The 70,900-nt window shown below is 50.3% G+C and overlaps 1 protein-coding gene and 2 long non-coding RNA genes across 3 annotated transcripts in view; 2 read left to right on the top strand and 1 right to left on the bottom strand.

Annotated features, from left to right (window-relative positions):
• Positions 1 to 38,852: 38,852 nt before the first annotated feature.
• On the bottom strand, positions 38,853 to 59,052 carry Pard6b (par-6 family cell polarity regulator beta). The gene is made up of 3 exons (NM_021409.2): positions 58,697 to 59,052; positions 52,492 to 52,714; positions 38,853 to 41,672 (listed from the first exon to the last, which is right to left on the bottom strand). Exons 1-3 carry the CDS (start codon positions 58,760 to 58,762, stop codon positions 40,846 to 40,848), a joined length of 1,116 nt encoding a protein of 371 aa, NP_067384.2. The 5' UTR covers positions 58,763 to 59,052; the 3' UTR covers positions 38,853 to 40,845.
• A 277-nt stretch (positions 59,053 to 59,329) lies between these two features.
• Positions 59,330 to 61,644, top strand: Gm39990. The gene is made up of 2 exons (XR_867010.1): positions 59,330 to 59,556; positions 60,296 to 61,644. It is a non-coding gene; the product is annotated as a predicted gene, 39990 (long non-coding RNA).
• An 8,968-nt stretch (positions 61,645 to 70,612) lies between these two features.
• The window catches only part of Gm33108, an 8,796-nt gene continuing 8,508 nt past the window's right edge, over positions 70,613 to 70,900 (top strand). Inside the window, exon 1 of the long non-coding RNA XR_375295.2 lies at positions 70,613 to 70,900. This exon is cut by the window's right edge and continues 446 nt beyond it. This is a non-coding gene — a long non-coding RNA (predicted gene, 33108).

Here is a 70,900-nt window from a genome sequence, read left to right as displayed (position 1 = left end):
AGGGCGTCAGATCTTGTTACAGATGGTTGTGAGCCACCATGTGGTTGCTGGGATTTGAACTCCGGACCTTCGGAAGAGCAGTTGGGTGCTCCTACCCACTGAGCCATCTCACCAGCCCAAGGCAACTCTTATAAAGAACCACATTTAGTTGCAGCTGGCTTACAGATTCAGAGGTTCAGTCCAGTATCACCAAGGCAGGAGCATGGCAGCATCTAGGCAGGCATGGTGCAGGAGGAGCTGAGAGTTCTACATCTTCATCTGAAGGCTGCTAGCAGAATACTGGCTTCCAGGCAACTAGGATGAGGGTCTTAAAGCCCACACTCACAGTGACACACCCACTCCAACAAGACCACACTCACTACAGCAAGGCCACACCTACTCCAAAAAGGCTGCAACAAGACCATTTCTCCTAATAATGCCCCTCTCTGGGGCAAGCATATACAAACCATCACATCTGGCAACATGTGTCTTCTGTATGCATGTGCAGATGTGTGTGACTGTGTATGAAGCAGAGGACAACCTGGAGTGTCTCTCCTTAGTTACCATCTCTCTTGTTTGTGTTTTGTTTTGACTTTTTGAGACTGTGTCCCATTATGTAGCCCTGGCTGGCTTAGAACTTACAGAAATCCTCCTGCCTCTGTTTCCTGAGTGCTTGGATTTAAGGTGTGTCCCACCATACTGGGATTACGTTGGTTTTTTGTTGTCATTGTTGTTGTTGTTTATGTTTTTGGTTTTTTTTTAAACAGGAGGGGGGCGGGGGAGGCAAGGTCTCTCTATGTTGCCCTGGCCATCCTGGAACTTGCTTTGTAGACTAGGCTGGCTTGAACTCAGAAATCCTCCTGCTTCTGCCTCCCAAGTGCTGGGGTTAAAAGATGTGCACCACCATACCTAGCCTTCATGTTGTTCTCGAGGGAACTCACAGATGAGGCTAGGCGGGCTGGCCTCTGGGCCCGGGGACCCTTGTCTCTGCCTTTCTGGCACTGAGGTTATAACTACACCACCACATGCCGTTTTGTACTGCAGGATCTGGGGACCGAACCTGGTCCTTTACACCTAGAACTTTAGGAACTGAACCACCATCTCCTCAGCCTGGAGCCTGGACTTTAAGCTAGGGCTCTGAGGCAATCATGGAGTGTCCTGAGCTCCAGCCTTCTTTTGCTTCAGAGAACGGGGACAGTCTCACGCTGATCCTCCTTCCTTTGAATGAGGAATGGCATGGTTAGCCGGGTGTGACGGGTTATGATGTTATCTGCCGTCTCTCAACGATCCCTGCTCCCATGGCCCATGGCCTTGTGTAAGTGGTTCCCCAGAGGCCAGTAGGATCCAGTGACTTGGTATAAATGGAGAAGGCTGTCACCTGCATCTTGCTGGTACCCTGACTTGGCTTCTATGTGGCCAGTGTTGATGATATAAAGGGTCCTGCAGGCAATGAGGGCAGCCTCCGGCGAGATAACAACCACAGAACCAAGGGTGACACACATGCCTTGAACATGGAAGCAGAGCCCACCTCAACTTGGCCTTGGGATGACTCTGAGCCACAGGGCCAGTCCACCAACTTGGCCTAGAACACACCTATCTGCCCATCCCAAGCAAGCGGGGTTGTTTGGACCACTGTTATGTTCAGAGATCATCTTTGGCTTTGTAGTAAGTTCTTGTGCTGGTCACCATGGCTGCTGTTGAGCAAGAGCCATCTAAAAGATAGCATCTTACAGCACCCTTCCCCTCTTCCAGTGTTGTAAGATATTTAATAACGCTATTTTTTCTCCCCTCCCCCCTTTCCTTCTCCCTCTTGCTCAGCCCCACTCCCTCCGGCACATAGGTTTTTATTTGTTTCTTATTACAGATGGTTGTGAGCCACCATGTGGTTGCTGGGATTTGAACTCATGACCTCTGGAAGAGCAGTCAGTGCTCTTAACCTCTGAGCCATCTTACCAGCCCACTATTATTTCTTCCTTCCTTCCTTCCTTCCTTCCTTTCTTTCTTTCTTTCTTTCTTTCTTTCTTTCTTTCTTTCTTTCTTTCTTTCTTTCTTTCTTTTTTTGGTTTTTCGAGACAAGGTTTTTCTGTATAGCCCTGGCTGTCCTGGAACTCACTCTGTAGACCAGGCTAGCCTCGAACTTAGAAATTCACCTGTCTCTGCCTCCCAAGTGCTGGGATTAAAGGCGTGTGCCACCATGCCCGACAGGCATTTTTATTTGACCAGTCAGAGAAGATTGGCAATCAAAGTTTATACAACATCATTTGGGGTGCGTGTGAGTGTGCTTATCCAGACTGCAGCCAGATCTTGGGGACCAGTATTTAACACTTGAATACATAGGAGCACCAGACCAATCATCCTACATGTCAGTTAACACGTAGGGCTAAGCAGTCAGTCTCCTGTTGTCTGCTCTTTGACTGGCTCAGTCTTTGCATTAGCCACTGTCCCACCCACACCCTCCCACCCTCCCCCCTCCTCTACAACTCGCTTGAGAGCAGCATTCTTCAGTTCAGATGCGAGCGCTCAATAGCAAAATGTCCTCTAGACCTTTCTGCCCATCTTGTCAATGGCAGAGGAGCAACTCCTGCTTGTTCCCAAGTCTGTTTCCTTGGAATCGCTCTCCATCTCCCTAAGGACTGTCTGCGGCGATACGTGCTTCTCGGAGACAACAGATGGCTCCTGATTCTGGTGCAGCCTGAGGATCTGTGTCTTTTGACTGGAGAATCCTGACTATGGGCTCAGCCGTCACCGAGCGCTGTCTTCAGACTGCTGCCGTTTGGCTGATCAGGCTGTGTGTGCTTTTTTTCTTCAAGCTGTCTTGCTGAACCGTCGTTGCTCTGTGCCGTTCAGTCTTCCCTGTGGCCTTGTGAGTCTGCGTGTTTTCTCTTCAGTCTGCAGGATTCCTGCGTGTATCCAGCCTCCATAGAGCTGCCTCAGTGGTCACAAATTCCCTGAGAGCATGGTCTTCGTGGAGACGGGTGATGGTTTCTTCCTTCTGCTGTTTTCACAAAGGGTTGTTGCCATTGGGTTTTTTGGGTTTGGTTTTGTTTTCTTCTTCTTTCAATCCTTGTAGGTATCTTTGCTGGGTATAGTACTCTGGGTTGGCAGCTCTTTTTCTGAAATTGAAATACGGGCTAGAGAGTTGGCCCAGTGGATAAGAGCACTTGCTGTTCTTGCAAAGGACCCAGGTTTGATTCCCAGCACCCACAGGGAGACTTACTCACATACCAGATGTACACTGGTGCAGAGAAATTGAAATATGCCCTTCTAAGCTCTGCTGGCCTTTCAAGTTTCCCTTAAATGACCTCGTGTTGTTCTGATAGCCCTGCCTTTATGTGTGAGTTGGTGTTTCTCTCATCACTTTTGAAGGAAGCAAGCAAGATACAGTAATGCCCTATCACCCATCTGATCTGGGGTGCACGCTTTCTACTCCCTTGAGAATTCATTGGCAGTTCAGCTTCTTTCACATATACTGTGCGTACACACACACACACACACACACACACACACACGCTTCTCTAAACAGTGCACCCAGAAACCTCAGGACCCCTTCTACCCCCATCTCTATTAGGTTACCAGACTCCCATCTTTGAACAATGGACCAAGTCTCCCCACCTCTGGTAACAATAAAATTTGAACAGTTTCTATCTAAGTGTATTCCCCAGGTAACTAGCTACTAGGAACAAAAGGACCTATCCAGACTGCACTCGTTTTGAGAGCACCAAAGTAGAACTGTGCCTTCTATTCATCGTCTAAGTAGAGCCCCTCCCCCCACTCACCCTTGTATGCTATATAACGTGCATATTATATTGAGTGTGCATATGAATAAAGTCAGATGCACTGTTGGGAGGGGCATATGTATTAATCAAAATAGAAAGCCATTCAAACTAAACCCTTACTAATCTGCCCTTCCTTCCTGCCTTCTCTTCTTTATTTTTACAAGTCAGGGTCTCACTCTATACCTTTGGCTGTCCTGGAGCTTACTATGTAGAGCAGGCTGGCCTTGAACTAACAGAGCCACCTGCCTCTGCTTCCCAAGTACAGAAGTAGGCTCAGGGAAGAAGGGGTGTGCTACTATACTTGGCCCTGCCTTTAGATCCCCCACAAAAAAAGACGCTCCAGGCCATAGCTGGGGGTCTTTGGGAACCCTTACTCAGGAGGCCTGCTACCTATCACTTTTTTAACTTAACTGATCTTTAAATCTTTATGTGCATTGTGTTTTGCCTGCATGTGTGGGGGTGTTGGATCCCCTAGAACTGCAGATAGTTGTGAGCTGCCACATGGGTGAGTGACGAGAACTGAACCTGGGTCCTCTGGAAGAGTAGCCAGTGTTAATAACCTCTGAGACATCTCCCCAGAGCCCTACATTGACCCCACCCCCATGCCCCGCCCCACCCCCACTGTCAATCTTGACAGTGTTGTCCTCTGTAAAACCTGCAACATTGCTTAGCTTGCTTCTTCTGTAAATCTGTGCACTCTTATTATTTTTTTATTTCCTGTATCATATTTTACATGCATGGCATGTGTGCCTGTGTAGCACTTCGGTGTCTATTGCCTGTAGAGATGAGATAAGGGCATCGGATCCTGGAGGCTCAGATTTTTCAAAACCTACTTTTCATAAGGGTTTTCAAAGACTTCAACTCTCCCCCTTTCTAGCCCACCATCCAAAGGTAAGGGAGAAAAGATGGTAAGTAGGACCGAGGAGGTGTGGACCTGTTTAGAAGTAATTCTTTGGGGTTAATTCCAATCTCTTGTTCGTCAGGATACCAGCAGCCCAGTTCAGTTGTGCCAGGACACCAAACACAGATCAGCAGGGGTAGCACCATCCAGCAGAAACAGCCAGGCTTCCATGGAATCAACCTGAGTCAGCTGGAGCCACCAGAACTAGTCGGGACCCCAGGAGAAGTTCTCTGCTGTGTCTCTCTCAATGACGTGCAGATCGGTGATGATGTGAGACCAAAGAAACATTGCACAGCTAACAATGCAAGCACCCCACCACTGTCCATTGAGTTCTGTTTATACTCTCTCCAAACATCCCACGTCCTGCCTGCCACGGGTCTTACCTCAGCAAAACACCACACAAGTCTGCCTCAGCAAGACAACCTGTGTGTCTGCATCACAGGACACAACCAGAAACTTCCACTTCAGGACCCCCTGGAACAGGAGTTACAGATGGCTGTAAGCCACCGTGTGGGTGTTGGGAATTGAACCGGGGGTCCTATGGAAGAGCAGCCAGTGTGCTTAACAACTGAGCCACCTCTCTAGCTCCTTTAGTTTCAATCCTTTGGATTTGGGTGTTGCTCCAATTTGGGTGTGGCTCATAACTGTAACTCAAGAGGATCTTGTAAGTGTGAGTTCAAGAGGATCCGGTTCCTTCCTCTGGCCTCCATGGGCACTGCACACGGTGCACACACACACTCACAGATGCATGTCTGTACACATAAACAGAAGCAAGGATTTTAAAAAAACAAAGATGCCGGGCATGGTGGCGCACCCAGCACTTGGGAGGCAGAGGGAGGTGGATTTCTGAGTTTGAGGCCAGCCTGGTCTACAAAGTGAGTTCCAGGACAGCCAGGGCTACACAGAGAAACCCTGTCTCGAAAAACCAAAAACAAACAGACAAACAAACAAACAAACAAACAAAAACAAAGATAAAGCCAGGAGGTGGTGCAGGGCTTAAATCCCAGCACTTAGGAGGCAGGAACAGATCTCTGTGAGTTCCAGGCTAGCCAGGGCTACACAGAGAAACCCTGTCTCAAACAAACAAACTTACATGAAGTTATAATTAAGATGCAGAGGAGGGATAAAGATGTGAAAGAGGAGAAGGAGAGCCAATGGTGCAGGGTTCGAGGTGTGACTGAGGAGAGCGGTGGCGCATTTGCTACAGAAAACTGGCAGAGCTAGAGGAACTTTCTTTAAACCTGAGCAGCAGCATGCAAGCAAAGTGGAGCACAGCGAGCATGGGATGCAGGAGCGAAGCTGAATATAAAAAATGAGAATGACAAAGAGAGCTTAAGGATGCTGGGCAGTGGTGGCGCATGCCTTTAGTCCCAGCACTGGGGGAGGCAGAGGCAGGTGGATTTCTGAATTCGAGGCCAGCCTGGTCTACAGAGTGAGTTCCAGGTCAGCCAGGGCTGCACAGAGAAACCCTGTCTCGAAAAAAAACTAACTAACTAAATAAATAAATACAGAGAGCTTAAGGAACAAATGTCTGGCACGATGGTGATGGTGATGGTCTAACAGCAAGTCCCCCTGGCCCCGGCAGGCTCCCTGTGGTCACATGGTGCTGGCTTTTAATTTATTGCTGCTTTTACTCAAGTCAATGTGCATGTGTGTATGCTCGAGTGAGTGTGCATGTCTCTCTCTCTCTCTCTCTCTCTCTCTCTCTCTCTCTCTCTCTGCAGGCATGCAGAGGTCAAAGGTCACTGTTGGGTGTCTTCCTCTATTCCTGTAACCTCATCTTTTGAGACGGGGTGTCTCCTGCAGACCTGGCTGGCCCAGAACCCACAGAGATCTTCTTGCCTCTGCCTCCCAAGTCCAGGGATTAAAGTTACGCCTGTGCGCACTGCCACAATGCCTGGTCCTCTACCTTATATTTTGAGACAGGGTCTCTCACTGAACCTGAAACTCAGTCAGTGGTTCAGCCAGACCTAGGACCCTCCTCTCTCCACCTCCTGTCTGCTGGAATTCTGGACACACTGTTCTGGGCCCAGGTTTTATGTGGGTGCTGGGCACCTCATCTCAGGCTCTCACACGGGCAGGGCAAGCACTTTACCCGCTGAGACATCTTCCTGCCCCCACCTTCTATTTTTGGACAGGGTCTTGCTAGATTGCTCTGGCTGCCTTGAATTTGTAATCCTCCTGCCTCAGCCTCCTCAGTCTGCACCAGCACGGGTTACTCTTTCTTTCTCTTTCCATCTAAATACATGAGGCTCATTCTCGGGAGAAATCAGTTTTCACTATCACCGTACAACACCCACCCACCACAGCCTTCGTCTTTCTCTCTGTGGCTCTCCTGTGACACTCACCTCATTGATTTATGTCTAACCCATCTCCTCTGAGTGGCTCTCCATGTTTGCTGCCCCACCAATCCTGGTCAGAGCACCACCACCTCCTGCACCTGGCTCCAACCCCAGCCCCTACAGAGCCACTTGTATCTTGGTCCCACAAGGCAATGTGTTGAACTGGAGGGTGACACCTGGTGTCTGTCCACTTGGTGGCTTCTGGACCTGCTTCCATTTCACCAGGACCCTAGGCCAGTCCCAGAGTACTAAGGACTCAACATCCTCATCTGTGAAATGGGGACAGACATCAGTGATTTGCCTACTGAGTCTAGAGAGGATGAACCAGGAGTCTGTGGGCCTGAAGGTCAGCAGTGTTCTTTACCAAGCCACATGGCTTCTGAAGTTTTTACTTTATTCCAACTTTGAAATTCAAGTGTGACTCTAGTTAGGAGTGGCAGTGCGTGCCTTTAGTCCCAGCATGCAGGAAGCAGAGGCAGGCAGATCTCTGAGTTCTAGGCCAGCCTGGTCTACAAAGAGAATTCCAGGACAGCCAGGGCTATACAGAGAAAATCCCTGTTTAGAGAAAAAAGTGAGTCCACCAAGAAAAGGCTAGGTCTGGGATTGGGACAGGGACTGTCACAGGGACCTGGGACATCCTGGAGCAGCAGAACATGAGAAAGGTCTGTCAGGGAGCGCTGGGCTGGTAACACAGGTGAGGCCTTGGGTTATGTGCCCCCCAAAGATGCTAAATATGGGGTAACCTGAATGAGAAAATGTCTCAGCAAATTATAAACCGAGGCATAAAATATAAAGTGTGCCTTCCACACCCACTGTGCACCACCAAGATGAAGCCCCTCCGGGCTGGGGCGATGTTATAGCAGGGGTGAGGCTTGCCACCAAGCCTGAGGACATAAGTTCAATCCTTGGTAGGAGAAAACAGACCTTCATGGCATCCTCTGACATCTAAGGTGGAGCTGTGGCATGCGAGTGTGGGAGAGCATGTATGCACGCACACTGGTACTCACAAATAAAATACAATGAAATAAATAAAAAGGTAAGTTTAAGGGAAAAACCATGAGTCATTTGTGAGCCACAAATATTTGGAACAGCCTGGTATGGTGGGGCGCTTCTGCCATCTCATTACTTAAGCCAAGAGGTGGGAAGACTGAGTATTACGTAGGTCAGTCTGGGCTACGCACAGTACCTTCTAAGCCAACCAGGTAATGCAAGCTAGAATCCTTTTCTCAGAAAGCAGCCCCAATGGGAACCTTCCCAAGTGAGGAGCTCCCCACATGAAGATCGATGCTCCCCACCTGGGGAGAGAGATCAGCATATGTGATTCCCTGCTGCAGAGGCTGGAGAGCCCAACACCTTGCACAAGGTGGGATGACAGAATGACTACCGAGAGCTGTCCTCCGAGGGCCGCACTTGCTTGTAACTTCTGTCCCCCACCCCCACAAACTAAGGAATAGAAAAAAAATGTTTAAACTTTGAGAAGAGAAAGGGAGAGAGCCAGGCAGAAAGACGAAAGGAAGAAAGGAAGAAAAGAAAGATTGATCCACATTCTTGTGATTTTTTTTTTTTTTTTGAAACAGCATCTCATATAGCCCAGGTTACCCTTAAACTCCTTGTAGCCAAGGCTGGTCTTGAACTCCTGGTCTTTTGTTTTGTTTTGTTTTTTGTTTTTGTTTTTTCGAGTCAGGGTTTCTCTATGTTGCCTTGGCTGTCCTGGAACTCACTTTGTAGACCAGGCTGGCCTCGAACTCAGAAATCTGCCTGCCTCTACCTCCCAAGTGCTGGGATTACAGGCGTGAGCCACCACTGCCCGGCTGATTTTTTTTTTTAAGATTTATTTACTTGATTTATATGAGTACAGAATAGCTCTCTTCAGACACACCAGAACATGCTATTAGATCCCATTACAGATGGCTGTGAGCCACCATGTGGTTGCTGGGAATTGAACTCAGGACCTCTGGAAGAGCAGTCAGTGCTCTGAACCCCTGAGCCATCTCTCCAGCCCTCCTGATACTTTTGAACCTCCTAAGTGATGTCTGTCCACTTAGGCACGTCCTCGTCTGGCTTTTTGTTTTATGAGGCAGAGTCTTGCTAGATAATTCCTGGCTGGCCTTTAACTAGACAATCGTCCTGACCTCCGCACCCTGAATACTGGGATTATACCCCTGACCACTGAGGCGTCCATCTTGGTGGTTAAACAAAACAAAGGCAGATGAACAGATTTAGTGGGAGATGGAAAATTCCAGGTGGTTCGGCTCTGAGCCTGCTCCGGAGCCAGGTTGACAAAGGAGCCATCAGGTCTGAGCTGTGTGTGGCCCTCACAGATCAGAAGCACTGTGGGGTCAACATCTCAAAATCAGATGGCTCGTTTAGTTTCTGGTGAAAACCTAAAAGAACTCCCCCACAGCACACAGCTAGAGCTGAGGACATCTGCCCTCTGGCTTACCGCACTTCCTCCTGCTCCCTCTGGCCTGCTCAACATGGAGTCTGCAGAGTCCACATTACCTAGAACACTCTCTTAGTAGAGGGGTTTTACCAAAAGAAAGCTACCTGTTTTTTGCTTGCACCCCACCCACTCTCCTTGTCTTGTGGCAGGCACCTGAGTGCGCGGAAGAAACTGTGACAGCTCCTGAGCCTAACACCCAGCAGACCACTCCCCAGCCTCTCCTCCTACCTCCCTGGAGCCCAGAAGTCTGGGTGGAGGGTGCTGAGGTCATCAAAGAGAGCTGGCTGTCAGGCCTGACTGGGGCCCCAGCAAGGAGAGCCAAATGTAGCCGCTGGCTGGAGGCCAGCAAGGACATTTTCCCCCATTTATGTCCTGAAGGAGGTGGCTACTTGGGCACAAGATGAGCCCAAAGTAGGCACAAGGCTACCAGGGCACTGAGTGCCCAGAGGAGCTGGCTAAGTCCCAGAGAGCTGGAGGCCTGCAAAACCAGGCATTTCATAGCGTGGCAGTGTAGCCACCTGTGGCCACTGTGCCCGTTTTTAAGACATTTTTCATATAGCCCAGTCTGGCCTGGAATCTAAGGGAGGGTGAGTTCAAACTTCTGACCCGATGACGTGACTGTGCCACCTCACTGGGGTCATATAGTTTGGGATTGGACTCAGGGCTCTCTGCATGCTAGACAAGCTCTGGACCAACTGAGCCACACCCCACGCCTAGACAGTGGGCGCCTGTCATGGAAGGCACCCATGTCCACGCTGGGACTTCCCTGGTCCTGAGTCCATACCATCTTCCAATTCTGCCTTCGCTGGGGTCTGGCCCCATGCAGCCACCATATGGGGACCCCAGTTCTGCCTTCTTCCTATTCTCTCACCCCAGAGGTTGATCTGAATTCATCTCTTTTAAGTGCCAGTTTTAGCACCGCCTGCCTGGCCCTTGCCCAGCCTTCCTGTCTTCGGGCCAGGATGCTCTGCTCTGCGAGGTCTCCCTCCCCCAGCCCCTTTTCCTCTCATCAAACTTCAGCTCCAAGATGGCACTTCACCCACCTTAGCCTTCCTTGTAGACCAACGCCACATCAGGCCACACCTGTCTGGTCTTCCCTCAGGCAGATCCATCCAAGGCCCGGGGTCTGTCATCATTTGGCGCACAGATAGCACTGGGCCTAACTTGGTCCTTGATCCCATGGGAACAAGGGTGGCAAGAAGCCTTTTACCCCTCTAACACCTCGGGCCTCCTCAGCCCATGGGTAACTCAAGCTATCAGAACCTTCTAAGGGACGAGGCTCTCACCTCAATGGACTTCTACAGTGAAACATTGGCTCTACTAGTAGCCCCCTCTCAGGTCCCCGGACTCTCCTGTATCACTTCTGTGTCCAGGGAAGACACTGAACTGTCTATTCAAGGAAGCCATGCTGCTTGTCACTAAGTAGGTGCTCAGTTAACTTCTGAGCCAACATTGCGATTACTAGTTGGGCTCTCTCAGACCCCTCCAGTCACTGTCCACAAGGGCCAAACCTTCACTCTTTCCCCCTTCCTGGGTCTTCCTTAGCCTGTCCCTCTGGGGACAGCCACGGATTGGAAACATCACAACAGGGTTTCCTTCTTTCCCTTTCATAAACTTAGGACCTTCTAGAAAATTCTATGATCACCCTTAGGGATCCTACACCTGGCTGGCCAGCCATGGGGGAAACCTTATCTTATAGCTTCTTCCTGGGGCAGAGCAAGCCCAGGGGATTGGGATGGGAACTAGACGGAAAGAGGCCGAATGCTTCTGCCTGGGTGAGAGGCCTCTCTGGGGCATCACAGGCCTGAAGCCATTTCTGGGCGGCCTCCATGTTTGCAGGGCAAGCTTCAAGGAGCTGAGGAGAGTTAAATATAGTCTCAGGCTCCCCGCTGCTCCACTACCAGCATCCGCGCCCGAGAGTGCCACCTTGTGGCTGGCTCCAGGCTCCTTGGTGGGATAGAAACCATCTCAGCGGAAGGAGTAGATCAAGATGGCTGCCCAGGAAGCAGTGGAGGGGCGGGGACAGGCGGGAGGAGGGAGGAGGGAGGAGGGGGAGGGAGAGGAGGGAGGAGGGAGGAGGAAGACAGGCATGTGGCTCTCCTTTCCCTTCTGGCCACTGGCCCATTCCTACGAGTTGCTAAGTCACCTCCAACATGGCTTCCCCAGAAAACTCCAGCAGAGGCCTGAAGAGGGGCCATGAACCCAGACCTCTACACTATGTCAGTGGGGCTGCAAAACTCTTCCAAAGCCTGGAGCCGCCTCCACCTCCCTCGCCCGCAAAGACAGCGTCCTGCCTTCAGCAATGGTTTCCAGGGAGATAAACCCCTTCTCTCTCTCTCTCTTTTTTTTTTTCTTGAAGCAAAGAATTAGGAAGGAGATGCCCAGATCCCTGCAGACCCCTGCCCTTTCCCAAAGCTCCTTAACCTTGCTTAAGACAGCAGTAGCTGGCAGCAAGTTTGACCCCCAGCTACCGCGGACAGGTTAGGCCACCTTAGGCCGTCCTCCTCACACATCTTTCAGAAGAAATAAATCCTATGGAGGAATGATAATGACGCCCTAACCCTCCGCAGTGCAGTGCTGCTGAGCTGGCAGTGCAGGGAGAGGCTGCAACTTGCCCAAGGTCACACACCTAAAACAGAGGGCAAGAGTCCAGGGTGGCCGGAGTCCGCGGCCTTCAAGCCTGGGCCTGTAAACAAAACTGGGAGACGTGGCCCAGGCGACTGGAGAGGAAGCAGGTTGCAGATGTCCTTGGAGCTCGAGGAGGGGACTCCCTGCAGAAGTACCTGCTGCGCAAGTGTGGGGACCTCGGTTCAGATCAGCAGAACCCACAAAAGAAGCTGGCACTACGCTGTACACAAGTAACCCTGGTGCTGGGGTCTGGATAAGAGGATCTCCTAGGGCTCACTGACTAGTTTGTCTAGTCAAAATGGGTGATCTCCGTTTTCAATGACAGAGCTTGCGTTAAAAAACAAATAAACAGGGCTGGCGAGATGGCTCAACAGCTAAGAGCACTGACTGCTCTTCCGAAGGTCCTGAGTTCAAATCCCAGCAACCACATGGTGGCTCACAACCACCCATGATGAGATCTCATGCCTTCTTCTGGTATATCAGAAGTCAGCTAATAATAATAAATGAATCTTTGGGCCAGAGCAAGGACTGAGCGAGTGGGACTGACCAGAGCGAGCAGAGGTTCTAAAAATTCAACCCTGACAACCACATGAAGGCTCACAATCACCTCTACAGCTACCATGTACTCACATACATAAAATAAATAAATAAATAATAAAAATCTTAAACAAACAAAAAATCAAAATGAAGCCAGGCAGTGGTGGCGATCCCACGCCTTTAACTACAGCACTTGGGAGGCAGAAGTAGGCAGATTTCTGAGTTCGCGGCCAGCCTGGTCTACAGAGTGAGTTCCAGGACAGCCAAGGCTGAACAGAGAAACCCTGTCTCAAAAAAACCCAAAAAATAAAAAATAAAAAAAAATAAAAATGATTGAGGACAAGACCCAGACTGATCTCTGGCCTCCACACATGCCTGCATGGCTGGGAATACTTAAATGCACATCACACAGAAATTGAATTAATTTGTAACAGATTTATTGCTGTGTGTAGTGGCACCTGCCTTTAATCCCAGCACCCAGGAGGCAGGGGCAGGTGCTGCTCTGTAAATTTGAGGCCAGCCTGGTCTACAGAGTTCCAGGACACTCAGAGTTACACAGTGAAACTCTCTCTGCCTTGGGAAATAAAATAAAGATCTATTTACTGTTACATGCATGAGCGTCTTGCCTACGTTTCTGTAAGCGTGCTATATGTGTGCAGGTACGTTAGTGGCAGCAGGAGACTGGAAGACAGCGGGAATCCCCTGCAACTGGAATTAACAGGTGGCCATGAGCCACCATGTGGGTGCTGGGAACTAAGCCTGCGTCCTCTGCAAGAGCAGCAAGTACTCTTAACCACACAGCCATCTCTCCAGCCTCGAACGAATTACTTTCTTAAAAGGGATGGCGAAGGCCGGGCGTGGTGGCGCACGCCTGTAATCCCAGCACTCGGGAGGCAGAGGCAGGCGGATTTCTGAGTTCGAGGCCAGCCTGGTCTACAGAGTGAGTTCCAGGACAGCCAGGGCTACACAGAGAAACCCTGTCTCAAATAAACAAAAATAAAGGGATGGCAAAGTGGCTCAGAGAATATAGCAGCCAAGCCTGATAGCCTGAGTTCAATTCCCAGACTCCCACCCCAACACATGAACAAAAGTAATTTTTCTTTTTTTTTTTCTTTTTCTTTCTTTTTTTGGTTTTTCGAGACAGGGTTTCTCTGTATAGCCCCGGCTGTCCTGGAACTCACTTTGTAGACCAGGCTGGCCTCAAACTCAGAAATCCACCTGCCTCTGCCTGCTGAGTGCTGGGATTAAAGGCATGCGCCACCACTGCCCAACCCGCTTATTTAAAAAGCCTCTTTGAAACCAAGCACAGAGATAGAGAAGGAGTCCTGACCTGACTCTGAGGAGCAGCAACCAGGAGCCATGCTCATTCTAACATTGTTTGGTGTGGGTTGGACGCCAAGCCTAATTTACCAGCAATCCCCACAGGAGCTCTGCCCTGTGGAAGGCTGCACGCTGCCAGGGGCTGGGTGCTAGCTCTGTCTGGAGTTGCTGGAAGCCCCCACCGCTGGGCAGTGACAGAAAGGAGTGAAGGAGCCCCCAAGGGGGAGGGGCGTGGCTTTGCGGTACAACAGTCCTGGTCTGGCTTAGCAGACAAGTGGCCCTGTATTCTATCCACAGTTCCACAAATAAACCAAAACAAAAATAAAGGAGCAAAGCCAGAAACTCTAATCTTGTGGGAAACACCCCGATGTTTCCCAAATACTGACAATGTTTGCTTGTTTGTCTTTTGAGGCTTGTGTGGCTCTGGGTGTCTGGGAGTTTCCTATGTAGACCAGGCTAGCTTCACACTTCTTGAGATTTACCTGCCTCTCTCTGCTGGCTTGGTTCTGGCACTAAAGGCACGTGACACCACACCCAGCCAACACATATTTTTTAACTAGTCCCAGGACAAACCGAACAGGACCCTACTTAAGGGGATCTGTGGGTACCCAGTACTGACTGGTGTCCTGACTCCACCCACTTATGCAAATATGAGTCTGGGACCCTTTCCCCTCAGGCACTGGCTCCTTTATTCACCTTCAGAAACAGCACCCACAGCCTAATTACCAGACAAAGAGGACCAAGCTCGCCCACTGAGTGAGCCTCTTTCTCCAGCTGACCCTGTCTCTGTTCGCTGACCCAGCACCTGAGGACTCCCAGGCACAAGCTTGTCCCCGGAGCTTGTACATCAAGTACTACTGCCCCCAGCATGAGCCACCCCCACAACACAGACCAGTGCGCTAACATCTCCTCTTCGGTGTGTGATGTGCTATAAATAGGGCCCAGTTGTGGTTCTAAATCCTGAACCCATAGTACAGCGTGGACTATTTCTGGGTCGTAGATTCCACAGGAAAGAGTCCTCAGTAAGGAGAGGCAGGGGCGTGTTAGAAAGCTCCAATCCCCAAAATATTATGCTAAGGGGTCACAGGAGATAGTGGCGCTGTGGGGGAAAAGCCTGGCGGCCAAACAAGAAGAGGAAAGCAAGAGGTCAGGTGGAGGGGTGCTGGTGACCCCCCGGGAGTGGTGGGCTGTCAACTCTGGCCCCGCCCCAGTCCAGGCCACCAAGGCCCAGCTGATCCAGAGAGGCCTGTCCTCTGAGAAACAGTTTTGCTTGTTTTGTTTTTAAACAAAGGTAGTTAGCTTCAAGGACGCCTGAGACACCCCTTTCGCCTTTGAGCCGATTCACCAATCACACCAGATTATAAAGTGAAGGTCTCTGTCACCACCGGGGTCCGGAAGTAAGGCTGGGAGCCATCCAGCCTCAGTGAGCTCACTCATCAAGTCTGGGCTCTGTGAACAGGGACACAGAAGGCCTGCTCTCTGCTACCCTGCTGGTCTCAAAGCTCGGGAGAGACATGCCAGGTAGACTCAGGGTCTCAGAGCTTGCTCCTAAGCTCTGAGACCCTGAGGTCCAGCGGGGAGGGAAGTGGAATCGTGGGAGTGACAGAGGGAAAGAAGAATGGAGACGTTACACATTCGGTCCGTCCTGGGTTCTTAGCCACCTTTTCTTCTGCCAGCAGGGTAGCCTCAAGGGACCGGACCTGCTTGGTGGCTGCATTTCTGTGGCTGTGCTTGTGACAGGAGCCACCATTCTCTTGAATCAGGGTTGTCACTCTGACTCAGTCCTGCGGCAGATCTCTGGCACCCAACAGAGAGATAAGGCAAGGTAGTCCCTTGTAGGGGTCACCTTGCCTCGTGTCCAGGAGAACTCTCAGGCAAGGGCCCTTATTGCCTCTTTGTGTGGGCTGAGGAACTTGCCGGGGTCACACAGCCCATAAATACCAAAGCCAGAATTTGACCTTAAGTTTTCTGGCTCAGAGCTAACCTCTGTATCCATGGAAGGCTTCAGGGACTGTGTTCTTTTGGTTGGTGCCTGTCAGCTCCGGTCTCTCTCTTCTGTCCACCTCCTGGGACCTAGGGTGGTGCCCAGAGGTTGGCAGACACAAAGACAGGCTTATCGACTGGGCCACTAATGAAGGAGTTATCCCCAAATATTTCCAACCCACAGGAAGCACTCAAGGGCAGCCACCCCACCAGGCCCACAAATCACTCACAGGACAATTTTCTCAAGATAATCTTGTAAGTGGCCTCAGAAAGGATTCCTGCCAGCCACAGCCCACGCACCTTCCACTGGCTCCTCTCTGTTCTCTGTAACTCCCTGGGCATAAATTGCTCTGCTTGGAGGCGAAGGAGGGACAGCTTCACTGAACGGACAGGCAGGGGACAACCAGCAAACACTTTTTCTTTTCTGTCCCCCTCCTGCTTGGAGGGGCTGTCACTGCCTATGGGCAAGGGACAAAAGACGCTCCACGAATGGTCCCTTCCCACTTAGGAGCCAAGACCGACCGGTGACCAGTTGTTCAAGTCAAGGACTCCGAGTTTCCAGCCATCCAGCCAGGCAGATGGGACTCAGCTCTTCCCTCAGACGGAAGTCTCAGGCCACTTCTCTGCTTACTGCTTTCTTCTGACCTCTGTGGGCACAAGGCATGTATGGAGCACACAGACATTCATGCATGTGAAACACCTAGATACGTAAAATAAAACATAAAATGTAAACTAAAAAAAAAGGTAAGAACCTGCTAGGTAGGCAGTACATGCCTACCAGGATGGAACTGAAAGAACCTAGTGGGGAAACCCCCACTCAATTCTCGATTCGGTGCGCACCCAAGAATCACGAACAGACGACCATCTTGATGTAAAAGCATGAGGTAGTTTAATGACTGAGCTCCTGGCCGACACGTATCTCCCGCAGGAGACAGAGGTGTCAACCACATGGTGGAGCCATAATGGCGGAGCTCCGGTTGGAAAAGTATCTCACATAGGAGACAGTGGTTTCGACCCCGAGGCTTGGAAGCTAGGGACTTTTATAGAAAAGGGGTGGGGCTGGGGGGAGGAATTGGCGCGGTTTCACATGATTGGTCCATTTAAACATCAACAGACTGTCAGAAGGGCGGGAGATAGGGAGGCACTAGGCCAGTCAGGACATGTAATGACGGGCCTGCCCGGGCATGTCCTGGCCTATTCTGCTATGTTCTCAGCCCCAGGTTTCAAAGCTCACAAACAACTCTTTGGGCTATTTGACATAAATTACATGAATCACATGTCTCAAGTTTTATTTCTTTTCAGAACAACAAAGAAAAAAAATCAAGGTCAATCCAGGCTATGTAAATAAATAAATAAATAAATAAATCGCAGGAAAGGAAGAAAGTAAAACCAGATAGATAAATTTTAAAAAAGGAAAGGAAAACAGAAAGAAAGGAAGACAGACAGACCAGGGCTCTTGAGATGGTCCAATGGGTAAAGTCACTTGCAGAGCTAGTGGGACAACCCGAGTTCCATGATGGAAGGGGAGAACTGTTTCCACAGAGGCCCTCTCTGACCTCCAGACAGACACCATGGTGTCCATGCGTCCACACTCACACTGTAAGCTTTCTTTTTATGTGTATGAGTGGTTTGCCTCCATGTACGCATGACACCAAGAAGGAACTGGAGTTACAGGGTGTGGCAGTTTGAATAAAATTGGCTCCCACAGGCTCATATACTTGAATACTTGGTCACCGGGGAGTGGCACTTTTTGAGAAGGATCAGGTGGTGTGATCTTTATGGAGGAAGTGTGTCATTGGGTTTTAAGGTTTTAGGAGCCCATCAAAGATGTAGTCTTACCCTCTCTGCCTATAGATCAGGGTATAGAACTCACAGATACTTCTTCTGCGGATCCTGCCATGTTTGCGCCCTGCTTCCCGCCATGATGGAAACAGACTAACCTCTGATACTGTAAGCAAGCCCCCAACTGAAGGCTTTCTTTTATAGCAGTAGAACAATTTCTAAGATACAGAGGTACTAGGAACGGAAGAGCAGTCCTCTGCAAGAGCAGTAAGCACTATTAACTGCTGAGTCATCTCTCCAGCCCTTTTGAAACTATGTTAATTCTCTGAGAATATCATGCAATGCATTTTAATTATATTTAGCTCTCATTTCTCCTTCTGACATCTCCAGAGCCACCTCCCACTCAGCCCTTCACAACTCCATGGCCCCCTTTCTCTTTCCAAAATAATCCACTGAGTCCATTTTGAATTGTATTGTATTGTACTGTGTTGTGTTGCATTCTGCTCTGTTCCATTGGATTGTATATTGTATTGTATACTCACCAGTATGTGTGGGGACAGCCACTGGATCCTGGGAGACCTACCAGATGCCAACAGCTGCCCCAGCAGAAATCAAGTTCCAGTAACTTCTCAGCTAGGAGTGGAGGTTGTGAGCCTCTTCATCGCTTCATCTTGTGCAGGTTCTGGGCAGGTAATCCCCAGTCCAGGGTCTTGTCCTGTCCAGAGGACACTGTTTGGCTCTGGTCCTTCTTGACCTCTGGCTTTTAGAGTCTCTCTACCCACTTGTCTCACTGGAAGCTTTCTAACCCAACACCTAAAACTGGAATGCCCCAAGGCCAGTGGGTCACAGAGCAAGACACACCCTAGTCCTTCCAAATTAATGGTTTGCAAATTAATGGTTCCACAAAGACACACCCTGGCTCATATTTCTCTTGCCATACAAAGCAAAATTAGTCTTTGGCTAATTTATGTTTCCATGGTGTCTTAGGGTTTTGTTGCTGTGAAGAGATGCCATGACCACAGAAACTCTTATAAAGGAAAATATTTCATTGGGACTGGCCTACAGGTTCAAGGGTTTAGTTCGTTATGGTTTTGGTAGGAAGCATGGAGGTTTGCAGGCAGGCAGACATGGCTGCTGAAGAAGTAATTGAGAATCCTGCATCCAGATCTGCATGCAGCAGGAAGAGAGAGACACCCCGGGCCAGGCCTGAGCATTTGAAACCCCAAAGCCCACCCTCAGTGAGGCACTTCCTCCTGTAAGGCCACGCCCACTCTAACAAAACCACACCCACTCCAACAAAACCACACCCCCTGATACTACCACTGCCTGTGCGCCTATGGGACCATTCCCATTCAAACAACCTTGTATGGTTTAAACAAACACTTCCAAGTCTTCTTGTAATCTTAGTAATTAAAAAGCAGAAGCAAGCAGCAAACAGCAAGTGGAAGCAGCCTCCACATAAGGGAAGTGGTATCAGCCACTGAGGATGGTGGCTGAGAGTTTTGCTGTGGAGCCCTGGCTAGCCTGTAACTCACTATGTAGACTTGTAGACTAGGATGGCCTCTAACTTGCAATCACACTTCCTAAGTGTTGGAATTCCGGGAGTGGGCCACCAACCTTAAAACAAACGGAGAACCAGGTGTGCGGGCACACACCTGCAATCCCAGCACCGGGGAGGTAGAGGCAGGAGGATCAGGAGTTCAAGGACCATCTTCAGCTACATGGTGAGTTCTAGGCTAACCAGGGACTATATCATGAGACCCTATTTCAAAAAACAAAAATAAAACAACAACAACAAAAAAAGCCTCACTAAATGGGACCCCCTGAATACAGGAAGTGATCTAACACAGCGCCGAATCCTGTCTCCAGAATACATGTCACAAGTGAGCTTCTCAGAGGTCCCAGAGTTTTCAGCCCTCTCTGCCCCCTCAAGCAAAGACCATGGGTGTGAGAATGTCCCCGGTCCTTCATTTCTTCCCTTCCTGGTCACTTGGTTCTCTTGTGAGATGGAAACGATGTGCATACTCCTCTCCCGAGGTCCCAACGACAAATCAAAGCTCACCCTGGGAGCCAGTTGGCTGACTTACAGAGCAAGGATGAGGGGTTACTGTCTGGAAAGCGGGCCACCCCAAAGCATCTACTTTGAAGGTCTCACCCCACCATGAATAAAGAGTTACTAGCTGTGTAGATGGGCCCCTTTTCAATTAACCTCCCAACCTATCTGCATTAGCGCCTCCCCAGACCTTCAGTTAGAGCAGAGCAGCCAGGTGCTGTGGGGCAAGCCTTGGACCCCAGAACTCAGGAGGCAGAGGCAGGAGGACCTCTGTGAGTTCAAGGCAAGCCTAGTCTATAGAAGGAGTTCCAGGATACACTGGTGATACTGAAAAATAACAAGAAAGAGCCGGGCGTGGTGGCGCATGCCTTTAATCCCAGCACTCGGGAGGGAGAGGCAGGTGGATTTCTGGGATCGAGGCCAGCCTGGTCTACAAAGTGAGTTCCAGGACAGCCAGGGCTACACGTCCAAACCCTGTCTCGAAAAAAAACAAGAAAGAAAGGAAGAAAGAAAGAAAGAAAGAAAGAAAGAAAGAGAGAGAAAGAGAGAAAAGAAAGAAGGAAAGGAAGGAAGGAAGGAAGGAAGAAAGAAAGAAAGAAAGAGAGAGAGAGAGAGAGAGAAAAGAAAGAAGGAAAGGAAGGAAGGAAAGAAGAAAGAAAGAAAGAAAGAAAGAAAGAAAGAAAGAAAGAAAGAAAGAAAGAAAGAAAGAAAGAAAGAAAGAAAGAAAGAAAGAGAAAGAGGACAGTGATGGACTAGACAAAGTATGAGTAGTGGACGGGATGGAGATATTGGCTGTTGTGCTCTGGGGAACCTCAATCTCCAACGAGACAAACGAATCCTTGTCCTAGCAAAAACAAGGCAGTCTGGCCATATCTGGCCAAGCGGGCAGGAGCTGGGGAGCCACTTCCCTCTTCAAACACCTGGCTGGCCCCCCTGCCGGCACGTGAGCTTCCAGAGACCTCCTCTGAACTCTTTGTCCCCCAAAGAGGAAGTAAGAGAAGGAGAAAATGTGGAACTAGTAAGCTGCCTGCCAACTAGGTGCCTCTGTCCTGGGGAAGAGGTGCCAGGTGCCTACGCAGCTCTGTCCCCACTCGCCCCGGCTCGCCCCGCCCCACCTCCACCGACCATCTCAGCTCCCACCTCAATGGCGCCTCTTCTACCAGCAACTGTCTTCTCCACCTGCAAGAACGTCGGCTCTGCCCCAGCGCAGGACCTCTGCAAGGACAGATCTCCAGACTAGAAAGGTTTGTTTTATTAATTTTATTTATTTATTTATTTATTTATTTTTGGTTTTTCGAGACAGAGTTTCTCTGTGTAGTCCTGGCTCTCCTGGAACTCACTCTGTAGACCAGGCTGGCCTCGAACTCAGAAATCCGCCTGTCTCTGCCTCCCAAGTGCTGGGTTTAAAGGCGTGCACCACCACACCCAGCCTATTAATTTATTTTTAAAAAATACTTTTGTGTGTGCTCACTTGTCTGTGTGTCATGGAGGCCAGAAGAAGGTATCGGACACCCCTGTAGCTGAGGTTACAGGCAGCTGTAGGTCACCATTGTGGGTGCTGGGAACAGAACCCGGGCCTCTGCAGGAGCAGCAAATGCTCTTTACTTGGAGCCTTCTCTCTTCTCTCCTCCACTTACACTGCTGGATGGAGGGGCCTGCAGTTTGCTAGGCAAGTACGTGTTCTGACAGTGAGCTGAGTCAGACCTTCAAATTAACAGCTATTTCTCTCCTGGTGTGTGTGTGTGTGTGTGTGTGTGTGTGTGTGTGTGTGTGAGAGAGAGAGAGAGAGAGAGAGAGAGAGAGAGAGAGAGAGAGAATTTGAGAATGCTGGAATGGTACTTAGAGCCTTGTGCAGATGAGAATTCTACACCTTGTACATCTAAGTACAAGCTTAGCCCCCGATTTTCCGAGAAGGGGTCTTGCGAGCATCTACCAACTGCCTGCACCACTGTGGGGGGTCTTAAAAGAAGCCGAGTGGAGAACTTGGGTAGGTAACTTTTTTTTTTTTTCCCTACACCTAGACAGACCGCCCGCCACAGCTGGAGTCTCTAGTTTTAGATCTACTTTGTGTTTATGCGTTTAAAATAGAAAATACGACCAGGACTCACGCGGTATTTTTTTTTTCTTCTTCTTCTTTTTCTTAGCAACCATAGCTGCCCGCCGCCTCGGGGCTTCCTGGAACCCACACACCGCTCCAGGCATCTGGCTCAGCCGAGAGGAGCTGAGGGGGCTGAGACCCTGCAGGGACTATGCGCCAAGGTGGCGTCTCCAGGGCCCCTCTATGGCCCTACGTGGCACAGGGTGGTAGCTCTGGGCGTTCTCAGCCCTGTGCACTGGAAACCTGGGGACGCTGGGGTCCCTGCATGGAGATGAGACTCTTGTGGGGTGGGTCCCAGATAAGATTGGGCTCCAAGTAGGGATGGCCAGAGGTCCCAGGTGGGGATGGGATCTGGGTGGAGATAAGACTGGGGAAGGGGATACCGGCCCTGGGTAGGGGTGGGACCAGGGTGAGTATGAGACCAAGGGAGATGGGTGGGAATGGGAACGGGTTGGGAGGGGGAATATGGGCCCCGGGTGGGGACGGGACTTGGGTGGAGGTGTGGTGGACCCAGGAGGGGATGGGCCTTGGTTGGCTACCACTGGGGCAGAAGCATCTCTGGATAGCCCCAGGAGGGCAGGGATCCGGAAAGGCGACCTCCTGTCCCCGCCCCCGTTGATGGCGCGGTGAAGTCGAAGTCTCTCCGGGTTCAGGGCCACGATCCCCAAGCTGGAGACCGCGCTGCCCCTCCGCACCCACCGCCCTTACCTCCGCCTCAGACTCCGGAGTCAGGGAGAGCGCGAACTCGCGTGCCCCAGTGCTCACCGGCTCAAGCTGATCGGCGTCCAGAAGGATGCCCTGCCCTGACCTGGTGCCATAGCCCGGAGGTCGGCCTGGCGGAGGCGGAGCAGGTGCGGTCGCTGGGCCGGCCGCCGGCCGAGCGAGCAGCGCCGCCCAGTGGCAGCACCGCGCTCTGCAGCGGCCACAACGCGGGAAGCTCGGGTGCTGCGCTCTCGCGTTGCATCCCCAACAGCCTAGGAGAGCGGCTGTAAACCAGCTCTGGCTGCAGGTTAAAAACCCACAGGGAGGTTTTTAATCAGACCGGGTGCTGTGCCTCACAGCACTTCCCAGATAGAAGCAGGAGGATCAAGAGTCGTTATCCTTAGTTACATAGTGGGTTAGGTTCGACACCACCCTGGGCTACAGGAGATCTTGGAAAGCCTTGAGGAGGGGTAGGTAGCTCATCTCTTCCTCTCCAAGTCAGATTTTTATTTGTTTTACAGTTATTTGTGTGTGTGTGTGCGCGCGTGTCCGTCTTCACAGCTTTTAAAATAAGCTCCAACCCCATCCTACAAAATAAAATGGCTCAGAGAGGAAAGGTGTTGCAGGTCGAGTCTGAGGACCTGAAATAGACCCCCCATGACCCTTGAGTGGACGCAGAGAACTGACTCCTTGAGGTTGTCCTCTGAGCTCTATACACCTGTGCTGGCACATGTGGCCTACACACATGTACACACACACTAATTAGTAAACGTGACACACATAAAAATATAACATATTTGGGAAAGCTGTGGGGACGGGCAGGGTGGGGCAAAGATGGGATTCTGGGACTCTGGTGAAGTGAGTGGGCTAGACTTAGTGGCTCCCAAAAAGAAAGACAGGGGGTGCGGGGGGGGGCAAAGGGAGAGAGAGAGAGAGAGAGAGAGAGAGAGAATGAATATGAATGAATAGGTGATAAATTTGACACACCCAGGCTGGGAGGCTCACCCAAATTCTGCAGTGCCTGGGCCAAGGAGGAGGCCCTCCTTCCAATACAAACGGGGAAGCTCAAAGGGGAGAGGACCAGACCATAGTCTAGTTTTGAATTTCTAGCTGATGCCTTTTAAAATATTATGTTTATTTTTAAACGGGCTGGTCTTAGGGTTGGAAATAAATACCCACCACCCTGATCCTTCCCTGCTGTGTGTGTGAGTTCATCTTCTATCTGACAACCCTCCAGAGCAATCTAAACTGGCTCCATCTGGCTTTTGCGTGCCCTGGGGCTGCTGGCTCCCCACTTCTGGAAGTGTGACTGATTTTCCACATCCATCCAGACTCTCCAGCTCTCTGCCCAGCATCTTCTGGGAAATTCTTGGCAGTGCCTTGGGTACCAGGCACTTAGAAAGGGAATCCACTGAGACCACACATGGCCATCCATCCATCCATCCATTCATCCATCATAGCTATGACATGTCTAGTTCTGAGTTCTTTCACGAGTCACCCCCACCCCCACCCCCCTCTAGCAAGCCTGCCAGGGCTGGGAACTGCTGGAAGAGCCCAGGCTGGCCTTGGTTGGCCAGCAGCACTGAGTGGCAAAAGCCACTGGGTGGACAACCAGAAGAAAGGCTAGGGGAGGTGAGCGAGGGCTGAGGCTTGGCAGGGTGTCCCATGGTCACCAGGCGCTGCCTATACTGCGTTGGTTCAGCTGTAGCCTGGCCATGAGGCCTAGGAAAGGCGGGAACTGGATTGAAGTTTCATTCAGCAAGGTGGTAATTTGGGGGTGAGAGAGGAAGTTGGGGAGAGTGCACTAAAGGTTTGGATATCTGGAAGGCCAGTTTCTTTGAAGTTCGTTATAACCAAACTTTAAGAGTACTTTTGGGAGGGAGAGGCGGGAGGATCAAGGTTTGAGGTGATTCCCTGGTACCTGTATGTTTGAAGTTAGCCCGGGCTAGGCTTAGGGAAATTGTCAATTTCTGGAGAAGTTGTCACACTCTAAAGGATCTGGGAAGCCAGAAATCACTGTGTTTCTGGAATCCCGTGTCCCAACCCACTTTTTGAACTGGGGACCCAGGAGAAATGGGGAGCTGTCCTGCCCTTTTTCTACCAAGTCAGTCACTAATTGGTTTTGACACACCCCCACTCAGGGCTTCACCTGGTGAAGGTCCTAAGCCAAGGACCCTGCCCAAGGCCGCAGGAAAGATTTTAAACAAAGAGCTGAATTCGCACAGGGTCTAGCCTCTTAGAGGACTCAAGGCTATGGTCCCCAGGTTCTACCCCAAGTGGTCCTGGAAAGGCCTGGAATGCGCTGCTAGCCAGAGGCCTGGAATGCAGCCTGCAGAGGCCGCACCCTGCCCAAACCAGTTTGAACCAGCTGCGGGAAGAAGCCAGTCCAGTCCCTTGGAGCTCCCTCTGGCGCCCAAGCTGTCTTAGAACTGCAGCCGGTTTTAGACTAGGTCTCTGTGGGTGGGGGCGGGGCCCCAGCAAGGCCTGGAGATGGGAGTGGGGGTGGGGTGGTGATAAGTGGGGTGTGTGTAGGGGGGAGTTGGGGGTGCCTGCCCAGCCTCTGCCCAGCGTGGAGACTCCCGGGAACCCTGAGCTGGGCCCCAGGTCACGTCCTTCCATTCCCGCATCTTTGGGCTTCACCTCATGGCACACAGTGGTCGATCTGCCTTTCAGCATCCAGGCCTAAGCCCTGCCTGCGGTGGTGCAGGACAGTTATGCCCCCGGTTTAGGTGGAGGCAGGAGAATCGGAGATTCAAGGACGTTCTAGGGTACATATCAAGTTTGAGGCCTTGATACATATATGATCCTATTTCAAAGAGAGGAGAAACACACAAATTGTGAACACAGTGAAAATTCTTTTTTTATGTGTGTATTTAAACTTTCATTGGATTTACGTATTGTTGGGGGAGGGGAGGAGTGTGTGTGTGTACGTACACGTGTGAAAATCAGGACATTTTTGTGTGGGGAGGGTGTCCATTCTCTCCTTCCATCATGTAATTCCCAGGAATTGTTGGCTACAGACCTTGTTCAGGTGGAATCCTGACACTGTGAGTTAGTTGCTGTGGGATGTGGCCTTAGCTTTGAGTTTTGGATGACACTGGAGTTAGTCCCTTGTGCCAGGTTCTGGGCTTGCTCAGCTGTGGCACTTCTAGGCTCTGCAAGTGTCATCACGTTGGTGGCCCAAGTGTGTGTCACTGTGTGCCGGGCACTATTCCCAGATTGCTGGGTTCCCATCACACCAGCGTGAACATCAGCCCTGCAATGTCTCCATTGAATGGAGGTGGAAACAGGCCTGGAGAGATTGAGCATTGTGGTCATCTTCATAGCTAATCAGTGAGAGTGTGTAGAAGCCAGGAATGGTGGCACACACATTTAAACCCAGCACTCAGGGGGCAGAGGCAGGTGGATTTCTGTAAGTTTGGGGCTAGCCTTGTCTACAAAGCAAGTCCAGGATAGTCAGGAGTATATAGAGAAACCTTGTTTGGGGAAAGAAAAGGAAACAAGAAAAGAAAAGATCATATAGAGGATGGGCAGTTAACTGCAAGGGCTCCATGCAGCCACAGGGAGGAGGGACGACATCACCAAAGGGTCCCCTCCCCCACAGGCTCATGAACACTTTGTTCTCCAGTTGGTGGCACTGTGGTGGGAGCTATGGAACCTTTAGGAGGCACAGCCCTGCTGGAGGAAGTTTATCAGTTGGCGTGGATTTTGAGGGGTACAGTCTCACCCCGCTTCCAGTTTGCTCTTCCTGTTTCCTGTGTGCAGTTGAGACTCGATCTCTAAGCTCTGGCCTCCTATGGCCACTGCGACCCACCCTCTGGAAGAAAGGCAAACCCTTCCCTCTTCCTTAAGTGGCTTTGGTCATGGTGTTTTACCACAGCAACAGAAAAGTATCCCACATACCAGGCTGAGGCAGTTTAGTGACTCAGCAGCTGGTTTGGGGGTGCCTAGGTGCCTACTTGAAACCCTAGTAAACTCATTGCCTAAGCTGGACATAGGCAGAATGGCGGCTCTGGCTGGCTGACGGTGGTGCCCTGTCTGGAGTGAACAGGAATTTATTCGTTTCTCTCCAGGCAAATTCACACAGCCGGGCCCTTGATGGCTATCACACATGCTCACCGGGTGCCGGTCACAGGGTGAGCCGGCACGTGCCCATACCACATGGATAGTTTTTCTGAACAAAACATGAATAGCTCTCCTGTGTTGAGCTCAGTGAGGCCCCAGGAAGACCCGAGATCAAGGCTGGTGAGACCTCATAGGGTACTCTGAGGACTTGAACTGCTTACCCACAGTTCAAGAGAAATGGTCCCTGCAAGGTGACCTCTGACCTCTACGCTAGTGCTGTGGCATGATGTGCACACCCAAAATACATCCTCCCCCTCCCACTCCCACTCCTCCCTCCCCCTCCCCCTCCCTCCTCCTCCTCCTCCTCCTCCTCTTCTTCTTCTTCTTCTTCTTCTTCTTCTGTTTTTCGAGACAGGGTTTCTCTGTATAGCCTTGGCTGTCCTGGAACTCACTTTGTAGACTAGGCTGGCCTAGAACTCAGAAATCTGCCTGCCTCCCGAGTGCTGGGATTAAAGGCGTGCGCCACCACGCCCGGCTTCTTCCTATCCTTTTAAAAAGGAGCTGACATCAAATCAACTGTCTTCAGGCTCCGGGTCTCTCTCTCTCTCTCTCTCTCTCTCCACTTGCTGTTGTTTTTGTTTTTAAGGCATGGTTTCTCTAAGTCACTCTGTCTGAGCATTGGGACTGACGGTATTGGGACTGATGGTACGTACTACCCTGCCTAGTTAGCTCCTCTTGATCGTGGCAGGGAGCTTTGGAGGGAACTATTTCTGGTGGTCACCACACAGCAGGTAGTCTCAACCTATGTAGGTTCACATACCGGGTGCGCAGCTACCCTACGTGACCTTGGTAGAGTTGACTAACCTCTCTGTGCCTTATTTCCCTCATTAGTTAGTGCTGCAGTGTGGCTTACCAGTTTTCGAAGGGGTGCCGTGTGCTCACCCCATAAATGGCATCCAAGAGTGTCTGGCAGACAGAAAGCCTCACCTGCTGGGAGTGGGATGAACAAGCTGGTGTTTTCAAGACAGGGCAGAGTTGGTCAGGTCACAATGTAACGGGTGAACCTGCCAGGCAGGGTCTTGGTTAGCAAGCACGCATGCGTTGGGACCTTCGCTGGGCTAGGGGCTGTTGCTGAGGCTGCAGAAACAGATTCCCTGAAGATGATGGGAGAGGTTCAATGTGGGCTCTCTAGGGAAGGATTACAAGTGAACCAGCACAGCACCCCGCCAGACTGTGCAAGATGGTCGGCCCCTGCCAGGCTGCAGAACAGACCCCTGGCGCTGTGCTCTGGGGACCAAGGATGGCAAATTCTAACTCGGTCCCGGGCATCCCTGCCCCCTGGTGGACATACTTGGTATGGCATCCTCTCAGAGCCTGGGTGGTGGTTCAATTAGTTGCTTGGGGGTTCATCAAAGCTGCTTGTCTATGACACACTGACGTCATCAAGCAGGCTCTTTACAAGAGAGCTGAGAACTTTGAGATGGAGAAAGGCTTGGTTGGAAGATGGCAGTGACGTTCACTCCAGCTGGCCTGGAAGGAGGTAGGTGGCCTCACTGTGACCTGCCTGGACTAGTGGACAGGAGAAGCAGGTGTTCAAGGAAACCTGGGCTGCAGCTAACGTCTGGCTGCAGCCACTTAAGTGTTCCATACTCCTGATGCACCTGGAGGAGGCCTGAGCCTTGCCAGGCCACAGCCTGTACTCAGGACATTTGACCCACCCCGATCCCAGACTCCTTTCTTTGTGAATCCGTGACAGTTCTAGCAGAGAGGTGGCAACGGCTCACATGGCCCTGTCACACACAGGTAGGGCTGTGCTTGAAGTAAAGCTGACATAGAGTAGAGTACACAGGGGTCTGTCTCAGACATAAAAGTGACCAGGACCCCTGGTGTGCCAAGTAAGCGGCAAACCTCCTGGGAAGTTAGGAATTATGTATACACGTGTGTGTGTGTGTGTGTGTGTGTGTGTGTGTGTGTGAGAGAGAGAGAGAGAGAGAGAGAGAGAGAGAGAGAGAGAGAGAGAGAGAGAAGCATATGTGTGTCATAGTATGAGTGTGGAGGTCAGAGGACAGTTAGCCAGAGCTGACTCTCTTCTTCTACCTTATGGGGCACCAGGCTTGGTGGCCAGTGCCTTGGGCCATTTTACCATATCCACTTGGGGGATCTGTCCAGCAGGAAGCCCGAGCAGGGTGAACCAACCATGGGTTCTTCACAAAATGTGGAATAGAAGATGGTAGAATTTCTGATAGCCTCAGAAAGATTGTTCTTTTTGTATGTGTATGGTGGGTGTCTGTGTGCATGTATGTTTGCACATGTTGGTGTATGTGTGTGTGTGTGTGTGTGCACACAGGTGAACCTGATATGTGTGTGTGTGCCCACACAGGTGAACCTGATGTCTGTGTGCACACAGGTGAACCTGATGTGTGTGTGTGTGTGTGTGTGTGTGTGCGCGCGCGTGTGTGTGTGTGTGTGTGTGTGTGTGCATATGTGTCTCTGCCTTATTCTCTGAGGCAGGGTCTTTACTACAATCCCAGTCTTGCTATTTGCCTAGGCTAGTGAGCTAGCTTGCTCCAGGGATCCTGTTTCTGCTTCCCAAATGCTGGGGTGGCAGGCAGCTGCTGTGTCCAGCTGGCACATACAGGTACAAGGGACTTGACCTTCCAATCTCACCCTTGCAGCAAGTACCTGACACTCTGAGTGCTGCTGCCCCACTCCCTTTATTTACCAGGACGTAAATGACAGAGCCTAGCCCACCAGGAAGCTGCTGCTCGCTTTTGCTGACAGCCTTTTGTTTGTCTTGATCAAGGATGTGTCCCTATTGAGACAGACAGTGGTTCGTCTCCAGTGGCTGCAGTTTGAAGGTCCCCCCTTTTTCACTGTGTCACCGAGGCACTACTCAGTCCCTAGGGACCTCTTTTGTTTAAAGTGTGTGGCTCAGGGCTAGGGGTGCTATCACTAGGGCCACCTGCCTGGTGTGCACAGAGCCTGGTTCCATTTCCAGCACACACAACCTAATTCACTCCTGTAACCCCAGCTCTCGAAGGTGAAGGCAGGAGAATCAGGGCTTCAACACCAGCCTCGTTTTATAGAGACTGCAGGAAGACCAGCCTGGATTACATGAAACTGTCTAAAGAAAGAAAAAGAAGCTGAGTATGGTGGCCCCTACAGCCCACACCTTTAATCCTTGCATTTGGGAGGCAGAGGCAGACAGATCAAGGGAAGCCAGGGTTACACAGTGAGACTCAGTCTAAAAAAGAGAAAACGAAGTGTCTTAGTTGCCTTTCTATTGCTGTGAAGAGACACCCTGACCACGGCAACTCTTTTTTTTTTTTTTTAAGATTTATTCATTTTTATTTATTTATTTGAGTTTTCAAACATGCCAGAAGAGGGCATCAGATCCCATTACAGATGGTTGTGAGCCACTATGTGGTTGCTAGGAATTGAACTCGGGACTTCTGGAAGAGCAGTCAGTGTTCTTAACCGCCAAGCCATCTCTCCAGCTCCAAGGAAAGTCTTTTTTTTTTTTTTTTAATTAGGTATTTTCCTCATTTACATTTCCAATGCTATCCCAAAAGTCCCCCATACCCTCCCCCCCACTCCCTGACCCACCCACTCCCACTTTTTGGCCCTGGCGTTCCCCTGTACTGGGGCATATAAAGTTTGCAAGTCCAATGGGCCTCTCTTTCCAGTGATGGCTGACTAGGCCATTTTTTGATACATATGCAGCTAGAGTCAAGAGCTCCGGGGTACTGGTTAGTTCATAATGTTGTTCCACCTATAGGGTTGCAGATCCCTTTAGCTCCTTGGGTATTTTCTCTAGCTCCTCCAATGGGGGCCCTGTGATCCATCCAATAGCTGACTGTGAGCATCCACTTATGTGTTTGCTAGGCCCCGGCATAGTCTCACTAGAGACAGCTATATCAGGGTCCTATCAGCAAAATCTTGCTAGTGTTTGGGTTTTGGGGGCAAGCATTGCACATGCTGAGCTGTCTTTCCAGCCTGAATTGTGGCTTTAGGGATGACCTTGTTTGAGATTGTGTCTTGCTGTGTAGCTAGGCCTCAAACGTTCAATCCTCTAGCCCCAAAAGTGGGGATCAACCATGTGCCACCAAAACTTTTTCTTATTTTTCCCCCCAAATTTCTTCTGAAACCACTTATCACTTCTGAGAACAGCCCTCATAGGCTCAGATGTTGGGGACTTGGTCCCCAGTTGAGAAGGATTAAGAGGTCTGGCCTTGTTGGAGGAAGTGTGTCACCGGGGGCAGGCTTTGAGGTTTCCAAAGTTCGAGTCAGGTCCAGTGTGTGTCTCTCTGCCTGCTGCCTGTGGGGATGTAGAACTCTCAGCTCCTTCTCCAGCACCATGTCTGCCTGCATGCTGCCATGCATCCCACCATGATAATAATGGATTAAGTCCCTGAAACTGTAAGCCAGCCCCAAGTAAATATTTTCTTTTATACGACTTTCCTTGTTGCAAAACACATGAAACTCAAGAAGAACGAAGACCAAAGTGTGGACACTTTGCCCCTTCTTAGAATTGGGAACAAGGGGCTGGTGAGATGGCTCAGTGGGTAAGAGCACCCGACTGCTCTTCCGAAGGTCCGGAGTTCAAATCCCAGCAACCACATGGTGGCTTACAACCATCCGTAACAAGATCTGACTCCCTCTTCTGGAGTGTCTGAAGACAGCTACAATGTACTTACATATAATAAATAAATAAATCTTTAAAAAAAAAAAGAATTGGGAACAAAACACCCATGGAAGGAGTTACAGAGACAAAGTTTAGAGCTGAGACAAAAGGATGGACCATCTAGAGACTGCCATATCCAGGGATCCATCCCACAATCAGCTTCCAAAGCCCTGCTGCCTTCCTGGGATTGGTTTGGATAAGAGATTTAGGCCTGGGACACATAAAACCCTGTCTCAAACTACTCAAAACTAAATGCAAGTGTTTAATTTTTTTTTTAGATTTATTTATTATTATATCTAAGTACACTGTAGCTGTCTTCAGATGCATCAGAAGAGGGCGTCAGATCTTATTACGGATGGTTGTGAGCCACCATGTGGTTGCTGGGATTTGAACTCAGGACCTTCAGAAGAGCTGTCAGTGCTCTTAACCACTGAGCCATCTCACCAGCCCAAGTGTTTAATTTTTTTTAAGCTTTTTTTTTTTTTTTTTAAGACAGGCTTTCTCTGTATAGCCCTGGCTGTCCTAGAACTCACTTTGTAGACCAGGCTGGCCTCGAACTCAGAAATCCACCTGCCTCTGCCTCCTGAGTGCTAGGATTAAAGGCACGCCCGGCTTTAACGCTTCTTTTATGATTTATGTGTGTATGTGTGTGCACACATGCCATGGTGCCCTTGTGGAGGTCAGAGGTCAACTTGAGGGAGTCCATTTTCTTTCTGACGCATTGCTCCTAGGGATTTAACGCAGCATGTCAGGCTTGGCTGCAAGCACCTTTACCCACAGGCCCACCACACTAGCCCCCAAATCCATCCTTCCTTCCTTCCTTTCTTTCTTTCTTTCTTTCTTTCTTTCTTTCTTTCTTTCTTTCTTTCTTTCTTTCTTTCTTTCTTTCTTTCTTTCTTTCTTTCTTTCTAGCTCACATACACCCAAGAGCCACACAGGGTCTATAGTTTTTGCCTTGGCTGTGACATGGACACATACTATGCTATGGATAAAACACTGGTAATCCCTGCTCTGTGACACAGGGCTCAGTGGCAGGAGGGGGATTTCTTTCCTAACGTGTGAAGCCCTTCGTTACGTGCCAAGCATGGAGAAAGAAACCAAGGGGACATAATCGTGTCTACCTGTCAACAAGAAAAACGTACAGTTAGCATTGAGCAGCAAAGTCAAGCCGGCTGATGTCAAGGACACAGGCGGTTGGCCGGGTGTCTGAGAAGCCCTAATGAGGGTTAGGCTGAGGGCCGGAAAGGCGCATCCGCCGGACCATGAATTATGCATGACCGCTGTTAAATATTTCATCTACTCTTAAGCATGGTTTGTCTTAGCACAGCTAAATGAGGAATGAAATAAATAAATAAATAAATAAATAAATAAATAAATAAATAAAACATTGTGGTCGGAAGCCGAATCCGTCTAGTCATCTTCCTGGGCTCTGGAACAGGCACCGAGATCCCAAAGACACCGGTGCAGGGGCACACTGGTGGCTCTGAGAGCCCGCAGGGTCACCTCTGCCTTCAGTCGGGTGAGGGAGGGCTGGCACAGCAGCTTCACCGTCGCTTCCGACCACGTTCCTCCTCGGTTCGACCCACTGGCTTCAAGACGGTACACGGGGCTTCTAAGGGGTCTGAGTTCCCCTGGGAGCCCCACAGCAAGTGGGCAGCCCAGATGGATGTCTGCACTTGAGGAGTGGAGGCGGAGGCGCCTGGCCGCCTGGCCTGCTGCCCAGCCCGGCTGCTGCTGGCGCATCTCCCTTTACCACGGATTTTCTCCGGCTCCCTTGGCTCTGAGTGCCCGGCTGTTGGAGGCACACGCCAGCCCCACTGGGCACCGGCACTGGGAACACAAGCCAAGGCCTCCTGGGAAGGAGGGCACCGAGGCCAGCTCCCAGGGAACACGCTTCGGGGATGTAGCATAGTCGCACAGGCTTTCCTGCAGCCTTCCCACAGGAGCTGGGACCACAGTGGGGAGAGCGCTGCCTATCATCGGCAGCGTGTGCTGTGCAGGAAGCTTGACTTCATCCAAGTGGACCGTGTGTGTGTGTGTGTGTGTGTGTGTGTGTGTGTGTGTGTGTGTGTGTGTCTGCGCATGCGCGCGCACCCAATTCAAAATATACTGATCAGAAATTGGGCTGGCACCCCACAAAAAATATGAAAAGCAAATAAACAAAACTGTAGTGTGTCAAAAAAAAAAAAAAAAAAAAAAAAAAAAGAAAGAAATTGGGCTGGCTTAGTGGTTACATGTGTTTCTGCCAAGCTTTATCACCCAAGCTCTATCTCCCGGATCTACATAATGGAAGAGAGAACAGACCCCCACAAAGTGTCCCCTGATCTCCACACGTGTAGTACAGTGACAAAAACACACACACACTCCCAAATAAATAAGAGACAATGAACTACAATCTCCTTGTGAGAGCAGGCATAGTGAAGAGATGACTCTACGGACTGAGTTCAACCCAGAGCCCACTTAAAGATGGAAGGATGAGTCGGGGGTGGTGGCCCAAGCCTTTAATCCCAGTACTCGGGAGGCAGAGGTAGGCAGATTTCTGAGTTCGAGGCCACCCTGGTCTACAAAGTGAGTTCCAGGATAGCCAAGGCTATACAGAGAAACCCTGTCTCTAAAAAACAACAACAACAAAGATGGAAGGATGGAGGGTTGCTGGTGGGAGGGCTTTAAGCCTAGGAGGTAGAAGCAGGTGGATCTCTGTGAGTTCCGGACCAGCCTGGTTCCAGAGTGAGTTCCAGGACAGCCAGGGCTACACAGAGAAACCCTGTCTGAAAAAACAAAACACAGAAAGTGGCAGAGGGGCTGACCTCACAAACTGTGGCGTGCACACTCTTCCTTCCCCAATTAAAAATAGGGGGGGGGGAGAGAGAGAGCAGAAATAAATGAATAAAGAAAAGTACGGGGCTGGAGAGATGGCTCAGTGGTTAAGAGCACTGACTGCTCTTCCAGAGGTCGTGAGTTCAAATCCCAGCAACCCCATGGTGGCTCACAACCATCTGTAATGAGATCTGATGCCCTCTTCTGGTGTGTCTGAAGACAGCTACAGTGTACTTATGTATAATAATAAATAAATCTTTTTTTTTTAAAGAAAAGTACATATGTGGTTTGGAGCCATGTGCTCCTTATGTAGTGCTCTACATGTGACCTCCACCTCTCAATCCTCCTGCCTCAGCTTCCCAGGATTACAAGTGTGGACTCTCGTTCTTGACTAAGTGAATTTGCTTCTTTGTTTACTGATAAGGTCTCACATAGCTCAAGCTGGCCTCAAATCTGCTATGTAGCCGAGGATGACCTTTGAACCGTGACTCTTTGGCCTTCACTTCCAGAGCGCTGGCCATAGAACGGAGTGGACACAAGGCAAGCTCTACCAACGGAGCCACGCCCCTAGGCCCCATGTGATTTTATTTATTTTTCTTCATTTTTTTCATCTGTTTACATATGTGTACGTTGACATGTGTGTGCCATCTGGCCTGCAAATGCAGGCCAGAGGACAATTTTCAGGAGTCCCTTCCTTCCATTCTGTGGATCCTGGGGGATCCAACACAGGCCCTCAGGCTTGCTGGCAATGCCTTTATCTGCTGAGCCACCTCCCAGCCCCCCTGTGTGTTTTGAAACCAGTTTCCCCTGATTCACCCGGAGGAATAACCACCCTTTGTCCGGTCCCTGTGTGGACTGTTGAGTTATTATGGCTGCTCTCTGATTCCAATCGCGGGCGGCGAAGGTTGCTTACATCTCTCCGAGAAGCCTGCCTGGCACTGTTACCCTCATTCAGTATTGTCCCAGCATCCCTGGAAGGCGGGCGCTCTGTGGCTCTCCAGCTCTCTGCGTAGTTAATGATTTAGTTTCTGAGTCACTAAGCACACACTGGGGCAGTCCGTTAGGGCACATACCTGTGACAAACAGCTGAGGGCTGGAAATAGCTTTACTTGGATCTCTGTCCCTCCTGGCCAGGTAGTCTGGGAACAAGTTATGTTCTAGAACTTGGTACAGGCTGCATGCCTGAGTTGAGAGCAGCCTCCTCGGGCCACACACCCCTGAGCATCCTAGAAATCTGGACAGAGAAGGCTGTGCTGATAGACATTGGTGGGTTGTCCTGGGTCAAATGGCGGCTTGTCTCCTAGCAGATGACACAGCACAGTCACGCAGCCTGGGGTTCTCCAGGGTTCACTGCATGCCTTCGGCGATTCCTGCCCTGCTGTGAGGACTTGGCGGAGCCATCAGAACTGTTTCTGAAGGTCCACATTCCTTCACCTTCCTGATATGCAGGCCAGGACTGCTCCAGACCGATCTGAGTTGCTACGGTGAGAACGTCGGTCATTCTAAGAGCTAGCCTTGTCTACAGAGCCTGCCAATGACGCAAGTGGAAATGAATTCCAGGCTCCTAGAATGGGTTCCCCCCTTGATGCAGCATAGAAGCTGATGGGTGTAGAAGACACAACTCCTGAAGGCTTATTATAGCTAGAAACCATATAGAGCTGAGACTACCAGTCAGAGCTTTAGTGTTGCCTCGCCTGCTCAAGTTCCTGAGTTCAATCCCCAGGAGGCTAGGAAGAAAAAAAGCCAGGTGGGTGGCTCGAGTTTTATAGTTCCCAGCACTAGAGAAGCAGAGGCAGGAGGATTGGGAGTTCAAAGTCATCTTAGGGTATTGAGTGAGTCTGAGGCCAGTCTAGGTTTCAGGGGACCCTGTCCTAAAACTAAACAAACCTACAGTTCCCGCACTCGTGATAGAATCAGCCTGACCTACACTGTATGCTCCAGACCAGGCAGTGTTACCCAGAACCCTCTGCTTCAGGGGTTCAGGGCCCCCATTTGTCAGCCCTATCCGCCCTGTCCCACTCCAGACCCAGGACAATAGAACCAGCAAGGATATTTAGCACTCTATAGTCCCACACGCTGCTGCAGAGGGTTATTTGTCTCACACATGAGATTTGTGACCATAAGTGAATGTCACGTGCATGGGTGCCCACGGAGGCTAGAAGGGGACGCTGGATCCCCTACAGCTGGAGGTAAGGCTGTTCTGCGCCGTCAGACATGGGTGCTGGGAACTGAACCTGGGTCTTCTAAATGAGCAGTGTCTAACCACTGAGCCGTCTCTCCAGTCCGTGTCTGGTACACTGCTTACTTTTGTTGTATTGAGACAGGATGTCTGTACGTGAAGCTTCTCCTGAGAGGCCAGGACACCTCCCCAAGGTTAGCCTGTGTCTCAGGCCAGGGCAGTGACGTCACTGGGCGTGCTTGGTTCAGGCACAGGGTGGGTCAGAGACGCCAAGTAACAGAATGGGATGGGTCTCTGTCGGCCACCTTCTCCGCAAGGAGGAAACCTGCCTGAGAGAAAAGCTAAGTGGGTACAAAGGAGGAAGCAGGGAGGGGCCCTGCCTAGGTTGTCGTCAACAGTCACTAATGATTGTGTGCCTGTCTGTGGCATCCATGTTTGTGTGCGACAGCGTGCATGTACATAATGCAAACTTATATGTAGAGGTTTGAGGTTAACATTGAATATCTTCTCCATTGCTCCGCACCTTATTTATTGTTAGGAATTCATGCTGGGTGTGGTGGTGCACACCTTTCGTTCCAGCACAGAACAAGTTCCAGGTTAGCCAAGGTGCCACAGGAAAACCCTGTCTTGAAAAACCAAAACCAACCAACCAAGAAAAGCACTTGTGTTTGTGGTTAGAGGACAACTCGGAAGGAGTTGGTTCTCTCCATTATGTGGGTTCTGGGGACTGAATCCATATTGTTAAGAATTGGCAGCAAGCCCCTCTACTCACCAAACCATCTTGCTGGCCCTCCATCTTATTTTTCTGAGACAAGGTCCCCTACTGAATCAGGAACTGATCCCATTAAAGTTACGGGTCAGCCAGTCCCAGCCAGGGCTGTACAGCACCTGGCTCTAACTCAAGTCCTCCTGCTTGTGTGACAAGCTCCTTACTGAATGAGCCCTCAGGGCCCTCTTTACGTTTTGGTTCTGAGGGCCAAACCTATAAGCTCATGCATATTAGGCTAGCTTCCCACCACTGACACCCCAGCTCTGTGTACTTCCGTCATGGAACAGAAGTTGTCTAGACTGACCTTGACTCCTCCTGCCTCAGACTCCCCAGTAGCTGTGCTACCCGGTCGTCTGGCAACCATTATTGTTTTAAATCAGTAACATGGTGGCGGAAGTCCTCTCTTGGGTGAACTGTCTACATTTTTTTTCCCTTTTTTTGAGACAGGGTCTCTCTGCCCGTTTCTCAGCAAGACTCAGTTATTCAGTTCCACAGGCCAGGAAATCTTACTGGTCCAATCCACCGAGAGCCTCCTGGTGCAGGCCTGTGACCATCACTGTGCTCACACAGGGTCTGATTCAGTTCCGGGCCAGGGGAAATAATCACCAAGGGTAGAAAGGTATCCACGGAAGCTGGCATCTTCATACCAGCCTCTAGCAAGATGGCGTGGTGCTAAAAGCGCCTGCTGTTTAGACTGGATTCCCAGAACCCTGGTGGATGGAGGAAACTTAATTCTTGAGAGCTGTCCTTTGACCTCTAGGCACTTGCTGCGGCCCGCCCACCTGGACCCACAAAATAAAGGATACATACACCCAGGACCTGACCCCAAATCAGAACAATGCCAAGTTCGAGGTTAACCTGAGCTACATAGTGAGCTCTCAAAAAAAAAAAAAAACCACCCAAGAGTCGGTGTGTGGTGGCACGTGACTTTAATCCCAGCACTCAGGAAGCAGAGGCAGGTGAGTTCAAGGCCAGCCTGGTCACCTATCAAGTTTCAAAACCAGAACACAAACATGAGGCAAGGCTGTTGGCACGTGCCTGTACTGCCAATACCCGGGAGGGGAGGCAGGAAAAGCTGGCTTCATGAGTTCAAGGTTAGCCTGAGGCTACAGATGACTTTTTAAAATAACTGCCCTCAGATAAAAAACAAAACAAAACAAAAACAAACACCCCCCCACCCCCACACACACACAAACTGAAGTCAAATAACAAAAATCCCAAAGAGAAAAGCAATCACTCTTTGACATCTGGGCACAGGCCTGGGAAAAACCAGTACACTGCAGGCAGGGGCAGAGTCTCAGGCTAACCTAGGCTACATGAGGAGACCCTCCCTGACCCAGTGGGAGAACCAGGTTCTACAAGTTGTCCCAACACCTACATGTACACAAATATACTTCTGTGTGCACACACAAAATACCTTATCTTAACATATGTTCTCAGTGTGTAGCCTAGGCTGGCCTGGGACTCACAGAGATCTGACTGCCTCTGCCTCTCAAGTTCTGGACATCAAAGGCATGCCACTGCACCTGACCTAAAACTAAAAACCAAAACAAAACAACTAGGGAATGGCCACATGGCCTGCGTCTGTCATTCCAGCTCCGAGAGACCGAGTGCCCCGAGCTGGGGTTCAGCCTGGACAGGTGGGGGATGTGGGGACCGAGGCCTGGGGCTCAGCATAGCCCTGGAAAAGGGTCAAGGAATCAGTGGTGACTCAGTTTCACTCCCTATGCAGTAACTAAGGATGCTTGGCAAACATCCTTACATCCTCTCTTCATGTAATTTCAAACAAGAAAGTAGCCTTTATACAAGTCCGTTTTTATTTGTAAAAAATAATATGTAACTAAAGCTAACTTGATTCTTAAAATCAAAGTTCATTTAGTGATAATGTACATTTTATAATAAAATTGTAGTAAAATACTGACATTTAATAGTTTAAACAAAGTATCATTCATGTAAAAATCATGTTATAGCATGTATGTTATAGCATGTAAAATTTAATTAGAAAATTCATGGTTCACAACAGCACAGCATCTGGTTGACATGGCGGACTTAGGACAGAACAGAATTCACAGTGAGGCTCGACGTTCGGGACAACAGAACTGCACGCTAAGCTGCCGACGCTTACGCTCCTGTTCCGAGGTGTCTCAAGAACTGAGCCGACGGGACGGGACGGGACGGGACGGGACCTCCACAGCCAAGACTCACTGGCCTCACAGAAGGTCTACTGACATTGACTTCATTGGTACGACCTCATCACTAACAAACACTATTGTCCTTGAAATTAAAATCAGCGTCAGCAGCTCTGATCTCCGTTTTCAGACAGAAGAGAAATCTGTTTTTCAGTTAAAATTTGTACAAAAGTCAAGCCCTGAAGTATTTCTTCCCCCAAGAGAAAGGTTCTATGTTAAAACTCTGTTAAAAAAAGAGAGAGAAAGAGAGAAGAGAGAGGTAGTATGTGAAATATCTTTACTTACAATGCTGAGCCCATGCACCCCTAAGTTACATATGCAACTGAGCCTTCTGTGCCTATGGCTGCCTTCCACTGCAGGGAGCGCAGTGTCAGAGGGGGAGCGAGGGGGAGCACTGCTAGCAAGCGGTGGGTGCCGTGTGAGAGGAGAAACTCAGTGAATTCAACAGTCACAGGCTCACTGCACCCAGCCTCCGCCAGGCGCCTGCAGATAACTCGCTCAGTCAGTGCCCTTCATTGGATCAAGACTTCATTTCTGCCGGCTCTTACTACGAGGAAAAAGTCCTTCAACTCGGAGTCAGTACACACCTATGAGGCACCCACACTCGGCCACCACAAGGTTAAGAAATAAATAACTGTCCCCCTCAGAGCCTTGGGCCTCAGGGAAGTCTGAGCCACACACGTGGGTCTCGCTGACTGTGCATGCAACAGGAGGGAGCCAGGTAAGGGAAGACAACTGCGGTCCCCTCATCCCAAATGGACGCACAGAAGAGAATAAATAGACTCAAATAATCACCAGCCCTGCGAGTGGTGTACTTGACACGGGTTTCCCCAAATGTGGGCAGCACCCTAGAATCCCCAGGAAGAAAACTCCGTCTTTTGAATAAAAAGTGCACATCTATATCGTGTGTAAGTCTCTTAACCTGGGGGCATTTTTATCCCATGATCCACACTGTCTGGTACACTGAAGAGTGTGGGAGTCAACTAACTATGCTATCACCTACCCACAAACACACACACACACACACACATACACCACACATACACACACACACACACACATGCGCACACGTGCACAGCACACACTGAAATAATCTCCACTGGACTGGAATGAAGGACTATGGCACCCCGAAACTGTAAAGTTCCAGGGTGACGACAACAGGTGTCGCTCCAGGGCCAGGGGAAAGGCCCCTAGACATGGCCAGCTAAAGTTTTAGAAAATGGGAAGACAGAACAAAAACTGCACATGAAAAAATAATTTGTCACAGTTAACAGAGGAACACTTTAAAAGTCAGAAAACAGGGTCTGGGAATCGAAGAACCGAGGTCCCCAGTGGCTAGCAGATGATCAGACTTCACAGAGGGCAAGGAGCGGGCTCTGCAGGCAGGTGGACACCGGCCACCGCAGCTCGGCTCAGGCAGGTCTCAGTTTCAGAGCAGCAGCACCTGCTCCGTGTCACGGCAGCCTGCCTCGGCAGACTCCCAGCCCAGCCCGGCCACACTTGTTGTGGAACATCAGGGCCTGCAGGTCCACAGTGTCAGTCATGTGTGCACACCAACATTGTTCCTTACACCCTCAAACAGAAAACAACCTGGTGGTTCACAATGTTATGATTGTCCCATCTTCCTCTAAGAGTTTCTGGTCCGGAGCCCGGCTTTCCAGCTCTGTGTCCAGGCTGCCGGGCACAGGCACCAGGCTCGTGTCCTGAGGAGGGGAGAACCCGTTCTGTCCGGACTCAAAGCTGAGCTCGATCTGCGTCAGGGACTCCAGGCTCTGGGCGGGGGTGGCCTTCGGGATCTGCTGCGGCTCGCCACTGTCTTCAATGATGATGTCGTCCTCGTCGCTGTCCTGGTCCTCGGGCTCGAAGCTGGCCTCCACCTGCTGTGGGAAGCCCAGGAGGCTGTTGTCAGTGGACTGGCTGGAGCTGCCAGAAGTCCGACTGTTGCGCACCACGTTGTTCCTCTGGTTGGCCGGGCGCACGGTGATGATGAGGTTGCGGCTGTTGGCTATCATCATGTCAGTCACCTGGTCCAGGCTCTTCCCGGACACTTCTATACCGTTGACTTCTAACACCTCATCGTTGACAGCTAGCAGGCCCGTGCTCTGGGCCAGACCCCCAGGGACGAGCCGAGATATGAAGATGCCGGGGACTTTCTCCAAGCCGTGCGGTGTCACTCGGACGCTGGAGCCATCCCGGATGTAGAAGCCCAGCGGCTTCTCTGTGCCGTACTTGTACAGACGGACCCTCCGGTGCGTCTCTGGGAGGATGTCCACGTCGATGATGGATGACACGGGCCGGAAGTCCTGCGGCATGCTGATGACGATGTGAGGCTTCTTCCGGTGGTTGTCGGGACGCAGCACGTTGCTCAGCATGTTCTTCTTCCTGATCAGGGTGTCGGTGCCAAAGGCACTGTAGTCAGCTTCTTCTGCGTGGAGAGAGCAGACATGGGACAGTTACAGACCCGCTGAAACACAGCTGCCCACAGCTGCCCCAGCAGACCAACGCCAGGCAATGCACAGGCCACCTCGGCTTGAGTGGCTGCTTACTCAGCCAGACTCAGTCACTGCACCAGTGACTGCCGTGCCATCAGAAGACACTAGAGGGCCCTCTCACACATCACAAACATCACTAGCTATGAACACCTTAACTGGCCAGTGAAATTCTGATAGTCAATTGTGGCCCACACACCTGTTGTCATCCCCCTGCTCAGGAGCCTAGGGCAAAAGGTAGAAGGATCCCAAGTTCAAGGCCAACCTGGGCTATATCATATCACAGCAAGTTTGGGGCTCCCCTGGACTATGTCCTGAAACCCAGTCTCAAAATCTAAAACACACAAAACAACAACAAAATAACCTGTGGCAAATCTTACAGGCTCACATTCCCTTCCCCCTTTTCTCAGGTGGAGTCTCACACTGCTAGGCCGGACTCAGTGTCCCAGGCAGCTGAGACACTGGGGCTATGTGTGTGTATGTCACCACTCCTGGCTACAACTTCGTCTCTTCTCACCTTCCTGTACCTGGCACTCAAGGCAATCCTCCTGCCTCACCCTCTGAAGAGCTGGGATTACAGGATGTACCTCCAATGTTTAGTTTACAAACTCATTTTAAGAAATCAAGCGTGGAGCTGGGCAGTGGTGGCGCATGCCTTTAATCCAGCACTCGGGAGGCAGAGGCAGGCGGATTTCTGAGTTCAAGTCCATCCTGGTCTACAGAGTGAGTTCCAGGACAGCCAGAGCTACACAGACAACCCTGTCTCGGAAAAAAAAAAGTATACATACATATATATATATATTTGTATATATATGTCTATATATACATATACATACACACACATTCACACACACACACACACACACACACAATCTTAGCAGCACTAGGAGGCAGGGAAAGGAGCTCTGAATTTGATGTAGAGTGAGGTCCAGGACAGCCTGGGTTACACAGCGAAACCCTATCTTGAAGGAAAAAAACCAAACCCGAGATACAGTCTCACAGTACATGTAGCCATGCTAGAGCAATCCTCCTGCCTCTGCTTCTGCTGCTCTAGGATTAGAATTATCCCAACCTGCCTGCTTAAAACAGCTCCTTTAAATGCATGTTTTCCTGCATTTAATTAGAATACTTCCACTTTGCATATTTATCACATCCAAAACAAGGACAGGGGAAGGAACACTCATTCCAGGGAATTTAGGAGAGGAAAATGGTTGGGGTGTGGCGGGGGTGGGGTGGGAGCCCTTGCCCTGAACTAGTGAGGCCCTGGGTTCCTTTTCAGCTCCAGCAGCTGGAAGGGTGGGAGGGAAGAGGGGCAGACGCCTTCCTCCGCACTCACAGCTTCATTACTAAGGAATGCTTAGACGGCTTGTCTCTCAGCAAATAAACTCCCTTCAGCCCCGTGGGCTCTGACTCTCACTCCCCACTCTGGCAGAGGCAGAGGTGTGGGATCCTTTTTTCAACCATGATTGACATCAGCGCTGTGACAGACTGGGGTGCAGGGTGGCAAGGACTCTGCAAACTAGAGCTCCTGCCCCTGTCTCTTAGCTCCCAGCAGATTTCCCTCCATGGTGGAAAGCCTTGTTTTCAGTAAAACTTCCTTTGTTGCTGGTGAGATGGCTCAGTGGCTAGGGTGCTCGCTGCCAAGTCTGGTGACTGGAGTTTGAGCCTTACTACCCATAAAGCAGAGCCAACACCTTCAAGTTGTCTTCCGACCTCCAGGTGCCCACTGCTTAAAGTGCATGTGTGTATACACACACACACACACACACACACACACACACACACACATAAAGAAGAAAGGGTAGTGCTGATGCCTAGTGATGCCTAGTAGTCACAACAAACACGTGTGCTAAGTCTGCACCTGCACTGCAGCTGGACTAATTCCTTGAGCCAGCTGAGTCTGTCACATGCTGGAGACACAGCTCCAGACACCACTGTCACCAGGTGAAGGCAGAAGACACAGGTGGACTATCAGGGAGGAAGGACCAGGAACAGGGTGAATAGCAGGAGGAGAGCTGAAGCCATCTCAGGCTGGCTTGGTTTTCAGGCCTAGAGTCCCAAGGTTCCGGAGGCTCACACGGGACATCTGAGTTACAGCCCTGGCTGGGCTACACCAGGGACCTTATCTCTGAGAACAAAACAAAAAACTAAACCAACCAGGCAAGCAAAGCCCAAAATCAAAACTAACCGGGAAACAATCAATTAAAGACAAACAATACTTCAGTAATGAGAGTATAGGGCTTGGGACATGGAAGCCGAGTCAGGAACCCAAGACCATACATACATCCTTAGTTACACAGTGAGGCCAGCCGGGCAACACAAGACCTTGTCTCCAAAAAACTAAACATCCCATGTGCTCCTTCATCCCCACAGTAACTAGTTGGAGATTGGTTTACAGACAGCCTGGGGCCTACAGAATCCTGCTGCCCACTCAGTGGACCTGCCCCACAGCCAGAGACACCCATTGCTATCTTCAGACCCCAGCCCAGGGATGAGGAACATAGAAGAACCCAAGACAGGGAGAGCCCAGGTCTTTACTAGACCAGGAACTTCCAGGTTCCTACCACAGCTTCCAGGTCCCTCCTGGCACCTCCAGGTATGAGTATGTGGTTCCCCAGGTCACATGAGGAGCCAGCCTTAGGGACACCCTGTCTTGCCATCTCTGCACCCATATCTTCTCACAGAGTCTGCGTTGTGTCCTTAGGCAGAAAGTTGCTTTATAGTTTGGTTTGAGAAATAAATCCATTGAAGCAGGAGGATTTGGCAAAAATCTCGATAAAAGCCGTTAGGCTTAGTCTTACACTGAACTGTTTATTTCAGAACAACCAAGAGTGGAAGCCTGTGTAACATGTCCAGGGGAATTCCAGACACAAAACAGAGAAGGCCACCAAGCTGCCTCTATGCCTGCCCATGGGAAACCCTACTGAGAAAACCCAAATCTGCATAATTTGGCTTGGCCGAAGACTCCCTCTGAATGCTCGCTCTAAATTCTCAGAAGCACTGCGCGGCACAAAGGCACCTCTGTTCTCCCACCCAGCTAATCAGTTTTCAGCCACTGGGAAAGAAACACGCTGGCAGCAGGCCAGGGTGCAGGGTGTGAGCATAAAGTGTAAAGGTGACCGTCCAGGAGGGCCCAGCTGGAGGCCAAGGTCACTCACAGAGGCCATGGGAGTCCCCGAGACCCACAGTAAAGCTGACCAAGGCCACACAGGAACACCTCACGGAGAACTCTGCCCCTCAGCCAACGGTCTCTGCTCGCTGCCCTTGACAAGAATCCACCCAGAAGCTTCTAAACTTCCACACAGGCAAATGTCTATCTCACACACAAGCTCCCAGCTTTCCTAACAGCACACTCAGATCAGGGCGAGCCAGGGCCCATTGTGATGGCGAGCAGACAGAAGGAATGGCCGTGGTGAAGACAGCAACCTTGGTAAACAGAAACTTCAGAACAGCAGCAGCATTCCCAGACAGGAGAACCTAGAGCACCCAGGTATCGTCGTCAGCAGGAGAACCTAGAGCACCCCAGGTATCGTCGTCAGCAGCTCAAGAGCTTATCCCATTGCAAGTTCAGAGGAAGATAAGGTAGCTAGGCCTGGTGGCATGGGCCTGTAAGGGCAACAAACTGCACGAAGGCTGAGGCAGGAGGATTGGCTCCAAGCCAGGCTGGACACACTCACCCATAGCCCTGGGGGTAGACATAAGAGGACCAGGAACCAACATGCTGCACAGCAAGGTTAAGGCTATCTCCTGTCTTTAAGAAAATTAAGGCAGTAGGATGCTGACCTAGCATGAAGCCCTAGGTCCAACCCTAGTGACAAGAGGGTGGTGGTATACACAACACTCATAGCTGAGGTGCTGGGGGTGGACGCAGATGGCTTCGAGTTCAAGACCAGCCTGGGCTACACAGCAAGACGCTGTATGGTTTTGCTGGGCATTCACCTCTATAACCAACCCTGGGCTACAGGGAGGAGTAAGAAACGTTTTTAAAGAAAACTTACAAAACGCCAGGCCTGTTCGCCAGTCCCTTTCTAATGCACCATGATGAATCAAAAGCTATCCAGAAACTTGGAAAGGATTAAATATTTAAACTTTAGCCAATGTTCAAATGATGCGGACCCCTTTGCTGCTTCCCCACAGAAGAAGCAAGCACGCACTGCTTTTCAAACCGTTCCTGGGACAACACTCTGCAGTGAGCCACTGTGAAGCCAGTGGGCACCGGCCTTCACAGAGCTGCGTCCCTACAAGGATGTATAAGGAAAGACAGACAGTCAGTGTCAGGAGCGTAGGGGACCCAGCCGGGCTGATGGGGGGGAGGGGAGGGGAGAGGCAGGACTTCTCTGTGGAAATGAGGTGTCTCCAGAGATGAGAGGAGCAGGAGCAGGTGACCAGGTAGGAAGGGGAAGAAGGTTCCAGATGCAGAAAGAGTGTTGTGTTTGGTGAAGAGATTGGTTGTAGAAGTCTGACACACAGGAAGGAAGGAGCCATGACGGAGGTGCAGACAGGGCTCCAGGGAAGTGCTGTGGGCTAAGGACTTCAGCCTTGGGCTGTGAACCCAGACACGGTAATCTTATCTGGGTTTTCCAGAAAGCTCCCTGATGCAGCCTGGAGAGAGGTCTCTGTAGGCACCATGGGCAGGATGGTGACCAGCCTGGGGCAGAGCAGCATGCGGGGCATACGTGGAAAACACCTTAGGTGTGCTACGGCTTGTGACTGACAGTAGGCTGGCTCAGAGGTGGGAGCGAGGCTTCTGTCAGCAGCAACTGGGATCATTCTGTGAATGGCTGCCCTACAGTTTCCGGAGTAAAGCCTTTTATGGCAGTGTCTATACTTCTGGTTTTTGAGGCTGGCCCTGAACTCACTTCCAATCAGGATTACAGGCTGGTACCACTACTCCGGCCTTCTGTAAGAAGTAGCTGCTGTGTATCCTTGGACTATATTAAAATTAAACCCTGGCTTAGTAAAATGTAACCTTAAATGTAGCTACAAAGTGATGTCCAGTGCCAGGTCAAGGTCTAAGAGCCGACTCTCTGCCAGTTACAGGTGTGTGAGTCCCAGAAGCCATGTCCTGAACCAGACCCAGCAGAGCGGGAGGCCCTGCCAGCACCGGTCACACACCCTAGGACACAAACAATGTTGTCTGACATAGACCACCACCACAGTGAGAAGCCTGACCACAGGTATGGTTAGCCCCCTTCTAACATGTCCTGGGTCCCAGGCTAAGCAGGTCTGTCTGGAAGGACATCACCCTGACTCCGTTCTACAGGAATGACCGAGTAGCTTCAAGCTGTTTTGAGACAGAGTCTCACAATGTAGACCAGGCTGGCCTGGAACTGAGAGATCCCCTGCCTCTGCCTCCTGAGTGCTGGGATTAGTGTGTGTGAGTAGTGCCTGCAGCCATAACCAACACATTCATTTACTGTATGTGCACATGTGTGTGTGTGTGCGCAAGTGTGTGTACACGTGTGTGTGCCAGGGCATGGAAGTGGGGGTCAGGTCAGTTCTCTCCTGATTCCTGGGGTTCCCACTGAGCCATGTTGCTGGCTCACAGGGAAATACTGGTGCTGAGTCCCCAGGCTGCTGTCCCTGATCCGGGCAGGTTTTAAAGCAATCATCAGCCTTTCTAACCTGTCTGGTGCACAGTCACAGGGTAGAGGGCAGAGGACAGGGCTTGTCCCCCTGACCTGGCCACAGCAGGAGACGCTCCACCCCAAGAAAGGAGCTGAAAACCCTCTGCGAAAATCATTTTTCAGGTATCAGGTTTTTGTTTTGTTTTGGCTCCCATGATAACAGCCCAAGAAACAGTATGGCATTTTTTCTCCTAACAGAAAATTGCTCTAAGACCACTTTTCAAAGCGTGCCGAGTGTGAGAGCTGGTTGTCCAGGCGTCGGCTAGGCGTGTCCGCGCGCAAGCACCGCCTCTCAACAACCAGAATCTTCATTCAGAAGTACAGCGGATTCTAAACGGCACCGTTTTTAAACTTTGACGGCTTTGGTTTAGTGTTTGAAAAAATCACAAGGGGATGAGGGTACAGCTCAGGGCATGGTGTCTGCCTGGCACCAAAAGGTTGTAGTTTCAAAACCAAGGTGCACCACAAAAGAGAAAAGGCAAAGCTAAAAGCTAAAACTATAGGCTGAGGCCCTGATTTAATCCCAGCACACAGGAAGCCGAGGTACGAATGTCTCTGAGTTCAAGGCCAGCCTGGTCTATGTAGCAAGTTAGCAAGTTCCAGGCTAGCCAGGGCTGCCAGGGCTGCACGGTGAGACCCTGTCTCCAAACAAAACAAGACAACAAATCAGAAAGCAGGCTCAGACTGCTGTGGTTCCAAAGTGAGATGGACGCATCGGCCTTAACCAGGCTCTCTGCGGGCTTCTCCGGGGGCCTCAGACAAAAAACAGCCTTCTGCCTGAGCCTCTGTTGCTTTAAGAAAATGTTCAATCCAAATTAGAATGGCGTGCGCTATCTCTGACTTTGATGTAGGACCTGGTGGCCAACAGCACATAAACAAACCAGATAGCCTAGGCCTATGAGGAGATCTGCAAAGAAACCTGGCCAGAGGCCGAGAGCAGGGAGTTCCTAGTGTGCAGGGCAGAATGAGGCGCTTCACGGGCGGGTATAAAGGGGTGGGTGCTCGGTGCTGGACCATCTGGCCAATCGGTTCACACAGGACTCTATTAGCTGGAGTGGAAGCCATCACACACGTTTCAAGCAACAGCTGATAGGATGACTTCTTTCTAATTCTCACTAAAGACATAATATATTGCAGGTATGTATGCATGTTAGTCATGTTCACACTTTGTGTCTGCATGCCATGGAGCACGTGGTGTGGAGGCCAGAAGACAACCTACGTTTCCTTCTCCCACCTCTTTGGGCCCTGGGGAATCACACTGAGGTCACCAGTCTTGGTGGTAAGCTCTGTTGTGACTCACTGAGTCAGCTCACTAGCTCTCACTATGCATTTGAGGGTAACCTGGAACTCTGTATGTAGCCCAGGGTACCCACCATCTAACTCTCCATCCTCCTCCCTCCAGCTCCTGAGTGTAATGATTACAAGATACACACACATACACACATCCATAATACATACTTATATTACATTTATTCACCCGTGTGTGCACACACATGCCACGACACTAGGAGGTAAGAGCAGAAACTTTAGAAATCAGTTCTTTCCTTCTACCATGTGTATCCTGGGGATAGAAGAACTTAGGCTGTCAGGCTTGGTGGCAGGAGCTCTTATTTGTTGAGCCATCTCTCCAGCCCCAAAGTCTTTTAAACAGTAAAAATCTGCCAGGGTGGTGGTGCCAGCCCTTAATCTCAGCACCTGGGAGATGGTGCCATGCCATAAGCCCCTCTCCCCTAACAAAACAAATAAATATAAAAAAAGTATACACTAACACATATATAAATGTCAGTACTAACAGTGAATCTCTGTGAGTTTGAGGTTTACAGTGAGCTCCAGGACAGCCAGGACTACATATGGAGGGAGCTTGTGGGTAATGGCACACAAGTGGAGGTCAGAGGCTTGGTTCTCTTTCTACCCTGTGGGTTCCAGGCCGTCATGCTTACTGGCTCCCTACATCAAATTCTAAGCACTGATCATTTTACTGGACATTCTACTGTTATCACCCAGAGAACCTTTGTCCTTACATTAACGAGCTCCTCAGCCCTGATGCCTACAAAGCTGGCTGTGGTGGCACCAGCCTGTATCTTGGTACTCAGAAGGCTGGGAGGACCAGGCCATGTTCGAAGAAATCCTGGGCTGCATGAGATACAAAATGAGTTTCAAGAGCTGGAGAGATGGCTCGGCCGTTAAAGGCTCGGCTCACAACAAAATGAGTTTCAAAACAAAAAGCAAATGAAAAAAAGGACAACACCCAGCGGAGCTGTAACATAATGAAATGAAACTCGGGCGACACTGGCAGCAGGACCGTGAGCTACAAGGGAGGACCCCAACACCACGCTGTAGGGGTGCAGCTTACAAAGCTTTTCCCAGCCAACATCGAGGTTCACCTGTAATCCCTGAATGTGCGGAGGGCAGAGGGGCAGGAAAAATGTACGCTTCAGGCCAGTCTGGGCTACAGGTAAGACCCTGTCTCAAGGACCCACAACAAGGCCAGGGGACGTGGTACAACTGGTGGCGGTGTTTGCTGCCAAGCCTGCTTCTGTGTGTCCTTGTCCATCCCCAGAACCCACAGATGATAAGGAATTACTTCGTGTGTTGTCCTTTTACCTCCACAAGCTAAAAGTGTCCTTTTAGCTCCACAACAGCTAGTTCTGCTGTTCTTCCAGCTTTTATGTTGCTTTGTTGTCTTTTTTAAATAAGATCTTGTTATAGAGCCCAGGCTAGCCTCGAACTCTGCCTGCCTTGGGCTCTTGGGCTGAGACAACGGATGTGAGCCACTGAGTACAGCAGTCATGTTTCTGGGGCCCTGATCTCTAGAGCTCCACCTTCAACCCAAGACTACACTTCTAATCCACACGGGTGGTCAATTCTGAGGACTACTGAGTAATCTGTTAAGCCTAGGATCAAGTCTGTCACTCCCCAGCAACCCCAGGCCTCTGCTGGATTCAGATATATACGGCTATGGTGCTCAAAGCCCCCACTGTGTTCTGCTGTGCCCTCGCTGTCAGCCTGCTCCCCTCTCTCCTCTCTGCCACCTATACTGGCTCTCCACACACTGATTTTGTGAGCAGACAACAGGGCCTCTTGCACTCAGTCTCTGCACAGTGTATGTGCCTGCTGAGAAGCCCACCACCCACCTAATGGGCACTTGCGACCATTAGCACTATCTTGCTCAGAACAGACGGCAGCCCATCAGCAGATGAGACTGCCCGACTTCAGCTTCTCCAATCCCAGAAAAACGAAGAAAACAGGGGCCGGTATGTTAGGGCCCTGGGAGTGGCTAATGCCCACCCTCCTTTCCTTCAAGCTGCTACCTCGGTTGGTCAGAAAACCACAAGGTCTTTATCACACTCTGCTTGAAGATAAGGCGGGCTTTTCAAATCTTCCCTTTACCAAACAGAAAGGACCAACCAACAGGACAGGGCTGTCTGTCCTTCCGGCTACAGTCTCTCTGTGGCTCCCACTCTGTCTCACACACAGGGCAGGGGCAGTCTTTCTGAGAGACAATGTTTACAGTCCCCAGAGTCATCCTTCCCTTCTCATTTCCTAGCTAGGTTTATATTTAGACTACTTTTGTGAGTTAAAAAAATATTCTAGGGCTGGAAAGATGGCTCAGCAGTTAAGAGCACTGACTGTTCTTCTAAAGATCCTGAGTTCAATTCCCAGAAACCACACGGTGGCTCACAACTATCTGTAATGGGATTCGATGCCCTGTTCTGGTGTGTCTGAAGAGAGTGACAGTGTACTCATATACATAAAATAAATAAATCTTTTTTTAAAAATAAAAGGGCTGGAGAGATGGCTCAGTGGTTAAGAGCACTGACCGCTCTTCCAAAGGTCGTGAGTTCAAATCCCAGCAACCACATGGTGGCTCACAACCATCCGTAATGAGATCTGACGCCTTCTTCTGAAGTGTCTGAAGACAGCTACAGTGTAGTTAGATATAATAAATAAATCTTTAAAAAAAAAAACTAAAATGGAAAAGAAACAAAGACTTTGCTGAGTACCACTTAGAGCTGGTCCTGCACTCAGCGTGTCCAGGAAATGATGTGGCAGGCAGCGCAGCTCCTCCAGACAGAGGAACAGACTAGGGAGTGAGCAGCCTGCTCCCGCTACTCTGAGTATGAGGCTGCTACACTCACTCTTTCCCGTCAACCCAACAATGAAGACTTTCTTTTCTTTTTCTTTTTTTTTTTAAGATTTATTGATTTATTTTATATATTCACCATTGCTGTCTTCAGACACCCCAGAAGAGGGCATTGGATCCCATTACTGATGGTTGTGAGCCACCATGTGGTTGCTGGGAATTGAACTCAGGACCTCTGGAAGAACAGTCAGTGCTCTTAACTTCTTAACTACTGAGCCATCTCTCCAGCCCCAATGAAGACTTTCTAATTCCCTAATTTTTTTTTTTTTGGTTTTTCAAGACAGGGTTTCTCTGTATAGTCTTGGCTGTGCTGGAACTCACTTTGTAGACCAGGCTGGCCTCGAACTCAGAAATCTGCCTGTCTCTGCCTCTCAAGTGCTGGGATTAAAGGCGTGCGCCACCACCGCCCAGCTCTAATTCCCTAATTTTGACTTTTGAAAAAGCTTAAGAAGAGGGGGCTGGCAAGATAGCTCAGTGGTAAAGAGCACTGGCTTGTTCTTTCAGAGTGCACAGATTTGATTCCCAGTTCACAAATTCCCGCAACACCAGTTCCAGGGGATCTGACACTTCTGGCTTCTGAGAATACCTGTACACATGTGTGCAGAACCAAACACACACGCACACACACACACTCTCACTCTCTGTCTGTCTGTCTGTCTCACACACACACACACACACACACACAATTTAAAAATAACACTCTAAGAAGGAAAGGCAGTGGCAGGATGGTTCTGCAGCGAGAAGCACTGCTGCCTAGCCTCCTGCAAGCTGTTCTCTAACCTCTACAGGACTTTGTCTCGACTGTGGTTAAAAACACAGATTTTTCTCCCATACTTTCAGAAAGCTTAGACATTAATGAAGCCTGCGACACAGTGCTTGAGTTCTTGTACTATCTGAGGTAAGACTTGCACAAGAGGCAGGTGCATTATGTCACACAAGCCTCCCCCAGGCCCCCAAAGTGCATGCTCCTACAAAGGCACTCACCCTTCTTCTGTATAAAAATCCTGAGCAGTGGATTGGCGGTGGAAACCGCCTTGTGGTAGTTGTCATCATTATTTATAGGCAGCAGGTCCCCGTGGATATCTGCGTAGCCCACCAACACGTCGACATTGGGGATCTTGTGAACATGTTGCAGCAGTCCGTAAAACTCCTCAAATTTTCCAGGCTTAGATCTTTCCAGTGAAAACCGACGAAACTCAGCTCCAAACTAGGAATATAACAAACACATTAGAAGGTAGAAAGTTAGCCAGCTGTGATGGCACATGCTTTAATCCCACTTGGGAGGTAGAGGCAAGAGGATCTCTGTGGCTCTGAGGCCACAGAGAGCCCTGTGGTGAACCTCCCTGCCAGGAGCAGAAGGGGAAGAAGTACCGGAGCCACTGCTACAATCCTCCCCGTGCCCGGGTCTCACGTGACAGCCCTGCATCAGTTCATCTCCAAGCCTGCCTGACACCAGAGGCATTCACAGGCCTAATTTCCTATCACTGTAGTAACATCCCCCATAAAATGAATCATCTTCGCATGGGCTGTAAGAGTCACATCTAAGTGTATCAGAAGGACTTTGAGCTTCTTGTCATGAAATGAGTGATGTCACCGTGTAAGGAATATGCTTAAAGACGGGAAAGAAGAGTCTGCCCCATGTTCATGTGGGGGAAAATTGCGTATTAATACATCAGCTCCGAATCCTGCCTGATCTGGTTAAGGAACATGTTTGTGTTCTGGGACCAGGAGGCTGGCCTGCTTCAAAAGCTCAGCAATTAGAGGGTGAGGAGAATAATGGCCTCTGGGAGGCAGGAGATCACAGAACAGGCAGGAAGTACCCTCTGTCATTCCCATCTACCTTCCAGGTCCCTCAAGGCCACACATTAAACTCCCCGTGGGACTAGAGTGGCACACTCTCAAATGGGGACCCTAAGAAAGGTTCATCTACTTTCTTCAAAAAGTGCCTCGTCCCGAGTCACTGGGTAAACAGCAAATGCTCAGTTAAAAGCCAGGAGCTGGGCTGATGGCTCAGCAGTCACGAGTGTGCTCAGTATGCCGCTGCTGCAAGGAACTGGGTTCAGTTCTCAGTACCCACAAGGTGGCTCACAAACACTGCAGGCCCAGGGATCTGATGCTCTCTCTCGTCTGACCTCCAAGAGCACCAAGCAGAACACATGGTACACATACATGCATGCAGGCAAAACACTCATACACAGTAAGCAGAGGGGGAAAAAGACTGGAGGGAGGGAGGGAGGGAGGGAGGGAGGAGGGGGGGGAGATTTGCTCATCCGAGGGGTGGGGTGGTTAAGATTCTATTGCTTCTTTTGTTTTGTATGAGACTAGAGCTATAGCTTAGTGGTAGAATATGAACTTTGCATTTGCAAGGCTCTTGGTCCAGAACCAAAAAAAAAAAAAGTGTAACTGTTCGCCAAACACGTTTGACTGCCAGACCCGTTTTCTGTATAAATTCCAAGGATAGCCAGGAGACACGAATGTTCCAGAGAACAGCAGGTGCCAGGCAGAGAAAGGCTCTTCTCCCAACCGGCATTCACAACCAACAGCAACCCCAGGCACCCAGCCATCAAGCCTTCTCTCTACCTATGGCTGGCCCTCCTCTTGCAAGCACTCTTCTGCTATACCATTTGACATTAGAACAATTTCACTGGCCACTTCTAACTCTTAACAAATTCGAAGTTTCCAAAACATGTACCTGAGACATAAACACTAACATTTGTCAGGAAAATCAGGTGACTCATATTTAAAGTTCTCAAAAAGTTAGTCACACCTACATACTTCAGAGTAACTAAAACCCAGGGAACACCCTTCATATCAGTCAGTTAGGCGATGTTATCAGAGGCAGTTTCTCCTCCATTTTCTGCAGGCTGGACGTTCTCCCCGCACAGCCACAGTCCACACAGTGCAGGCTGACTCACGCCAGGCTATCACCCCCTCCTCTGGAGTCTGAATGGGAAGACACCGAATGACTTATTTAACCTGTTAAGTTTCCCTAAAGCTTCTGCATGCATGCAATTCTTTAATACTTTCTTCTCTGGCTTAAATATTTAGATATTAACAGTAGATTGTGCCCAACCCCCAGTGCTGGCAAAAGGTGAGGCGGGACTGGGTCACTTTTTGCAGCACAGTATGAATATAAGGACTTTTTAAGACATGAGGGAAAATTAGATAGAGATCAAACGAACCCAATCAACAATTATCCACCATGTGATTTTTCTGGCTTGGAATCCAGATGTACAAGGACTTGTTTCCTAGCATCTGTTGGCATATTCTAGAACTTGGGTTTTGGAGGGAAGGGGAAAGGACCTTGGTCCTACGGAAGAGCAGTCTGTGCTCGGAACCACTGAGGCACCTTCCATCCCTACTTCTGGTTTGTTTGTAGGCTCTCCCTGTGTCGCCTTAGCTGCCCTTGAGCTTGCACTGACAGCTGGGATCACGGTGTGTGTGTGTGTGTGTGTGTGTGTGTGCGCGCAGTACAGTTGATATTGTGTTTGCCCATGAGTAGCAATTAGGAAGTGGTGTGTCCCCAGACCGTTTCGAGGCTGTGGGGCCAGTGTCTTGGCTGTGGTGGAGATGCAACCAGGCCCGAGTATGGCGGTCAAGCTCCACTGTAGTAGCCCCTGCCCTTGAGACCAAGGTTACCTAAGGACATCAAAATGATTACAGAGAACTTTCTGGAGAAACAATCAGGAAGATAAATCAGTTACCAAAGAAATCACCCAGCTGCTGGCATCACACCTCTAACTAGAACCTTATTTACACTCTCCATTATTCCTCCTATCTGTACCACGGCTCCCTTCCCAGAGCAAAGACGATAAAGCGGACACTATTGTTTCTTTCTTTCTTTCTCTTTTCAAGATAGACAGGGTTTCTCTATGTAGTCCTGGCAGACCTGGAACTCAGAAATCCTCCTGCCTCTGCGTCTACATTCTGGGGTTAAAGGTGTGTGCCGTCCCTGGCTGACGCTACTGTTGCTATGAAGGAGAGCCTACCTATGACCTACACACTCTCCAGTTCTGGTTAGGATCGCCTAACTGTGATATTACAGAACTAACCCTGGACCAGCAGATGGTTCAGTAGGTAAGTGCTTGCTGCCAAGCCTCAGAGCCTGAATCCAATCCCCAAGACCCACGTGGTGGTGAGAAGCAACTTCCTAGGGCTGTCCTCTGACCTCTCCACTCCCACTGCGGAACCTGCGAATCCCCACACGCCCATCATGCCAAGTAAATGATCAGAACATAGTGGAAATTTAAGGGAGTTTTTACTATTCACATAGCATAAACTGAAATTATTTTTTTTACAAACCTGAGCTAAGGTAGGACTAGCAACACATGACTTTACTCCCAACAGAGGCAGCCGGATCTCTGAGTTCAAGACCAGCCTGGTCTACATAATGAGTTTTAGAACAGCCAGGGCTATGTAGAGACCCTGTCTTAAAAAACAACAACAACGGGGGCTGGAGAGATGGCTCAGTGGTTAAGAGTACTGACTGCTCTTCCAGAGGTCCTGAGTTCAATTCCCAGAAACCACATGGTGGCTCACAACCATCTGTAATGGAATCTGATGCCCTCTTCTGGTGTGTCTGAAGACAGCTACAATGTACTCATATAAATAATAAATAAAACTTTAAAACAACAACAACTACAACTACTACAACAAAAGAACATGCAGTGCTCTTCCAGAGGACCCAAGTTCAGTTTCCACCCATGTCTGGTAGCTCACAAGCACCTGTAATTTCAGTCAATTGAGCTGACGCCCTCTTCTGGACTCTGTTGGCACCTGCATTCATGCACACACATAAATGTTCTCTAGGACAGTCAGGGCTACATGGAAGGAGGGGAAAGGGTGGGGGTGGGGAGCCATCTCAAAACCCCACAAAGCAGGGTGAACAAACTCTGGCCTATGCTGTCTGTCTGTCTGTTAACAGACACACAGCATGGCAGCATTTCCCGAGTGTATCTTCTGACTGCCCTGCTTCTGTTTAGAGGAGGGCTCACACTAGAAGTATGGTATGGCAGCTGAAATAGAAACCACACACCTTGGACAGAACTATGTAAAATATTCAAAAATCAGTAGATGAAAAAGGAAAACAAAAAGCTTGAAATTCCAGTCCACAAGAGCTTGGTTTCCTTCCACCAGAGACCCACTCCTATCTAACTTATTGGCACACCTAGAATCTCTACTCATTTTTTTAATGATTAAAAAAACATGTAAAGGCTCACTACCGAGATCAGGACCATAAAACTGAGTGTTGGTATTATGCAGCATCACAAGTGGTTTTCTTTCCTCACCTCAAGTCCCACAAGCCAAACTACAAAGAGATGCCAGGAGAAAGCTTGTGTGTTGACAGCTACAAATGGTTAGAGAAAAAGACAGACATTTCTGGAGTCAGTCATCTCCCTATACTAACAAGTCACTTTATTTGCTGTTGTGCAGAACCCAGCCAGGAAGGGTGTGTTCCTTAAACTATCATACAGTTTTACTCTAAAACAATTATGTGTATGCCGGCAGCTCCGTCTATGTATGCCATGTGTCGGTGCCATGGGAAGCCAGAGCACCAGATGTTCTGGAACTGGAGAGAAGGCTCGGTGGTTAAATGCAACACAGCTCACTCAGAGGCTCTGGGTTTGGGTCAGCGCCCACAAGGTAGCTCACTATTTTAACTTCAGGTCCAGGGGATCCGACTTGACTCCCTCTGGGATTCTGGCTTCCTAGAGCACCAGGCATTCAGGTGGTACACAGACATACAGGCAGGCATTTATACATGTAAAATAGTAAATTTAAAGAAAGTTACAGGTGTGTGTTGCTCGGCAGGGGTGCGGCGAACTGAGCTTGGGTGTCCTGCAAGAGCAGCGTACATTCATAAATGCAGTGCCATCTCTCTAACACCAACAGTCCTGTTATTATTACACAGACCTGTGTTTCAATCTAGTTCCTATCTGATATATAAATTCCTCCCACTCCTCCATTAAGACTGTGTCTGGCACTCTCTAGTTCTAGTCTCAATAGTTAGAGGAGATTACAAACAAAACAACAAAGCAAAAAAACAAAAAGAAAACAAACAAACAAAAATCCCCCCAAATTAAAAGCAAATGTAGATCTGTGATTCTTAGTTACAGAACTTTGCTCTCAAGCCCAGGAACCACAAAGGCTCCAGGTAGCTTTCCTCACTCACCCCACTTCCCGGACCGACATTCCCCCAGGGGTCCCTTAACCACCACGCTTCTTATTTTTGCAGTGGGTGTTCGATACACCGCTCCTTCTGTGTGTCTAGCCACAATTTTGCTCTAAATTCTCACGGTCAGCAATGCCCTCTACCACCGTTTTACAAGTTGCTCAGTAAAAAGCCATCGGCAAGACCTGGTCCTACAGCCGAGTTTGGGGGAAGTCACACCCTTTAAAAGCAGGGTTTCTTATCATTTCAGAACTCTCCGAGAACCAGGCTACATAATCCTGCCCCTCCTGGCCGTTCAAAGTCAGGAGAAGCTTGGCGACATGTTCCGGTGGCTACGGATCACCTTCAGATTCCATCTGAAAAGCCCCTTTTGGAAGACGGCATTCTCCAGCTAATCCCCACGGGCTACTCTGCTCACCCGGCCTTGGGATTGAGGAATCCCACCGACACTGAAGTCACTAACAGAAGACTGGCAGATCCGCCAAGGGGGAAAGCATTCCGAATGAAGAGTCGGAATGAAAACAGCAGCGTCTCAAATTGTCAAGCGCAGCACCAGAGTAAGGCGATAGCGCTAATTTCATAGATTAGACGCATACCAAAGTTAGGGCTGGAAAAAGAGCTCTCCTCCACTCGATGTACCCCCGAGCCCCAATAAAAGGTTATACGAGAAGACAACAAGGTGTTCCGAAAGCCTCTGGCTCGTGCCCGGGGTGAAGGGATCCCCCAAAGTTATCCCATCACCTTGCACTGGAGCGATCCTCATCCCACCCTAAAAGCAAGGCGGGAATATGAAGGATAGAAAACAGGGGCTGTGCTGCGGAGCAGACGCAAACGCCTCACATCGCCGCGCTCCACCAAGTTTCTCTCCTACGTGCTTCGGCCAGCAGCTCGCCCTCCGCCCGCGTTCCCACAGGGGCAGCCGAGGTCCACCATCCCGCCACTCTGCGTCCTCACGGGGCAGCCCCGCGTCGACCATCCCACCGGCCCTCGCCCCCGTTGCCCCGCCCGGCCGCGCACCTTGCTCTTCACCTCCATGGTGCCCAGGCAGCCGCTGCTCGCCCCGTGCCGGTGGCCGCGGTTCATGCTGAGTGCCCGGCCGCCGGCGGCCTCGTCGGGGGCCGGCCCTCGGGAGCGCGGGCGGCGGGGCCGCGGAGCGCGGGCTCGGGACTCGAAGCGCCGCACGGCGCCTCGTCACGGCACCTGCTGAGGTCCTCCCCGCAGCGCAGTGCCGGCTGCTCCGCGGCGGCCTGAGGGTCGGACTGCCAGTGCAGCAGGCGGGGACACCGGTCCCTCCCAGCGAGGCTCGGGGGCGGCGGCGGCCGCGGCGGTGAGGAGAGGGCGGAGCACAGCCCTACAGCCGCCGCAGCCTCCCTTATCCGCTGCCTCCCCCGCGGACGCGCGCCCGCGCGCTCGTGCACCGAGCTGGGCCGCGGCCGCGGCACGTGCGCGCGCTCACCTGCAGCTTCGGCGCGCGGCTTGCGCTCCGCCCACACCCAATGGGAAGCGCGCACCTGCGCCCGCGGCGTCAGCCAATCGGCACGCAGCCTGCGGGGCTCGCGCGGCCCGTGGGCGGGCCTCGTGGTTGGGAAGCCCCGCCCACAGCCCTCGCGATTGGTCCTGCCTTGCGAGGGAGGGGCGGGATCACCTGAAGCTCTGGGGCCTCTCTGGATTGAGCCGGGGGAGCAGTAGGACGCATGCGCCGGCTGTAGAGTTTCCGCCCCGAGAAGGCGATGGGGAAGGCCGGCCGGAAGCGCGAGCGCACCTGGACTGCCGTTCAGGAGGGTGTGTATTTTGCGCATGCGCGCGAGCGTTTTCGCCGGCTGGGTCGGGTCGGGAGCGCCCGTATCTTTAACGCGCCCTAGTCACCTGCTTGGAATGTGTGTACAGCCGTTCCCTTGCCGTGATGATGTGGGGTGACTGGGCATCTGGGGCCCCTCTTCGGCCTGAGCCCCCCCCCATGCTGCGGCTTCTTGGCGGCCCCCTGAAACTATTGTGGAAAGAGTTTCAAGTTTTCCCGCCTCTGCAGCAGTCATTAGAGGGAGAAGCTTGGGGGTCGGGGGTGGGGGGATGTCTAGGCCTGGAAACTGCACTTTCGTCTCAATCAGCGCTTCTCAACCTGTGGGCTCTTGACCCCAGGACGACTCTTCCTCCGGGGTCACCTGAGACCTAAAACACAGATATTTACATTGCGATTCATAACAGTAGCAAAATTACAGTTAAGTAGCTAGGAAAATCATTTTATGGCTGGAGGTCATCAGAATGCGAGGTCACAGCATTAGGAAGGTTGAGAACCACTGCTCTAGATCTTCCCTGTCCCGAGGGTGCCCTGGGTATCAGGAGAGGACCAGGGAGCTGAGGCCTGCGATGGTCCCCACAGGCCCTGGCTCCCTGCGGGCCTCACCATCCGCCCTCTGAGGCTGAAGTCGTCTCTCTGTGGAGCAATTTCTTGCCCGTTTGTTGTTTGCACCAACGCCAGCCTCTGGGCTGTGTTCTGTTCCCCCAGTGACCGAGCTGTGTCCTGGGGTAACAACACCAATTCCTAATCTCTGAGCGCCCCACACTGAGGCTGCTGCCTCTCTCTCTGTTTTGTTTACCCATTGGTCTTGCTGGTGCTAGGAGAAAAGTGAAAGTCTCCCTCGACGACCCTCCTACCCCACAGAGGGCTGAAGAGCTAGCTGATCAGGGGCCTTCACTCCTGCCCACTCTCCCCTTGGACCACAGAATCTAACATCTTTCCGCTGTGATGGGGTTCAGCTTTTCTATTTTCCTTCGTGCACGTGCACTTGAAACAGCGTTACTCTATGTACAATGAAAGCTACCCAGTGGCGGGGATACCCTGGCTTTGCTCAGTTGTTTGTTCACCCTGGGAGAGCCAGGCTCTTGTCATGCGCTCATGTATGTATTTGGGGACAAGAGGAGCCGAATCTGTGGCTTCTCCAGGCTACACCCTGTAGCTTCAAAGATAAGAAGCCCCTTTCCCCTTGAACGAATCTCTTCACCAGCTGTTGGTAGGCGATTTTAAGGTTTCCCTGGCCATTCTGGGGTGGAAGTCCTGGAGAGAGAGAGAGAGACTGTCCCTCAAGCTGAATCTCACACTGCCTTCCCAACCCATACCTGTGTGGTGGAAAGAAGATTTGTGGTTTTGAGGGGCAGCCACAGGCCCAGTACCCTGGTCAACAGCATCAGCCCAGCAGTTACAGCTCTTTGGGTCCCAGGACCCCTGAAACTAAACATTACAGGGAACCTCCAAGTTTGTGAATGCCTATGAGTGTTTATTGTATTGGAACTAAACCAGAAACGCGTTTAAAACAATGCACAATACATATTCCAAGCAGGTAAAGATGATGTCATCATTTGTCCTGTCTTTTGCGGAAAACTCCATCATCTGCTTCTGAGACAAGGAAGGTGAGATGCGACGCCTTCATGAGAACAATATGACTTTGGAAATTCCCCTAGCGAGGTTTCCAGGTGCCAGTGGACCCGTGGGCCACTCTGAAAACCGATGTGCCAGAAAGCACAGGACCTCCAATCTCACCTTTCTCCTGCCTCTGCCCTGAGCGGGTCACACCTTGAGAACTGTGGACCTGTGGCCCCAAGTCTGTGTGGATGATGGTTGGGTGGCTGCTATTACTGCTATCGAGACTCCTTTATCAGCTGCTTTGAGGAGGAAGCTCATGGGTGCCAATGCACCTGCGTGGGCCCTGCATTCCTGAAGCTGCCGTCACATCCGCCCTCCCCTCCCCCCGGGTGTGGCATCCCTCACTACCTGAACTTTCCTTTCTCGAAGGGAGGGAGGGCCAGGCCAGAGCTTCCTGGATCTCTCCGGCAGATCTGCTGCAAACCAGGGCTGTGTAAGAAGGGAATGTAGAAAATAGTTTGCCTTTGATAAAGGTGCTGCGGGGGAGGGGAGCCTTGTTGTCAGCTTGGCTTAAGAAGCCTGAAGACCAGAGAAACAGTGTGGATTAGCTCTTGGCTCCTGCCTCTTTGGTTTAGAGACTGACTTGTAACCTCCGTTCTCCCCATCTCCTCTCCCTGCCCCCAAATCCTCAAACCAGAGCTGATCCGGACTGACAAGCCCCCCCCACCCCCCCACCCCCCCGAGAAGCTCTGAGAATTAGTGTTCAGTGGGTTGAGAGATAAGTCAGTTAACAGCCTGACCCGGCTCTGTAAATTACAGGCTCCTGAGATGGTGAGTCTGGCTCAGGTCAGCAGAGCTCTGCACCCACACACCGCCATCCCACCCCCACCCCCGAGACCCCTTGGCAAGGGTTACAGTTTCACTTCATCATGGTCTTCTAAGTTATAAACACTCAGCCTGGCTTGATGGCTTAACACTTGTAATCCCAGCACTCAGGAGGGTGAGGCAGGTGGATTGCCTACATTCAGGGCAATCTGGGCAACAGATCGAGACTCTGTCATTAAAAATAAGGGCTGGACCTCATTTGGTGGTGCACGCTGCCGAACTTCCAGCCAGAGGTAGACAGATGTGTGAGTTCCAAGCCAGCCAAATGACTGATCTGACACTACACAGTCTGACAACCCGAGTTCGGACCCTGGAACCCAGAAACAGACTCCCACAAGTTATCCTCTGACCTCCACACAAATGCCTTAGCATATGCACACCCACAAGATAAATATAAACACACACACACACACACACACACACACACACACACAAAACCAAAAAACAGTCCAGGCATGGCTTAGTTGGTCAAGTGCTTGTTGTAGAAGCACAGGGCTCTGAGCTCCATCCCCAGAAGCTATGGGGAAAGAAATCAAGTCCTGGTGGTAAACTTTGTGATTCCAGCCCCAGGGAGACAGGGATGGAGGATTCCTGAGAAATCAAGTCCTGGTGGTACACGTGTGTAATTCCAGCCCCAGGGAGACAGGGACAGAGGATCCCTGAGAAATCAAGTCCTGGTGGTACACGTGTGTAATTCCAGCCCCAGGAAGGCAGGGACAGGAGGATCCTGGCGCCTGCGCACTGGCCAGTCCGCCTAGCCCCGTTCATCTCAGAAAAAGGTGAACAGCAATGGAGGACTGGCCCCTGAGGCTGTCCTGTGGCCCAAATAGGTGCACACACCCTTAAGCACACCCGTGTGCACACGCACGCACCAACACTACAGACCCACCCTGTTACATTCTTTAGAAATGTACCCTGCATGGTGGGAACAGTTTGTAAATTTCCACGATTTTTTTTTTTAAATTAACATTTGACATGGCGATCTTCTTCCTCCCGCTCTCAGAGAAGGGGAGTGTGGAAAACCTGGAGGTGGGCCGGTACACTCTCTTCACGGATTGTCTCCACCGAGTGAGCTCCTTCTCTTCCGTTGCTCAAGTCAAAGTCTTGAAGGAGCTAGTTAATGATTTTTTGAGAAAGAGCTGAAGTGTATATTTATGAATCTCTGGCGACTCACCCAAGCATTCTAAGCCCTTTAGCCGAGGTGGAATTCTGTCACATGCTCTTTTCTGGTTAATGGCTTATAACGCGTTGCTGGTTTGGTGGGGAGTAAGGGCCCATTATTTGCCTTTTAAAGGCTCACTACCCCTTTAGTTAAGAAAACTATGTTTTCGGGAGGCATCTGGGCCAGGCTCCCACCTTCGCCTTGCCCTTGCTCTGTTCATACCCTGGGTTTGTGTTATGACCTTAATCTGCTCTGGGACCCAGTTTCTCTGTCTGTAAGCTTGGACCCAGGATAAGGTTGTCTTACTACCCCAGCTCAACGTTCTCTGGCTCCTAAGGGATCTCCGAGAGCGATGGGTATCTCAATGTTACCAGGGTGGACTGGGATGGGAGGACTAGCCTTTCCATCACGCTCCATGACCAGACTGCACTCATTGGCCAAGACTCTCTTCCCAGGAGGAGTCGGTAAAGGTGATGGTTGTTTTAGCGCTTATATGAAACCTAGCAGGCACCCATGGATTAACTGATTTAATCTTAAAATCTTCCATGGCAGGGGAGAGTATGGTTTCAGGAGGCAGTTGTCGGAAGACCTGGCTTGATTTCTAGGCTGACAAGTTCACTGAAGTTCCTGCTCTGCTCCTCACTGGTTGGGTAGTGTTGACCTGTTCTCTCAAGCACTCAACACTCCTTTCTATGAAATGGGAATATAGTGGTGGCCATGGCAATTGAGATGTCGTTTCTTTCAGGTGAGGAATGACACAAGACTGCTTTGCAAACTACCACGTTGGTGGCAGCCCTGCATGAATCTTAAGGCTTATTCATTAATGGTGCCTACCAACAGCTCTGAGCAAGCCGCCTAGAGATGGAGAGGGGGTGTGGCGAAACTCCTTGTACTTGTTTTCAAGGGGTCTACAGAGTGTGTGTGTAAGTGAGTGTGTGTGTGTGGTGTATGTGTCTGTGTGAGTGGTATGCTGTGTGTCTGTGTGTGTGTGTGAGAGAGAGAGAGCCTGTGTATGTGTGTACATGTGAGTATGTGTGTGCTTGTGTGTGTGTGTTACACACAGTCACACCTGTATCCATGTGCATGCACTTATGGTCACAGATGTGAGGCCAGAGAAAGATTTGGACATCTTCTTCCATCACTGTCCCTAGATAAACTTTTGAACGGAGGTCTCCCTCACAGTCTAACAGTCAACCTGGAATGGTGGGTTTTGTTTTTTTAGCTCTTGTGTGTGTGTGTGTGTGTGTGTGTGTGTGTGTGTGTGTGTGTGTGTGTGTGTTTTAGCCTACCTGTATCTCTGTACTAAAGACCCTCTGGTTGCCTGTGTGCTACATGGAGGTGCTAGAAGAGCAGCCAGTGCACTTGACAGACAAGCTGTTTCTCCAGCTCTGAATGGTAGGGTTTTGTTTGTTTCTGAGATAGGGTCTTTCATAGTTGTGTAGCTCAGGCTAGCCTGAAACTGATTCCAACTTACAGTGATCCTCAGGCTTCCAAAGTGTGAGAATTACAGGTGTGAGCTATTTGTGTGTATATAATATTATATGCGTTTGTTGTTATATGTGTGTGTTATTATATGTATGTGTTTTTATGTGTATGTGTTATTTATTATATGTGTGTTATTATGTCCTGCACATGAAAGCCACAGGTTGACATCTGTTTTCTATCACTTCTACCTTATTGTTTGAGACAGAGTTTCTCCCTGACCCTGGAGCTCAGTGATTGGCCTGGGCTGGACCGTGAGCCTTAGGACCCTGTCTCTACTTCCCTCCACCTTTTGCAGATGTGCCTACCTTTTTATGAGAGGTCTTAGTGTCTCAACACAGGCCCCCATGCTTTCTGCAAGCACTTTATTGACTGAGCCATCTCAGCCCTTAGAAAGGTCTGAGAACATGGCTTAGGGACAGGAAGGGGCAGACCCCGGGGAAGAACGGGTACCTGTTAGCATGTCCTGGGCCTGAGTCCCAGAACTACAAAAGGCAGTTTTTAAAATATTTAGACTAGAAAAGCTAACAGTGGGGTTTGATGGTTAATGCCTGCCCTCAAGAAGCTGAGGCAGGAGGACTCTAGGAATGGTCTGAGTTACTGTTCTATTGCTGTGATAAAACGCCATGACCCAAAGCAGCTTGGGGTGAATAGGGTTTGTTTGCCTTATGCTCCCACATCACAGTTCCTCATTAAAGGAACTCGAGCAGGGCAGGAACCTGGATGCAGGAGCTGATGCAGAGGCCACGAAGGGATGCTACTTGGCTTGCTCAGCCTGCTTTCTGATAGAACCCAGAACAACCAGGCCAGGGATGGCACCACCCACAATGGACTGGGCCCTCCCCCATCAATCAATCACTAATTAAGGAAATGGAAGCTTGCCTGCTTACAGCCCAGTCTTCTGGGGGCATTTGCTCAGCTGAGGTTCCTGTCTCTCAAATGGCTGTAGCATAGCTTGTGTCAAGCCAGCCTAGACTACAGTTAGTTTCAGGCTATCGTAAGATAATGAGACTGTTAAAAATTAATCAGTGAAACAAACAAGAACAGTCCTCAAGCTACAGGTAAGGTCTGTGTCTGCTGCTGTCGCTGTGGGACCTACTCAAGGTCTCTGAAACTCCGTTAAGATATCTATGAAATTAGGATAACAAGAGCTAATTGTCTGATGGTTTTAATTCGCACGCAGCACACTTAGGCCATATGACAGGAGTGAGGACTCCTTGCGGAGCACCTCCACTCTCATTACTGTTGTTTAATTATTTTTATTGCCCATTGTCTTAATAGGCTTCATTAGGGTAGTAAATGTCGCCACACCCCACATGTGCAGGGAACGCAGGCAGAGATAAAAGTGGACTAACAACAGAAATGAGATGCTGGGGCACCCCCATAACCCCAGCATTGGGAAAGTAGAGGCAGGAGGATGGCAGAACCTTCCAGGCCTGCCAGGGCCACAGAGACCTTGTCTCAAAACCAAAATCAAAAAGCAACAGAAACAATACACACACACACACACACACACACACACACACACACACGGCCAGCCCTTCATGGTTCACAGACTGACAGTCAGCTAAGGGTCAGATGAGCAATCCCGAGAAGACTCGAATAGAGTCCTGTTCCATTAAACCCTTGAGAAATAGCCATCGGCTGTCCCTTGGAGGCAGTGGCCCACGATCATGAATGGAGGGCACCACTAGAGTTGGCACCAATCAGAGAACCCCAGGCAGGGCTAGCTCTCCTTAGGGAAGAGGTGGAAGAAAGAAGCATACATGTATTGATATTCCTTCATGTTATTGATACATGGATTAATAATTCCTTGTGTAATAATATTTCCCAGCACCTGTTCTGAACCCAATCGTTAAGAAAAACATCACAAAATAATCTATCTGTTCTCTAATGCTGGCATTGCAGGGAGACCAAACCTAGATGAACTAGTTACATGCTAGAGATGGCTCAGTGGGTAAAGGTACTTGTGGGCCAACCCTGATGCTCTGAGTTCTGTTCCTGAGACCCGTGTGATGGCAAAGGAGAACCAACTTGTGCAAGTTGTTTTCACATGCATGTATGTCACACTCACACACACACACACACACACACACACACACACCCTGGAGATGGATCACTTATCTAGCATGTGGGTGTGATTCAACTTCATCTTCAGCTCCATGAGGGGGAAATAAGGAATAAAGAATGTGGGCCACACCTGTAATTTCAGCCAGTGGGGAGACCGAGACAGGGAGCACCACTTGAGCCCAGGAGTTGGGGCAGCAAAGGAAGACCCTGTAGGTTAATTAATGAGTGTGGCTCAGCTGCCTGTAGGGAGTCAGGTTTGTGAGTGGGCTCGAAGTCTGTGGCTGGGGGCAGGGCAGCTTATCCAGGCCAAATGCAATAGCTAAAGGTGCTTGCCTGGTGCCTGGCACTTTCGAGGGCTGGCAGGGAAGACACCAGCTGCTATTTTGAGGCATTACTCAGCCAGGGCCAGGGCGAAGAGAGGTAGCACAGAGAATGACTAAGTCAGCTGGAGGGTGAAGTGGCCCGCGCAGGAATGAGTAGGAGTCTTCTGGGGAGGGGGTGGGAGCATTCCAGGGACAGAGAGCTGAGGAGGGGGGCAGGGAGCTGAGCGAGCCAGCCTGGGGCCTGGGCAGGGGCCTGGAGGAGATCTCTGCTGGAAAGTAGGTGGGAAGCAGATGGGGGGGGGGGGGCTCAGAGACTCCCAGGATGCTTAAATCTGGGGCTTGGAAGAATCGGATTTGTGTTTCCTCTCCCTAAGATCTACCAAGGGAGGCAGGCACGGGGGCGGGCGGGGGCGGGCGGGGAGTTAATGAGTCTGGCAGGCTGAGTGTGATTAAATGGCCAGATGAGTGGGGCGGCCTGTGGGAGGGAGGGCATTTCTTCAGCTATTAGCTTGTGTGAGAGGTATGTGTATGAGTGGAAATGCATAGATATGAGTGTGTGTGTGTGTGTGTGTGTCTGTGTGTGTGTGTGTCTGTGTGTGTGTGTGTGTGTGTGAGAGAGAGAGAGAGAGAGAGAGAGAGAGAGAGAGAGAGAGAGAAAATGAACTTAGATGGGCCATGTAGAGGAATTTCTGCCAAGAAGACTTTTTTTTGTTTTCCCAGATGGATTCTCTGTGTAGCCCTGACCATCCTGGAACTTGCTCTGTAGACCAGGCTGGCTTCAAACTCACAAAGATCCTCCTGCCTCTGCCTCTGGCATTAAGGGGGTCTGCCACCACTGAGAGGCTCAAAGGTGACTTCTTTATGGCCATAACCTTGCTGAGGTCAGGAGGAATCTGTGACAAAAGCCAAGGATTAAGGCAAGAAAATGCATTGTACACGATGACATGATGAATACAGAGGAAGCCACTGCATGGGGGTGGGGTGGGGTGTCATATCTCCCTGTGGACAGTCAGGGCCTGGAGGGGGACGGGAAGGGGTGTGTGTGTGTGTGTGTGTGTGTGTGTGTGTAGACCTGGAGCTCAGAGTAAAGGAGATGCCTTACTACCATGGATGTGCCCATTACACAGGCCAAAATGGGCTTATTCTAAGGCCCATGGGAAGCCATCTTGGTTTAATGGGAAATCGTTCTGAGGAGTGGGGACATGGCTCAGTTGTTGGAGCACTCATCTAGCATGCACCAGACCCTGGGCTCCGACCCCAGCATGGCAGAAACTGCATCTGGTAGCTCAACCTCTCATCTCAGCACTTGGAAGCAGATGCAGGAGAATTGGCATCTCAAGGTCGTTCTCGTCAATGTCACAAGTTCAAGACCAGCTTATGACACATGAGATCCTATCTCAAAAAATATATATTTAATATTATATCATATTGTATCTTATGTAATGTATCTATAACATTTTCTGTATTACATTTTTTTCAATCCCCTCTATATTATATCTTTTTTTTTTTTTAAGATTTATTTATTTATTTATTATATGTAAGTACACTGTAGCTGTCTTCAGACGCACCAGAAGAGGGCATCAGATCTCATTACGGGTGGTTGTGAGCCACCATGTGGTTGCTGGGATTTGAACTTCGGACCTTCGGAAGAGCAGTCGGGTGCTCTTACCCACTGAGCCATCTCACCAGCCCTCTATATTATATCTTATATATATTATAATACATATAAAAGATATTATGTATGTGTGTGTATGTGTATATATATATACATATACATACATATATATATATATATATTCATGTATATGTCAGGTGTGGTGATATGAACCTTTAATCCCAGCACTTGAGAAGCAGAAGAAGATCTCTGTTAAGTTTAAGGTCAGCCTGGTCTACATAGTGAAACCCCACCTCAAAAATACAAAACAAAAAAGCTATTTTGAAAAGACTCATTTTCTTTATATGTATGAATATTGTGCCTGCATGGGCAGCACATGTGTGCCTGGAGCCTGTGGAAGTCAGAAGAAGGTCCAGGTCACCAGCAGCTGTGAGCCACCCTCAGCAGTCGCTCCAGCCTGCCGTCTTCAAACAAGTAAAAACACAGTCTCTAACCTTGTGTCCGCATGTGTGCCCAAATGCTGGGGAGGCCAGAAGGGCACTGGATGCGCTAGAGCCGGGGTTCCAGGTGGTTCTGAGCTGAACCACATGGGGGCTTGGATCTGAACTCAGGTCCTCTGGAAGGGCAGTAGGAACTTTAACCCCTAGCCATCTCTCCAGCCCCAGAGGGCGTCTTACCAGTTCATAACCTGGGAAGACAGGCAGTTCAAAATTCAATGTGTAGAGAAGTGTGGCTTTCCCAGCTCCTAACTCAGGTAGGGACTAAGTGTTCCACAAGCCAGATGACAACAGACAGCTCCTCTCTCCAAGGCTAGAAGCCACAAGTGTGAGACGAGATGTGACCAGGCTTGGTCTCTTCAAGAGGCTCTGGGGACAGGCTGTTCCAGGCTTGTGTCCCAACCTCCCATAGCTGCCAGTCACCCTGAGATTCCTGAGCTTCCAGACGAGTCACTGAAGTCTCTCCCCCACCATCTTTGGCCTTTTCCAGGTCGGTTTGCAGTTAGTGTGTCTGCAGTCTGTGTCGATAAGGGATACCAGTGATTGGATTTCAGACCTACCCAAAGAAGCTTATCTTAAAGTGATAAGTGTCTAAAAGACCCTGGGTTCCTTTAAGACCCCCTCTTTGTTCCTGTTCCCCTCCCCCTTTTCTTCCCTTCCTTCTTCCCTCACCTCCCTTGCCTGCCCACCTTCCTTTCCCAGAGCCAGGGAAGCAGCTTTACCCACGCTGAGCTGTATACCGAGTCCTTTTTGTAGTTTTTATTTTGGGGACAGGATCCCACTGTGCATGTGTCTTTTACTTTTTTATTTTTTAAAGGTTTACTTATTATTATATGCAAATACACTGTAGCTGTATCCTGTGGAGACACCACACCAGAAGAGGGCGTGAGATCTCTTTACAGATGGCTGTGAGCCACCATGTGGTTGCTGGGATTTGAACTCAGGACCTTCAGAAGAGCAGTCAGTGCTCTTAACTGTTGAGCCATCTCACCAGCACCCTATGTGTCTTTTTTATTTTGAGACACATGTCACTAATTTGCCTAAGTATGCCTTGAACACACTCCGTGGTCCAATGTGTTCCTAACAACCTGACACAAGTAAAATCATTTTGGAGGAGGGAAGCCCATCTGAGAAAATGCCTTCATAGGCCGGCCTGTGGGCAAGCCTGTTGGGCATTCTCTTCATTTATATGGGACAGCCCAGTTAACTGTACAGTGCCACTCCTGGGCAGGTGGTTCCATGTTATAGGAAAGCAGACCGAGCAAGAAATGAGGAACAGGAGAGTAAGCTGTGCTCCTCCACGGCCTTGATTCCTGCTTCCAGATTCCTTCAGTGAGCTCCTGCCCCGACTTCCCTCACTGACTAAGTGTGACCTGAGAGTTGTAAAAAGAAACAAACTCTCCCCCCCGCCCCCCAGTGGCTTTCTGTCATGGTGGAGTTTTTGGTTGGTTTGTTGGTTTGCTTGTTTGTTTGAGATGGGGTCTCATTATGTAGCCCTGGCTGTCCTGAAACTCACTGTGTAGACCAGGCTGGTCTGCTCACAGAGATCTGCCTGCCTCTGCCTCCCAAGTGAGAGATGCCATACTCCGCTTGGCTGTGATGTTTTATCACAGCAATAGAAACCTTACATAAGGGGCTGGAGAGATGGCAGTGATTGTTCTAAAAGACCCACATGGTGGCTCACGGCTGCCTGTAGCTTTCGTCCTAGCAGAGCCAACAACCTCTTCTGGCCTGTATGCACATGTTTCAGCCAGGCATCGTGGTGCAGGACTTTAATTCCAGCATTAGGGAGGCAGGGGCAGGTGGATCTCTGAAAGTTTAGGCCAGCC

This window comes from Mus musculus, chromosome 2, assembly GCF_000001635.26.
Source record: "Mus musculus strain C57BL/6J chromosome 2, GRCm38.p6 C57BL/6J".
Classification (NCBI taxonomy): Eukaryota; Metazoa; Chordata; class Mammalia; order Rodentia; family Muridae; genus Mus; species Mus musculus.
This window is presented reverse-complemented; position numbering and strand designations above follow the sequence as displayed.

Excerpts from the sequence above, each read along its gene's own strand:
- Pard6b (NM_021409.2), bottom strand. The coding sequence starts at position 58,762 with ATGAACCGCGGCCACCGGCACGGGGCGAGCAGCGGCTGCCTGGGCACC. Across the intron at positions 52,715-58,696 it reads CCATGGAGGTGAAGAGCAAG|TTTGGAGCTGAGTTTCGTCG; the intron begins GTGCGCGGCCGG and ends TTATATTCCTAG. Across the intron at positions 41,673-52,491 it reads GATTTTTATACAGAAGAAGG|AAGAAGCTGACTACAGTGCC; the intron begins GTGAGTGCCTTT and ends CTCTCCACGCAG.